The 72,089-nt window shown below is 34.9% G+C and overlaps 1 protein-coding gene, 1 non-coding gene and 1 pseudogene across 2 annotated transcripts; all 3 read left to right on the forward strand.

Annotated features, from left to right (window-relative positions):
• The first annotated feature begins 20,561 nt into the window (after positions 1 to 20,561).
• On the forward strand, positions 20,562 to 20,668 carry LOC121211699 (small nucleolar RNA R71). The gene has a single exon (XR_005906918.1). It is a non-coding gene; the product is annotated as a small nucleolar RNA R71 (small nucleolar RNA).
• A 3,815-nt stretch (positions 20,669 to 24,483) lies between these two features.
• On the forward strand, positions 24,484 to 26,179 carry LOC107944448 (pectinesterase 2). The gene is made up of 3 exons (XM_041083309.1): positions 24,484 to 25,073; positions 25,171 to 25,377; positions 25,455 to 26,179. The coding sequence occupies exons 1-3, from the start codon at positions 24,966 to 24,968 to the stop codon at positions 25,701 to 25,703; spliced, it is 564 nt and encodes a 187-aa protein (XP_040939243.1). The 5' UTR covers positions 24,484 to 24,965; the 3' UTR covers positions 25,704 to 26,179.
• A 2,150-nt stretch (positions 26,180 to 28,329) lies between these two features.
• On the forward strand, positions 28,330 to 57,730 carry LOC107944457 (pectinesterase PPME1-like; annotated as a pseudogene).
• The last annotated feature ends 14,359 nt before the right edge of the window (positions 57,731 to 72,089 follow it).

Consider the following 72,089-nt stretch of genomic DNA (forward strand, 5'->3'; position numbering starts at 1 on the left):
TTAACTAATAAACTGTACTAATTTGCTTGACCAAAAATTCTATAAAAAAGTTAGTAAATAGATATATGAGTCTAGTCTCAGGAAAAATTTACAGAATTGGATTTCAAGTTTCGTAACTCGAGATATGAATTTTTAAGCGACTATGACGCAGATTGTTAGCTTGACTGAAAATTTTAAAAATAAATTGTTTGAGCTGTTTAAGTAATGAATTAAGTCTGTTAACACCTCGTGTTCGACTCCGAAAATGGTATCGGGTACGGGGCATTACATTTGGTATTATCAGAGCAGGTTTAGTCGGTTCTCGAACTAACCTAGCATGTGTAAAAGTTTAGCTATACATGCCACTGATCTGTGATAGTGTGATGTCTTCCGACGCGTATGAGTACAGTACCGTCTTATTTAGACAGGGTACTCTCCAACCTAGCTGCGCCGACCATGTTCAATGTTATGTGAAGGTATTTGAGTAAAATTATGATTATGATAAGTCTCGGTTCAGAAAAGTATGAATAAAGGTTTATGATACATATGTGATAAATATTCATATTTGCTTAATGCTCAGATGATGTAGTGTATGTGGCTTACTTGATAAGATGAACGTAATAAATAGAAAGTAGTAGAGGTATGAATAAAAGTCATAATATTATGATACGAATGAAAATGTCCTTGTCTTGATTTGGACGTCGAATGTTGATAAATGTTAATGATATATAATTTTTATGAGATAAAGGATTATAATGAAATGAACTTATCTATGTTAAATTGTTGGACTGAATTATATGATTGTAATGATATGTACATGATGATGCACGAAATGAAAGTTGTGATTGTGATGCAAATATCTATGTTTGTTTGGCCTTATATGATGTCATGAGCATGAATTAAATTAATTAAATGAATGGATAAGTAAAGCTATCTAGAAAACTTAGAATGTATGCATAAGTATATTGTCTAAATGGGACAATAGGAAAATTGGTGTAAGCCAACATGAATGAATGACATGATTTTGATGATGTTGCTATGATGATGGGAGTTGTGTCATATGTGTATGTATAAGAAAGTTGAGTCAGAGGTCCTACAACCCCTCCCCCTTACCAAAGTGGTACTTATAATGGAATTTCATGAGATTTGTATTGAATAAGTTTCCGGTTGAGAACCCAAAGAGTTCAGTGATAGAATAATTATAAGTATGATCAGAGATTGAAAATGAGCTGATAAGTAAAGTCAGAACCAGTAAAGTATCAGATTGATGTAAAGATTATTGGAGTTATGCACTGTCCTAGTTAGAAAAGGAATTCTCCTTGGTAAACCGAATTACTCAGGTGCAAGGTCGAGAAAAGTGTAAATCGAAATTTATTCAGAATTGGCCTTCTTTAGTGAATGGTTTAATATGAAATTTGTGACGGTAGAACTAGTTGGGGAAATGATAATTGAAATGTGAACTATCTGAGTGTGACAGTTATGACTGGACAGATTTAGCAGTCTCTTTTGAGATGTTCTATGTGTTTACCCGTTCTCAAAAATATTTCTATGGCTATTGATCTTCTGAAAAAATTCTTGTTATATGGGAATGTCTTCTAATTCTGGTGTTGGATGAAAGCATTGGTAGTCTGACTGGTTTATAATTTATATTGCTCTATTTCATCGGGTATTCTATTTCATTTCGTCTGATAAGAATTGATGAGAGAATACGTATGATATTATGATTCTGTTTCTTCTACTTGATGCTTCATCTGATATATATGTATGGGAAGATATATTGATCTTGTTATATTTGATTTCAGTGGGATTAAAAGATGTTTTCTTCTGGACTTTCTTTCTTTGAAGAATTATCGGGGTATTCCGTATTTTCTCTATGAGTTTGGTTTTCGATTCTCCGGCATAGTATCGTATCTTGGGTTTCTTTATCCTGGATCTCTTTATTCTAGATTTCTTTATTCTGGGTTTCTCTATCTTGGATTTCTTTATTCGGTTTTCTTGTTATCTTTGTTCCATAATTTGTCAATTACGACTCATGTTCGAAGTGCGTTCTTCAGCTCGTGATAATCATGTCAAATATGACTATACTTCTAATTTGATTTTAGTAATGTGGTGATTTTAGTATTGGGATTTTTCTAATTTTTGTGTAAGGATTTGACATCAGTAAAGGCATAGGTGATAAAAGCGCGAGTTTCAGTCGGTATGGTAAATTATTTATTTGAAAGATTTCATGTGACAATTATGTTAGGATTATTTTTCCCAAGTCTGATAATAGAATTTCATTTTGTACAAATAAAAGAGTAAATAATCTGAACGAGAAGTGTATATTTATTAGAAAGAGTTTGATATTAGTTAAAGTCACTACGAATGATAAGGTTTTCGTCTTGTGAAAGTTGAAAAGTTTATTACATGTTGACAAAGTTTGGATAGATGAGAATATTGGTAACCGAAGCGTCTAAACTAGACTAGTCTACATTGAGTAAAGACTTCCTGACTTTCAGTAATGTACTGTTGTATGAATTGTGATGTGTTTCGAGACAGTGAGGTAATGTGATAGTTTAGAGCATTCGATGTTACATAAAATCGGAGTTGTTAAAGGGGTTAAAGCCGAGCATTGGGATCTATCAAAATTATCCTTGTCAATGTTGATATTGGGATGGAAATGAGAAGGATTATTCTTGAGGCCATATCAGAATTATTTCTATGGCGGAAAGAGGAAAATGTGAAGTATCCTATTGTTAAATGTTTGGCGAGATTTATAAATCATATCTGTATTGAATGAATTCTTACTCATCAGATTCATGGAATTTCAGGTCTCTTTGATTGTTGGATTTCTTGGAGTTCCGGTCTCCATTAAATCAAGTTGAGATCCGGGTTTTATGTCATGATATCATGGGAAACTGAGAAGGGTTGAAAATTTAAGAACAGTTGAGAGTTGAGACTGTAAGCTTTTAGATCATATGAGAAATTGAAGAGATGTATTGGAGGTACAGTCTAAGTGCAACTTATTCGGCACCGAATATGAGATTAAAAGTGAAGACCACTTTTCTGGTAAGATTCTCGGGGACGAAAATCCCTGAAGGGGGGAGAGTTGTAATATCCTCATTTTGGGCCTAGTCGGAATAGTGGTTTCGTGACCACAAAATCTGAGATAGAAATAATTATTTTATGATTATTTTGAGGTCTATGATATGATTGCATGATTGTGTGAAAATTTCGTGAAGAAATTTTATGCATAAAGTGCTTAAATTGAAATTAGGGACTAAATCGAATAATTTACAAAACTTGTATTCTAGAAGTTTCTAGTATGAAATTGTTTTGAAATATTAATTAGGAGGTCTTAAATAGAAATTTTACCAATTTCTAAGTCTATGGACAAAAATTGGACATGGATGGAATTTTTGGAAAGTTTAATAGTAAGGGCATTTTTGTCATTTAGGGGTAAAATGAATTAAAATACAAAATTAAAAGCCAATTTTGCTCATCTTCAACCCCATGGCCGAATATAGCAAGGAGAAACCATGGCTAGGGTTTTTCAAGCTTCCAAGCTCGATTGTAAGTCCATTCTAGCCCCGTTTTTCAAGTTCTTTACGTTTTTGGAGTCCTGGTAGCTCGATTAAGCTTATGCTAGCAATAATTTAACCTAGGGCTTATATTTGGAAAAATACCCATAGGTGAAATTTGTGTATTTTTATGTTTTATGATAGAATATTAGGTTTTAAATTATGTTAGACAACTTGTGCTACTCGGTTTTAAGCGAAAACTAGCAGAAGGGCTTAATCGATAAAAATACCTAATAGTCATAAGTACATGTTAGAGTGAGAATTTGATGTTGCCATAGAAGGGAAAAATGATCAGCATGTCATAAAACATAAGAAAATAGGCTGAAGTTTAATTTACGAGCTTTGGGGAAAAAGTGTAAATATGCAAAAGTTTAGGGGCAAAATTGTAATTTTTCCAAAATATGATTTTGGGTCAATTTGAATAATGTGAGTCCTAATTAGACTATATTTTAAATGATAGAGCAAGGAAAACTGAAATTCAGGCTAAAATGGGGAAAATACCAAGTTGTGGACGAAATGGTAAAAGTAGCCATTTTCGCATACGAGGTAAGTTTATATGTAAATGTTGGTAACATAGTTATTGTTTTAAATGTTTTAATGTTATTTAAATGATATGATAATTATTATGAAATATCATACTTGTGACAATTGTTTGATAATATGTCAAATTATGTGATATACTTGGAAAATGTGAAATACTACCGAGTATCGGTATCGACATTCCATAGAAGATGGTTGAGACATATGATTGGGAAAAATGTCCCGTTGAACCTTAGGAATGGATTAGGATACAAGTGACATGTCACTAGGATATTTGGGCATCCGAACTCGTTGAGTTGAGTCCGAGTTCACTTATGGATGCGAATGTCCGAACTCGTTGAGTTGAGTTCGAGTTCGAGAGATGTAACTAGGCATCCGGGCTCGTTGAATTGAGTCTGAGTTCACTTATGGATGCGAACGCCCGAGCTCGTTGAGTTGAGTCCGAGTTCACTTATGGGCGGGTTACATGGTAGCTTGGCTACATATGTGGCACTTATGTGCAAACTTTCCATGTATCCGAATTATATTCCGATGTGTTCAACGGGTAAAATTCTACTCAAATGGAGGAATACTCGAGATGAAAGGGACGTATTGGTAAGTGCTGTGAAATGAATACTTTGAATAGGTATGTACTTAACCCTCGGGTTGAAAAATCGATATAACAACAATATGGTAAGATGATAAATGAAAATGTGATATGAATGTCTTGGTGATGATTATGCAAATGATGTTTTATGTTTGCTTATATGGTTATGTTACTTGCTATTTGCATGTGAACTTATTAAGCATTTATGCTTACTCCCTCCTTTTCATTCCTTGTAGTTTTGACAAGCCAGCTCGGAAATCGGGAACGGTCGGAGGCTCGCTCACACTATCCGTATACCATCTTGGCATAATGGCTTGTATATTTTGAGTATGGCATGTATAGCATTATAATCATTTTGTATATATGGTCTTATGATATGGTTATTGAGTGGTATGGAAATGCTTGGTAATGATTAGCCATTGGAATGGCTAATCATGATCATATTTGGTGTTATGTATGTTAAATGTAAATTGCTAGCTAATCCATGGAAACCATGAAATAGGTAAAATTTACCATAAAATAGATTCAGACAGCAGCAGTGATGTGAGTTTGAAAAATCACTAAAAATAGTAGATATACAATTAGATGATGAATAATATATGGAATCGAAGCTTGATGAGTCTATTTTCATATGGAAGAAGCGAAACAGGTATATAAGCTATATTTTATGAGATGTTTAAATTTTGTGAAACAGGGCCAGAGCAATTTCTGGATCCCCTATTTTGATTTTGGAAATTCACCATAAATTTTTCAAAGATAATTAGAAGTCATGATTTATATGTACAGATTCCTTATTGAGTCTAGTTTTATTAGAAAGAAACGGCATAGTCATTGAAACTCTGTACAGGGAGATATCTGATTCGTAATACACAGAGGTCAGAGCAGTCAAACTCTAAAACAGGGGAGACTTTAACTAATAAACTGTACTAATTTGCTTGACCAAAAATTCTATAAAAAAATTAGTAAATAGATATATGAGTCTAGTCTCAGGAAAAATTTACAGAATTGGATTTCGAGTTTCGTAACTCGAGATATGAATTTTTAAGCGACTATGACGCAGATTGTTAGCTTGACTGAAAATTTTAAAAATAAATTGTTTGAGCTGTTTAAGTAATGAATTAAGTCTGTTAACACCTCGTGTTCGACTCCAGCAACGGTCTCGGGTACGGGGCATTACAAGACTGATAATCGAAATATATCTACATCTAAACTTGAAAAAGTTTGGACAATGATCATTGACGATGGACATAAACCAAAATAAAATTTGTACTAAGAACCCACACATGCGTAAATGTGCAAAGTAAGGCTCGAAGTTAGGCACTCAAGGTTCGAATGCCTCAACCTTTAAATGATAAAACCTTATATTTTTTTGGTATCTTTCATGTTTATTTTATGGTCTATATGTTTGAAGTTCGTGCTATCTCTCCAATAATATTGTCTCCAAGATTTGAACTTACATTTTCTTTTTGATACTGTACTATGTCTTACCGTTACACTCAATACTTATTGGTAATAATACAATTTTAATAATTTGCGGTTAACATATTTATGATTTTCTTTTATTTTAGACTATTATCAATATTTAATAAAATAAATTTCTTTTATATGTTGTTAGTTAACCACAACCGAACACTTCAATAATGAGGTAATTAATAACTTTTTAGGATAAAATATAAAAGTAAAAATAAATAATTTTATTTAGAGCTAAAGATTTATTTTTAAAGATTTAGTGATAGTCTTCATTATTGAAGGATAACATTATAATTAATTGATTACAATATATTAGATTATTTCATATCATTGTCAATTTTAAAAGTGGGTAACTAAGTACAGTTAATCACGACATTTATCTCTTTCGTTAACTGTATATAAATTTTTTTGGTATAATAACAACTTTAGCCCTCAATATTTACACATTCTATCAATTTGATATTGGTTTAACAAATTTAGCTTGCAATATTGTATAAATTGTAAATGAGGAGGCTACATTTGTTGAATTTTTTAGAATTAAGATCAAATTACTAAATATGTAAATATTAAGGGCTAAATTTATTTTTATACTAATCAAAATTATGAATAATTGATGAAAATAATTAATATCGTTATTAATTATCTTTAATTACTTATTTTCAAAATCAATAAGAATTAAATTACTTTAATTTTTATAAGGGTCTAATTTACTCAATATCAAAATTGAAATAGAACAAAAATACTACTACCCAATAGAAAACGTTATATAATAAAAATATAAAAGCCTTATTCAACAATTGAATCACGGTGAAATGATTAGGTACTTAGAAATCCTTGTTAGTCTTGTGTTTGGTCCCTAGACTCTTGTGTTTTAGTTATTTTATTTAAATATTTCTTATAAAAATAATAAAAGACAAAACACCATTATAATAATATTTATAAACTGACTTTTAAATTATTTTTTGAATTGAGTTGGTGTTAAATTGATTCATGAAATTAATATTAAGTTATGATATATTCACGATTTAGGAGAAAAAGATAAATTTTATGTAAAATAACAATAAAATTTGATTGAAATTGTAAAGTGAAAACCTTGATGCCTTAGATTCAAATATTACTATTTATGTATTTTTTATATTTATTATTTTTTATAGATTTATATAAACGTATAAAAAACAAAAGTAACTTACAATAATATTTATTAATTATTTTAAAATTTAGCTTCTAATAATTTTTTTGTGAAAGTTCTTAATATTTTCTTTGAGAATTGATTGATGATATTAATTTAATAAAAAAAATTAAATATGGTGAAGAGGAAATATTAGCATATTTAAGTAAATGGTATTTGACTAATGGAAATTTCTTTGATGGTCCTTTGAGTAAATCAGCACGTTTTGCATATGATTCTTTTTGTTTTTTGTTTTTTTTTTGTCTTTTAAGTAATGAAAAATTTTAGGCAGTGTGAAGAGAATCAGCATATTTAAGTAAATGGTATTTGACTAATGTAAATTTCTTTGAAGTTCCTTTGAGTAAGTCAGCACGTTTTGCATATGGCTCTTTTTTTTTTTCTTTGAAGTAATGAAAAATTTTAGGCAATGTGAAGAGTCCATTTTCTTCCTTTATTTGCCAAAGAAAGAGAGTCAAATTTTGTGCGCCGGAAACAATGGAATGAGTTGGACAATGACAAACGCAATGAGAATAAAAAATAATAGTAATAAGTAATCTATGAGGAGAGGGTATTTTAATAAATGACCTAAAAGAATTAAAAATTTATGAAAATAACCTTAATACTGAATATTTAGAAAAATAACTTAATTTGTACAGTAAAAGTGGGTTTTTAATTTTAAATGGTGACACCACCCTAAAATCATTATATCATCATTACAAAAAATAATAGAAATAAAAAAAATATTTTTTCTTAGTGCTGCCACGTTATTTGAAGACACCAAAATGAAATAAAAAATTATTTTTGGTGCTGTCACATTATTTAGAGGCAGCCAACTTGAATAATTTTTTTTTTGTAATTTATTGGTGCCGCCACTTCGTATGTTGTATAAAAAATAATTTAAAATTGTTTTCTCATGCTACCTACTATAAATGTGACAGCACCACTAACTATATATACTCCAGTCTCAACTTAGCACATGTAGAAGTTTTAATTTTTTTTTGTTATGTTGAAAGAAAAAAAATGTGTTACATTGAAAAATGAGAGATATTTATTGTTATGATGTTCTTTAATGGAAAAATTATTTCATCATGACCGTTATATATAAAAACACGAAAAATAAGTCGCTTTTAGGGTAGTAGTTACGTAGCTAAGAGTTTTTGTTAGTAGTGGTTACACGGTTAATAGTTCATCCCCTATTGAAATACCCCATTTAACACTAAGGGAGATGAGCTTTTAGTTGGTAGTGGTTACGCGGTCAAGAGTTTCTGTTGGCAGTGGTTACAGGGTCACGACCGCAAATTGGTTATGCTGTGAAGAGAGAAGTGTTAACGTGAAAAGTGCTCTCAGGAGGAGGAAATGTCGGTGGAATGTCGTACCCCAAGAGAAACCAAAGACGAATACCGCGGGGTTCCTAATCGATCTGATTCAAGTAAAAGTTGATGGAATCAAGCAAAATATTTATTTTACTAGATTATCAACTCTATAATGTGATGATTTCAATTGAAAATTTATTATTATTGTAATATTTGAAATGTTATTGTGTTAAGAAATATTTAATCTGTTAATTATGTATATAAAATACGATTAGTGGAAGAAAAAACTATTTTAATGATGAGAAAATTAAATTTATTGTTCCATTACCTGATACATAAATAAAAATATGTTTGTCTTTTAAAATTATTTTTTTTGCTTTAAAAAAATGTAAAAAAATATTAGAGTTTAATAAAATAAAATCGAGTTAAATAAAGAAATTTAAAAATAATAATAGAAATAAAAAAATTGAAAATGAATAAAATATAAAAATTTAATTGAAAAAATTAATGTATTAAAAAAATGAATTAATAAGAAGATATTAATAAGTGATTAAAATAATATGGCGGCACCAAAAAATAATTTTTTATTTAATTTATATACCTCCAAATAATGTGTTGTCACCAAAAGATAATTTTTTTAGTTTATTTTGGTGCCTCCAAATAACATGGCGGCACCACAAATATTAAAAAATATATTTTACTTTTTTTTTTCGTTTAACTTTGGAAATACAATTAAAAAAATTAAATTTTATACCTGTGCCGCCTTGGGTAGTGGCGGCACCAAGAAAAAAATAAATTTTTTTTGCTCCTATAATTTTTTGTAATGATGATACAATGATTTTAAGGTGGTGCCGCCATTTAAGGTGGGAAACCCACTTTTACGGTAAAAACTAAGTTATTTTTCTAAATAATTTAGGATTACAGTCATTTTCATAAATTTTTATTTTTTTAGGTCATTTATCTAAAATACTCATGCGGAGATTACTTCAGTTAGTTGATATTAAACTTTTGTATATATTTTTTACTCCAATGAGTCCATTCCAAATTATTTTTGAGATAATATCAATACATCATAATTTGGTTCATTAAACTTTATATTTTTACTTATCTAATAAAATTAGTTTAATGTCTTATTTATACGTTAATTAAAATTAAAAAAAAATATTTTTACGAGTTACTCAAATATTATTCTTATTCATCACTTGAGATTAATCTTAATTATTGAAACATATTTTCAAGATCCATCACCATCTGATTTATCTTAGATTGCATTGTGTACGCATTGTAAGTATAACATCATTTGATCTATTAAATGGTACCACAATTGCAAAAAGGATTCCTACGTGGAAGGTTTTGGATAAATGTTTTTTCTTGCCATTTGAGAAAATATTTCTCGCCATTTGGGTTTTGAAGTTTTTAAGGGATCCGAAACCATTATGCTCTTTTCTTTTTGATGAAAAGAATAGCCAATACAATACTTAGATTAAAATACTAAAACTTAATGGATTCTTTGCAAACAACTATAGGCCATCATTCTTGTTAAAAGCTAATTTAGCAATGCGATCAACCTTTGTATTCTCTTCTCAAGGAATATGTGACATTTCCCATTGATCCATTTTCGATAATAACTGTTGAATTTGTCTGATAAGTGCAGATTTAGAAGACCTAGAGAAGGTTACCTGGATGGCTTGAATAATCTCCACGCTATCTGTTCGAATCAACACTTTGTCCCAACATTTGTTATGGAGAATCGTCAAGCCATCTAGGATACCCTATAACTCAACATTGAAAATAGAACCTTGTCCCAATATTCTATTAAATCCAATGATCCAATGGCCATGATGATCCCTCAACACTCCCTCAGCAGTTGTTTCCCCTGGGTTCACCTTGACAGCGCCATCGAAATATAACCAGATCCAATTACTAGTAGAAGAGGATGATGCTTGTGTAGATGTCCTCATCCTAGTATCCACCTTATTAATGGAAACACAATGCAGAGCCCAATTGTAAGAACATCTAATTATTTCATCAATATTCTATGAAAAACCTTGAAAGATGAAAATATTTTTGTTTTTGCAAATGCGCCTAGCAATTATCCCAAAGAAACACGACCAATCGATGTCTCTAAAAGTAAAATTATGCTAATTACCCAAATTGCAAAGGAGCCATTCTTGTACATCTCTGAAGAAGAAATAGACTTGCTTATCAACTGGAATAATCTATGACTAGACTCCTTTAGCTACTGAACAATCTCTAATGACATAAAGAACATCCTCCGTGGCATGTTCGCATATTAAACAACGCTCATCCTCTCCAATTCCACGCCTCACCCACTCCACATATGTGAGTAATTTCTACTTTAGAACAAGCCAAATGAACATTCAAATCCTCTGAGGACCTAGGTATTTCCACGCCAATTTCCAGTATTCCTCTTTCTAATTCCATGAACCCTCCTTAATCATTGTATAGGCACTCCTAATAGAGAACGACTCATATCGAGACCTAGCCTTAGCAATTTTATCTTGACCAATAGAAGGATGTGAGGAGGCAAAGTAAAAAAAGATCCAAGTTCCACCCCCTTCTTTTGTAACCATGTCTTTGAGATGATTGTCCATATCAAGTAGCAGGATTTGATTAGCTAGAGGACCATATTTCGGGATCCAGTTGTCCTTCAAACTGTGAATATTATTTCCATCTCCCACTGACCAGAAAATATTATCTTGTAACAAGGGCCAAAGTTTTGAGAGCGATCTTCAAAGGAAGGAACACTTTATGTTAGAACTGGTTTTGGGGATACGTTCCTTAAGCCAATGCTTAGACTTGAGAACTTGGACCCACAAAGAGCTAGGATTGGCCACAATGTTGAATCCCAATTTCAACATAGAGGAATAATTTTGGTCTCTTCATGATCGAAAACCAAGACCACCATAGTCTTTTGGTTGACAAACCACCTCCTAATTAATTAACAAAATCTTCTAACCCCCCATTGATAAGCCCCAAATAAATTGTCACACTAACCTTTCAATCTCATCATAGAGCTTTTATGGAATAAGTAAAGACTGCATTAAAAAATTAGGAATATAAATAAGAACAGATTGGGCAATGGTAACTCTACTAGCTAAGGACAACTGTTTTGCATCCTAACTCTGAAGCTTATTTCGAACCTTATCAACCACAAACCTGAAGGAGCTATTTGTGACCTTCTCATGGAATAAATGAATTTCCAAATATTTTTCGAGGCAATGGACTTTTTGGAAACCCAACACAGTACATAGATTATCTCCTGCCTCTTCGTCAACCATTTTTGAGGAAAAACATTATTTTTGTGTGCATTGATTTGATGCCCCGAAAAAGTGCAGAAATTATCAAGAATTGTCTTTATCAATCTGGCCTGTTTCATATCAGCATGACCAAAAATGACCAAGCCGTTTGCAAATAATAAACGCAAAAGCTCTAGGCTAGATCTCAACAAATGAATTGGCTGCCAAATACCAACATTAATACTGGAACGAATGTTATGCCCAAGACATTCCATACATAAAACAAAAAGATATGGCAATAGAGGATAGCCTTGTCGAACCCCTCTTGCTAGTCGAAATTTTTTAAATGGTACTCTATCCCATAAAATCTACATATGAGAATTAGTAATGGTAGATACAATGACTTTATTGAGGAATAAATGAATACCTTCCACTTGAAGTGAGGCCTCAATAAACTCTCAACTCACCTAATCGTAGGTTTTTTCCAAATCTATCTTAATCACCATCCACCTCCTATTTTTCTATATGCTCCTTATGGAATGAATCATTTCTTAAGTAATGATGATATTATCAGTTATGTTCCTCCCTACAATAAACTCTGCTTGCTCTAGAGCAATAATTTTGGGGAAAACTACCATAAAGAATAGTGCACAAGCTTATCAGTTTAAACTAGGTGAAACTCTTTAGGTTAGACACCTTCAATTACAAGGCAATCAATATGTTTTTCAATTCCTGATCAGTTGCATGTCTAAGAAAGACTTTTTGTACCTACTCACATATAGCTCCACCAATAATGTCCTACATATTTTGAAAGAATAATGCATGGAACCCATCACAACCTGATGCTTTTAAAGGTGCTATATGAAACAGAGTTGATTTAATCTCTTTTCTCGAAATTTCTTTGCCCAGAAACTTAACATCACTATGATCAAGAATCTGGAACTTACTGGCCGGTAAATCAAGCCTTTGGCTTGGAATTTCACCATAAAGCTTCGAGAAGAACTTAACTGCCTCTGACTGAAGTTCTTCTGTATCATAAATCCATTCTCCACTTTCATTATTCAAAGCTGTAATTTGAATTTTCTTCTTTCTTTGGATTATGTGGAAGTGATAAAATTTAGCATTACGATCACCTAGATGCAGCCAGTCACACTTAGCTTTTTGTTTCCAAAGAAGTTCTTCACAATGAAGGGCAATTTCAAGCTCCTCAAGAATTAGATCTTCTTTCTGAACTAAAAAATTGACTCAGTTCTTTCCATTGCCCCTTGAATCTCATAAAGGTTATGAATCAACTGCTTTTTCTGAAACCCAAGATGACCATACACTGTTTTATTCTAATGTTTGATATTAGAGGTGAAACTAAACAGAGACTCTGCCATGTTACCAATATAGAAAGATACTCTACCCAATCACCCAAAAATATGAAAGATCGACCTCTGGGTAAGTTAACCTCTGATCTAAGAGAAAGAAGTAAAGGCTTGTGATTAGATTTTAACCGAGGAAGAAGAGTAATTAAACAATGAGGGAAATTATTTACCCAAGCATTGTTCCCTATAACCCAGTCAAGATATTCATAGATGCCCATTGTCTGCCATGTGAATGAAAGACCCCTGTAGCCTAAATCTTGCAAATCAGCTTATTCTAGAAAGCTACCAAAAAATGGACACCTCCTACCTTCCATACGACCTCTTTTTTTTTCACTGGAATCAATAATGGCATTGAAGTCACCAATCGCAAGCCAAGGAACATCGCTTGAAGGAATAAAAATTTTTAAACCTTCCTATAAATTCTTCCTTTTTACCCGTTCGGACTGCCATAAACAAAAGTGATTTTTTTCGTAATTTATTGTAGCAGATTAAACTAGTTTTCGCACTTTAGGAGCTTGAACACAAGCATTCTAGTTAAGTTTTAATTACGTTTTTGTAAGTATAGTGAAATTCAATAAATTTTGTAACTTGAGTCTTTTATTGACCTTAGGGGCTAAATGAGGCATAAGGGTAAGCTAATATACTTCATGAATGTGTAGGAGACCATTAGAAGGCATTCTAACTTGATACAGGTCATTGTGTTGCAACACAGAGCACCAAATGTCACAACATATGGAGCATAATAGAAGACTTTCAAGACTACTTTCGATGTTGTGACACACCCTTGAAGACACCTTGAAGATGAAGCCACTTTAAAGTCTATAAATAGGTTCAATTAGCACATGTGATGGACAAATTTTCATATTGTATAATTTTCTTCTTAGATTTAGTCTTTAGTTTTTCTCTTTTCTTAGGCTTTAGGTTTATTTTAGTTTTTGTTATTTTCTTTTGTGGAAGAAATCAAATTTGTGAAATATATTCAAACTCTTTGAGGATTCTGCATTCAATTATAATACAAATCATGCATTTGCTAAAACTTTATACTCTTGAAATATTATTCATGTCTACTCTTTTTATCAAGTTTATATTGTTTATGAGATCCACGAGGAACTAATCCTCCTATGGGGAATTAGCGAGTGGAGGTATGAGTAATTAGCTATTTTGTAAGGTTCTCTTAGCGGATCAGCTGTTCAGGAAAGGAAGAACCTAAAACCCAGGACTGACAACCCTAGGATGTCATTAAAGTGTGAATTAACGCAAATTTGGTATGGCCTATTTGTGAACACCTTAATCCTGAACCGATTTGGACTGTGAGGTTGAGAGATAAGTAGTTTTTGTCGACTTATTATTCTAGTGGAAGATTGAAAGATCCTACTGGGATATTGACTAGTTGATTGAACAAGAAAACCTGAAGCGACAGTTGATTATGATTATCAAAGTGAGCTAATCACCTATGCCCAGATTTGATATATTTTATTATTTGATTTCTCATGTTTTATTTATTTATTTATTATTAGCATAGATCACAAAACCCTTGTTTTTATTTCATCGTAATATAATTCATTTAATGTACTAATTAGATATATTTTTGCTTAGGTTAGAATTAATTTAGTGCTCCCTTCCCTTGGGTACGATCCTCGGAGTACCCATATACTCCATTGTAACTATATTACAACTTGACCCGTATACTTGCGGATAACGCCTTTCCATATATTTTGTGCAGGATTTCTACTCTGGACGTTGGTACATTTGGAGGCGATCAAAAAGATATAACAATAGACCAATTCAAATTAATATCGAGAACCCGAGTTAATATAAACTGAGGGTGGTTAAAAATAATATCTAATTGCACCGTCTCCCTCCAACTTATCCAAATACCACCTGAAAACCTAATCACCTCAATTCTATGAGAATTTTGGAACCCCAATTTAGTGATAATACTATTAGCCTTGCCACCACTAACCCTTGTCTCAAGAAGGATTATAATATTTGGCTTATGATCCAAATTATACTCTCGAAAGATTTGTAAAAATTTAACACTAGCACAACCTTGACAATTCCAAGAAAAAAATTGATAAATTCATAAATAAGACAGAAGAGAAATAACCAACCTTTACTGTTGAAAACTCTCAGTTCCATTAGTCAGATTAGCCCATGGATTCATTACTACCTTCTTGGCATCTTTTTTTAGTTGATCACTAATTAGCCCAACAATTTTATCTAGTTTACATTGTTTATGAAATCCATGAGGAACTAATCCTCTTATAGGGGATTAGTGAGTGGAAGTGTGATTAATTAATTTATATGTAGGATTTTCTTAGTGGATCAGTTGTTTGGGATAGGAAAAACTTAAACCCTAGGCCTGACAACCCTAAGATGTCATCTAGGTAAGAATTAACCCAAAATTAGCATTGTCTATCTGTGAACCCTTTACCCTAATTCGGTCTGGACTGTGAAGCTGAGAGATAAGTAGTTCTTACCAACTCGTTAGTTTAGTCAAAGATCGAAAGATCCTGCTAGGGTAGTGACTAGTTGATTAAGTAGAAACCTTAAAAAGGAATCAGTTATAACCACCGAAGCGAGCTAATTACCCGTGCTTAGATTTGGTTGAATTACATCTTAAGTTTTCTGTGTTCAATTTATTTTGCATCGAGTTCTCATGCCTCCAAATGGTGTCCTGCACACTCACCAAACATGTTAGTCTTCCCTTAGACCTCCTTTGGCCCCTAAGGTTATAAAATCAGCTCAAATCACACTTTTTATTGAATTGAAACTAAAGTAGCAAAACTAAATAAAACATAATACTATCACTTGTATTCAAGCTCCTTAAGTATGAGAACTAGTTTAATATGTCACAACGAATTGCGACAAATCACATGTTTCCAGGAAATAGTTGTTAAGTTAATTCTAGCGAAGTAGGTTCGCATGTTTCCACTGCCGCGTACCCTAAAGCCTACAAAGTGAGTTCGTGAGTTTAGGTTGTCTTAAGTTTGTGCATATTTTACTTGTATATGTGAACCCTTAACTTATTAGGTTGAATTACATCTTAAGTTTTCTGTGTTCAATTTATTTTGCATCGAGTTCTCATGCCTCCAAATGGTGTCCTGCACACTCACCAAACTGAAAATGACTTCCGAAAAATAATTTCTGGAAAATGATTTCTGGAAAATGATTTACTTTTCTAGAAAAACTAATATTTTTGGTGTTTGGATGAATCTGTGTAAAATATTTTCTGTTATTTGATAGATTTATTAAAAATATTTCATAAAAGTTGTTTTCGATGAAACAAACATATATATCTTACTTTTTCATTGTTTGATTGAATTTATTTTTATCTACAATTTTATATTTTATATTATTTTTTCATATATTAAAAATATTATGTTAAATTGAGGTTTTTTACAATGACATTTTTTAATTATATGACTACCAAGTGAGTATTTTTTATTTAAAAATGTGACATCAAAAAAATTGACAAAAAAATTTAACAATGTCAACAATTGGACTTGATTTTCAAATTTGAAAAGTAAATGGACTAAATTCTTGAAAATAAAAGTATAAAAACTAAATTACAAATCTGTGAAGTGTACATAGACTTGTGACATATTTTAACCTTTATACTACAAAACATTTATTATTAATATGTTTATAATTGTAATAAATATTTATTATTAAAATATTAATATTGAATATTTTCAATAATATGTGAATAATATTATTTAAATAATAAAATTGGAATATTAAATAATTTATTAAAATAATAAATTATATTTATTATATGACTTAATAAAAATTACTATTAATATAATAGTATTAAGCTTAATTTAAGTTAATTTTTATATAAAAATAAAATTATCTATAGAAGAGCTCTTTTTCGGAAAATGACTTACGCTTTTCAAAAGGGAAGTCATTTTACAAGAAAAAAGACTTATTTTACGTTGACCTATAAGTCATTTTTCGTTTATCAAGTTATTTTCTGTGAAACAAACATAGTAAAATGCAGAAAATATTTTTCGTAAAACTTTTTACATGTAAACAAATGAATCCTAAGTTTTGATGATAAATACCTATATCAGATTCTGCTATAAACTGAAAAATTAAATATATTACATGTTTTATATTGTGGTGTGTTGGAGGATAGATTGGGTGTTAATGGAGAGTCACTTATGTGGCTAACGTGATATTCCATAGCTTGGGTTCAACGACAGGACTAGGTATGGGGTGTTACAAAAATCGCCAAACGGCATAATCAACCAATAGATAGGAAATGATATATTTTGGATTTCTAATGGACCCATTCTACACACTTGATCAACAAGCACGATATATCCCAAAAGACTTGAGTTGACCATAGCCACTTTCGACAGCTCAGATTTGAAATTTCCATATTTCAAAAAGCTAGTTACATTAGCAATCTGAGGCTAGAGCCCTAGCACGAGCCTACGTCGTCCAGACCTGTGCAGAGGGTGATGTTAGCAATGTCATAGCATGTATTTTCTTTTTATACTCAACACCCCACACCCGAGTCTTACGCCGGGACGAGATACAAGGTGTTACCTCATATAAATACATGCATTCCAACGTTTTTGAAATCATTAAGACTTGGTCAAACTTAAAACTTTTTCAAACTTTATTTAAATTTCTTAACCAGGGCCTACGAGGTCTCAAGCGTCCATTGGAAATCATTTGGGACCAGTTCGGGTCGTTATCCAACTTAGAAAATTAACCCTTGAAAACCAGGGCACACGCCTGTGTGTAAGGGTAACACGCCAGTGTGGTCATTAAGACATGGCCGTGCTGATGGCCTGTGTGACACACACGGCCTAAGCAACTAGGGACACATCCGTGTCCCATGACCGTGTGAATTAAATTCTATATTCGAACCTATAGGGGTTTTCACATGGCAAGACACACGCCCGTGTCTTTGGCCTGTGTCCCTCACACGGCCATGACACGCTCGTGTCCTAGCCCATGTCTAAAACCTTGACGTTCTGTTTCTGACGTCAGCATCCAATTTAAGGCACACGACTGAGGCACACGCCTGTGGCCAGAGGCTGTGTCCTCTATACAGCTGAGACACACGACCGTGTCTCTGCCCATGTGTTTACTACTATGCATGTTAACTTAAAATTTTTACGTGCAAGGGACACAGTTGGACAACACGCCATGGGGCTGGCTGTGTGTCACACACGGCCTAGACACATGCCCGTGTGTCTACCTGTGTGGACAATATAGGGCTATCTACCAAGACCTTTGCCATCTTGAAACCAAACATAACAACAACCATAGCTAAGGTCTATATACAATTCATATATTTCAACCATACTAACAATTCTTCATTCATGAAAGACTACTTTACATTCAAGTAATAACTTTCATATTAGCCATTTTTCATGGCCTTGTACAAAATGAGTCAAATGTTAAAGCAAGCTAACACACATGGCCCCAAAATAATGTGACACTAAAACAAAATCAAAGAGTCTTATACATGCCATAATCAATATAAAGAGATCTAACTATACCAAGTGCTTCGATTGATAGTGTGTTCGATGCCTCCGACGACTATTGAACCACGAGCTAATTAGGCCGCACTATAAGAAAATGGAAAGAAATAGGGTAAGAATAAAGCTTAGTAAGTTGCATGCAAATAAATATAACAATAACTTTACCATCCATCATCATGCTTATATTACAAAAGTAGGCATAAGCACCACTTACTCGTCACTACCCAATACAACTCACATAGCATATTTTAAGCTCCCATCTCATACTTTTCAAATAGGTACCTGTACCACTCACAACATGGTTATACTTTTCTCGCTAAACTTAAACTAAATTTCTCACCGTCGAACCATTCGGAATGCTATCAAATATTCATTAAACTTCAAACATAGGGTATAATGCTGATGCCATGTCCCAGACATGGTCTTACATTAACTTTCACATATCCGTGTCAATGCCATGTCCCAGACATGGTCTTACACTGACACATTTTGTAGCCGATGCATGTAGAGAAGTCTCACACTAGTTTACATCTCAAGGCCGTTACATGTCCCAGACATGTTTTACACTAGCTCTCGTCTCGATGCCGATGCCATGTCCCAAACATGGTCTTACACTGACTCTCATAATGTGGCCGATGCATGTCCCCGACATGTCTCTGCCAGTGCATTATTAACATCTAAACCACCAATTAAACAAGGTATCGTAAAACTCCCTGGGTCTTTCAATTTCTTGGGTAGCTTATTTTGTAGAATGGCTGAGCAAACTGCGCTTAACTCCACAAGCGACGTATCATCCAACTTCCACTTATTTGCTAAAAGCTCCTTTAAAAATTTAACTGCGTTTGGCATCTATGAAAGAGCTTCAATAAACGGTAAGTTAATATGTAATTTCTTTAATAATTTAAGGAATTTACCAAATTGTTCGTCTGTGTAGTCTTTTCTTATAGCATTTGGATATGGTACACGAGGTTTATATTCTCCACTTACCGATTTTTGCTCACTGTGGTCCACCTCATCTTTACCTTTACTTACCACAAATTTGTGTTCTGGTTCTAGTTCAAGTTCAACTAACCCTTCTTCATCTCGAACGGTAATTGCATTAAGCAGCTCCCTTGGGTTATTTTTACTATTACTCGGCAAGCTACCTTGTGGTCGTTCGAAAATTATCTTTGCCAACTGGCCTATTTGATTCTCGTATCCCTGAATTGATGCTTGCTAATTTTTAAGAGCTATCTCGGTGTTTTGGAAACGTGTTTCAGATACCGCTATGAATTTTGTTAGTATCTCCTCAAGGTTCAATTTCTTTTCCTGCTGGTAAGGTAGTTGTTGAAACGTGGAGGATGTTGTGGCCTTTGATTTAAGAGAAATTGGGTTGGTTCCTCCAACCTGCATTATAAGTGTTACTATACGGGTTATTTTGAGGTCTAGAGTTATTACCCATATACTGGACTTGTTCCTCCTTGGTGCCAAGGTTGAATGGTGGATAATCTGTGTGTACTCCTCCTCCATTTGAATCACACCTCATTACTGGATGTACCTGAGTAGAACCATACAAACCGTCAATCTTTTTATTTAAAAGTTCTACCTGGTTAGATAGCATAGTAACCGCGTCGAGGTTGAAAACATCGACTGCTTTTGTCAGCTTTGTTCTCATGGCTTGCCAATGATAGTTATTCAGTGACATTTCTTCAATAAATTCATAAGCCTCTTCAGGTGTTTTGTTGTTAATAGTCCCATCAGCAGCTGTGTCAATCATTTGTCTAGTCAAAGGATTCAGTCCGTTGTGAAAAGTTTGAATCTGTAGCCAAAGTGGTAGCCCATGGTGAAGGCACATTCTTAATAAATCCTTCTATCTCTCCCATGCGTCATAGAGTGTTTCTAAATCCATCTACACAAAAGAAGAAAAATTATTCCTTAGTTTAGCTGTTTTAGTCGGCGAGAAATATTTAAGCAAAAAATTTTCGGTCATTTGTTCCCAAGTGGTGATTGATTCTCGTGGTAACGAGTTCAACCACTGTTTAGCCTTATTCCTCAATGAAAAAGGAAATAACAGAAGGCGAATGGCATCGTCAGAAACGTCATTGATCTTAAAGGTGTCGCAGAATTCTAGAAAGTTTGCTAATTGAGTGTTTGGATCCTCGTCCTGCAAACTATCAAACTGAACAAACTGTTGTATCATTTGAATCTTGCCAGGTTTCAGTTCAAAATTATTTGCAGCAATAGCATGTCTAACTATACTCGATTTAGCTTCTGTTAAACTAGGTTTAGCATAATCATACATAGTATGAGGAGCAGGATTCTGATTGACTGGGTCTACAATAGCCATAAGAGGTAACTAATTATTATGATTATTAGCCATCTCCTCAGTTGTGGGTTGAATGTCGTCCTCTTGCCCTTTCTCTGTGGATCGTAGGCTTCGCCTTATTTCTCTTCAGTTTCTACGAGCAGTGCTTTCGATCTCACTATCAAAAAGTAAGGGTCTTGACGGGTTTCTTCTAGTCATAAACTATAAAAACCTGCCAGAAGTAAATAAAAGAAAATTTAGTAATTTAACCAAAAACAAAATTAAATTGCAATAAAAATAAACAATGGCTAAAGTAATAAAAATTAAGTGTTCCTAATATCTTGGTCCCCGGCAACGACGCCAAAAAACTTGATGGTCGTGAGACTAACTAATAATTCGACTTAAGGCAAGCGTACCTATCGAACAGTAGTATAGTTATGGTGAGACCGGAATATCATATCCACGAGGACTAAAAGTACTAGTAGTTACGCTCTTTTTATTATCTAGCCTAAGAATCTAAGGGTGTTTTTTATTCTAAACTAATTTTCTAATTTATCTAAGATCACAACAGAGGCGAAAGTTGAAAAATACTTTAGGAAAACTAATTGAGAAGACAATACCTAAGAAAGAATCCACCTAGACTTCAGTTATTACCTTTGACTTAGACGATTTATTCGCTTGACTTATTCCATAGAAATCCCTAATTTATGTTAATATCTTCCTCGAGACTAAGAACAACTGACTCTAGGTTGATTAATTGAAATCTCTTTCTAATTAAAACCCCTATTGTCGCATTAACTCGATCTATGGATTCCCTTATTAGATTTGACTCCAATCCGGCAGATTTCTGTCTTCCTATCTCAATGATTGCATTCAATTCCGCTTAATTATGACTGATCTACTCTTAAACAGGGACTTTTGCTCTACTGAATAAGCACATCAAAAACTTGGATTAATATCCTGAAATATTAAAGCAAGAATAAAACTCATAATAAAGAATAAGAACAAGTATTTATCATATAAATCAAAGCATAATAAAATTCGTCATAGGGTTCATCTCCCTTAAGTATTTAGGGAGTTTAGTTCATAATAATAATGGAAAACATCTCAAAGTTTAGAAAACAACAAAACATAAAGAAACCTAAGAACTTTAAGGAAATTGGATGGAAATCTTCAGTCTTGATGTAGATCTTGGCTCCGAGGTGATTCCGATGGCTAATCACGAGTATTTTCTGCCTCCAACTCTATGTGTCCCCTTAACCCACTTCTAGGGTGTTTATATAGACTTTAGAGTGCTTCAAAACCCTCAAAAGTGCCCTTTTCCAAATAGAACTAGGCTTGGACTTGGCAGAGACACGACTGTGGGCCATGCCCATTGAAGGTGCTCAGGCCGTATGCAATACTGAGTTGGTTCTTAGTCGAAATGGCCATGACATATGAGTGTGTGGTCTACCCGTGTGTCACGCATGGGCGTGTGGATCACCTGTGTGGAAGTGCCTATGTAGTGTGAAACATTGATTGAAGCCCAATTTGTCCTTTTTGTCCCGTTTCTCGCTCCTTTTGCTATCCTAAACTCTCCTGAGTATAAAACATAAAATTAATGGATTAGGAGCATCGAATTCACTAAAACCAAGGAGAAATCATTCATAAATATGCCAAGCATGGGGTAAAATATGTATAAATTACAGTTTATCAGTTTTCATAAACAATATGGAATTGATGTAAAGATACAAAATGATAAATGAATTGAGGTGTAGAATTTAAAAAAAACACCTGACTTGTATTAAAGATAAATATGAATCCACAAAGTTTGATTGTCTTTACAAATCAGATTTCTCGAGATAAAGCAAGAGCAACTTAAAAATAAATCTGAAAGCCTAAAAGAAAGAATATCTGAACTGGAATTAAAAGCATAAAACTATACTAAGGAATTGATGTCCATAACATGTGAAAAATGATCCTATTTATAGATTTCAGGTGGCTGTTGACCTTAACCCTAGGTTAGTTGACGTTCATATGCTTTAAGTTTGGTTATATAGACCAAAACACCTCATTGGTCGTGTTGCTTTCTGTCCAGAGGCGATGTTGTGATACATCAGGACCTGTGTCGCGATGAAGCATTCAATTCACTCCTCTTAGATATCTTTAGGCGGTATGTCGCGACACCCTTATGTTGTGTCAAAACAACGAAGGCAGTTTTGTGATTTCTTTATTCTGCTCCCTAAGTTGCGACACTGATAATTCCGTGTTGCGACATAGTGACCAGCATCTATTTATTGCACCTTCTAATGGCCTCTTGCACACTTACACAGTTCATTAGCTTCCCCTTTGGCCTCATTCGGCCCCTAAGGTAAATAACAGGCTCGATTTGTACATTATATTAAATTTAAGAGATCTTGCAAAAACATGATTAAATTCTAATGAAAATGCTTGCTTTCAAGATCCTAAAGTGCAGAAATTAATTTAATCTGCTACACCGAAATATGGTAGATCAGGTACATGACTTCAAGCTCAAATCCACGATTTATAATGTTATTTATAGCCTTTTTCACATAATTTTAGCTTTTTTAATAGCTAAACCAAGTCATCTTGTAGTAACATATGTTTTTACAGTTTAAGTAGTTAACTTAGTTTTTTTTAATAGATTTTATTATATTTCATAGCTAAAAAAAGGTTATGTGGTTATATAAGATGAACCGGGAGTTAATGATGGAATTTTGGGCTGAAACTACTGCTAAAGTTGCGAACACAAAGTATAGAAGTAATATAAATATTAATTTTTTTAATTACTATTTGATTCTCTTTTAGTAATATAAATACTTGCTTAATTTAAATCTGTTCCTATAATATACTTTAAGATTTATTCCCTATGTTTTATATAATCACAACTTGTTTGAAATTGCCCTATAAAATTGTTGCTATTTTTATTTAGAATCTTAGTATTTTATAGATATTTTATGTTTGGTATTGTATTTCGTAGATTCTATCAATAAAATTTATCCACCTTTCATAAATGAAAGAAAAGTAAAGATAAAATATAATCGGAAATTTCCATTTAGAATCAAAGTTTTCTTTATTTATATAAATCTAATAAATAATTAATTTTGTAACAAATTTAAAATAAACAAGTAAGTATTAACGGGGCAACAAATAAAGGCGACAACATAAAATATTTCCATTCGTTACATTAAATTCACCCGGATTAGGTTTTGCACTTAGGATTACTATTCAATGGTCATGCATGTCTCACGTCTGAATTTCGTATTATCCAATTTATGCTCATTAATGGTGATCAACCGTGAAATGCTTGGTCTGAACTGTAGCAATTCTTGCACCAAGAACTACGCAAATGAGTGGCAATGCGAAGAATCCTCCAAGGCTCATTTTTTTAATATTTTTTTATCACCAATTTGTATTATAAATCAGAGTGACAAAGAATTCAAAGACAACCTCAATAATCAACAAACGAAGAAAATAAACATATTACTCTTTCTATTAAAAGGAAAAAAGAAGAAAGAAATAGATGGAAAAAGAATCGAGGGTAATGAAGTTTATGCTTTAGTAATATGTATAAGTATTCTCCTCTTTGCTCCGATTGTTGTGTCTCAACCAATACCGGCAGATAAATCCCAAGTAGAAACATGGTTTAACGACATTATCAAACCAGTAAAGGAAAGGGGTAAAACCTTAGACCCTGAATTGGTTGAGGCAGGGACAGAACCTAGAATCATAAGGGTGATGCAAGGTGGGGGTGGAGAATTCAATACCATAACCAAAACCATCGAGAGCGTTCCATCAGGGAACGACAAACATGTGATTATATCCATCGGACCTGGATCTTACAAAGAGAAAATTAGAATTGAAAGAAATAAGCCTTAAAATTAGAATTGAAAGAAATAAGCCTTTCATTACATTGGTAGGTGATCCTAAAAACATGCCAAATTTAACATTTGACGGCACCGTCAAGCAATATGGAACCGTAGATGGTGCCGCTTTTATTATTGAGAGTAGTTGCTTTGTGGGTGCTAATCTCAATATAGTGGTAAGTTAATGTAGAGTTTAGGCATCCATGATCCTTCCTTAATTGAATTAATTATAAAAAGGGTTTGTTTTTTTATTGTGGCATGTTATTCATATAGAACACTCCTCCTAGGCCAGACGGGAAAATGGTAGGAGCACAAGCGGTTGCTTTGAGAGTCTCTGGCGACAGGCCAGCTTTCTATAACTGCAAGATCATCGGCTTCCAGGACATTTTGTTTGATGATAGGGGAAACCATTTCTTTAAGGATTTCCATATTCGTGGCACTGTTGATTTCATTTTCGGAAGCGGGACATTTTTATATCTGGTATTAATATTCTTAATGCGTGAGATTTGATGTATTGTATCCCCATATATATATTTGACATGAAAAGTGGGATGCAGAACTCAGAAGTATTTGTGGAAGGAGATCCAGAAGGAGATCCAGAGATGGCAGTAATTACCATACAAGCAAGAGAAAGTTCATCGGAGGATACGGGTTATTCGTTCGCGCATGGGAGGATTAGCGAAACAGCGAAGGACGTATTTTTAGGAAGGGCTTGGAAGAGCAGTCTGAGAGTTGTTTATTCTTATACTGAAATGGATGAAATCGTCCATCCTGGTGGATGGTCTTCCAATCGCCAACCTGAATGAGCTGAGTAAGATAATACTCAACCTTACAACCTTACATGCCTACAAGTAAACTAACTTTCCCAACTTATAGATAAATTTATTAAGATATATATTGTGAGATTGGTTTATCACGCAACACTGTGTACTACGGAGAATACAAATGCACAGGGAAAGCTGCGACTCCCGCTACACGAGAGAAATTTGTCAAACAACTATCCGATGCTGAAGCTCAACCATTCTTGGTTCTTGACTATGTTGAAGGTACCAAATGTTTGCTTCCTCCTCCAACAGTTCCTAAGTAATTCATTCTTTCCCAACTTATTCATGCGGGCAACATATGCTCATAGTACTGCTAGTTCAACCAGGCTCTCGTCTACCTCGTCTCTGGGTGGAAATAACTAGCCTTCCATTTTATTTTAGTTTCCCTTGCAATGGCTTGTGTTTAAACAAATAGCCAAATGTCAATAAGAAGCATAATTTAGTATTATTTTTATTAATAGTAATGATGTTGATATTTGCTAATTTGTAAAAAGTTCCATCATATCAAGTTAAAATTATGTAATAATATCCATCATATATCCAAGTTCACTGATTCAATAAGTCAAGATGATTTCACAAACTTTTGTATTTTAGAAAATAAATGGATAATTAGTGTATATTTGTGTAACAACCCGTTTTTAGTAGTGTCAGAAGTAGTAGATTTGGGTCCACGAATATGACCAGTCAGTCAGTATTTTAATTAATTATTTAGTATTTACAGGGTTTATTCCCGCCTTAATGACTTCTTCGGGTTTAGGTTCTTCCTTTCCCTAAGAGTTGATCTATTGAGTAACCTTATAAAACAGTTAACAAATCATACCTTCACTCGCTAATCCCTCATAAAGGGATTAGTTCCTCATGGTTTCCATAAACAATATGGAATTGACGTAAAGATAGAAAATGATAAATGAATTGAGGTGTAGAGTTTAAGAAAATTCCTTATTTGTATTAAAGATTAATTTGAATCCACAAAGTTTGATTGTCTTTACAAATCAGATCTCTCGAGATAAAGCAAGAGCAACTTAAAAATAAATCTGAAAGCCTAAAAGAAAGAATATCTGAACTGGAATTAAAAGCATAAAACTATACTAAAGAATTGATGTCCATAACATGTGAAAAATAATCCTATTTATAGATTTCAAGTGGTCGTCAACCTTAACCTTAGTTTAGTTGATGTTCCTATGCTTTAAGTTTGATTATGCAGACCAAAACGCTCCCTCGGTCGTGTGACTTTTCATTCAGAGGTGATGTTGTGACACATCAGGACTTGTGTCGCGATGAAGCATTCAATTCACTTATCTTAGGATATCTTTAAGGGTATGTCGCGACACTCTTATGTTGTGTCACAACAACGAAGGTAGTTTCGTGATTTCTTTATTCTGCTCCCTATGTTGCGACACTGATCATTCCGTGTTTCGACATACTGACTAGCATCTGTATATTACGCCTTCTAATGGCCTATTGCACACTTACACAGTTCATTAGCTTCCCTTTTGGCCTCATTCGACCCCTAAGGTAAATAACAGGCTCTATTTGTACATTATATTAAATTTAAGAGATCTTGCAAAAACATAATTAAATTCTAATGAAAATGCTTGCTTTCAAGCTCCTAAAGTACATAAATTATTTTAATCTGCTACATTGAATTATGGTAGATCAGGTACACGACTTCAAGTTCGAATCCACGATTTATAATGTTATTTATAGCCCTTTTTTCACATAATTTTAGCTTTTTTTAATAGCTAAACCAAGCCATCTTGTAATAATATATGTTTTTACAGTTTAAGTAGTTAACTTAGTTTTTTTTAATAGATTTTATTGTATTTCATAGCTAAAAAAAGGTTATGTGGTTATATAAGGTGAACCAGGAGTTAATGATGGAATTTTGGGTCGAAACTGCTGTTAAAGTCATGAACACAAAGTATAGAAGTAATATAAATATTAACTTTGTTAATTACTATTTGATTCTCTTTTAGTAATATAAATACTTGCTTAATTTAAATTTGTTCCTATAATATACTTTAAGATTTATTCCTTATGTTTTATATAATCACAACTTGTTTGAAATTGCCCTATAAAATTGTTGCTATTTTTATTTAGAATCTTAGTATTTTATAGATATTTTATGTTCGGTATTGTATTACGTAGATTCTATCAATAAAATTTTCCACCTTTCATAAATGAAAGAAAACGAAAGATAAAACATAATTGGAAATTTCCATTTAGAATCAAACTTTTCTTTATTTATATAAACCTAATAAATAATTAATTTTGTAATAAATTTAAAATAAACAAGTAAGTATTAACAGGGCAACAAATAAAGACGACAACATTAAATATTTCCATTCGTTACATTAAATTCACCCGGTTTAGGTTTTGCACTTAGGATTACTATTCAATGGTCATGCATGTCTCACGTCTGAATTTCGTGTATTTTTCAACAATTATATCCAATTTATGCTCATTAATGGAGATCAACCGCGAAATGCTCGGTCTGAACTATAGCAATTCTTGCACCAAGAACTACGCAAATGAGTGGCAATGCGAAGAATCCTCAAAGGCTTTTTTTTTATATTTTTTTATCACCAATTTATATTATAAATTGGAAATGGATGGAAAAAGAATCGAGCGCAATGAAGTTTATGCTTTAGTACTATGTGTAAGTATTCTCCTTTTTGCTCTGATTGTTGTGTCTCAACCAATACCGGCAGATAAATCCCAAGTAGAAGCATGGTTTAACAGCATTATCAATCCAGTGAAGGAGAGGGGTAAAACCTTAGACTCTGAATTGGTTGAGGCGAAGACAGAACCTAGAATCATAAAGGTGATGCAAAGTGGGGGTGGAGAATTCAATACCATAACCAAAGCCATTGAGAGCGTTCCATCAGGGAACGACAAACGTGTAATTATATCCATCGGGCCTGGATCTTACAAAGAGAAAATTAAAATTTAAAGAAATAAGCCTTTCATTACATTGGCAGGAGATCCTAAAAACTTACCAAATTTGACATTTGACGGCACCGCCAAGCAATATGGAACCGTAGATAGTGGCACTCTTATTATTGAGAGTAGTTACTTTGTGCTGCTAATATCAATATAGTGGTAAGTTAATGTAGAGTTTAGACATCCATGATCCATCATTTATTGAATTAATTATAAAAGGGTTTGTTTTTTATGGTGGCATGTTATTCATATAGAACACTGCTCCTAGGCCAGACGGGAAAAAGGTAGGAGCACAAGCGGTTGCTTTGAGAGTCTCCGGCGACAGGTCAGCTTTCTATAACTGCAAAATCATCAGCTTCCAAGACACTTTGTGTGATGACAGGGGCATCCATTTTTTTAAGGATTGCCATATTCGTGGCACTTGTAACAGCTCGGTTTTGACCCTAGTCGGATTAGTGGTTTCGGGACCACAAATTCGTGTTAGAAAAATATTTGGTATTAATTTCCGTGTATTTGGTAAGTGAATTGACATGTGTGAAAGTCTCGTGTGAAAATTTAACTGTTTGTGTGCTTAATTTGTAAAAAGGACCTAATCGCATAAAATATAAAAGCTGTGTGCTAGATGTTTAAGTGCTTATTTGAGTTGGCTTTCTGAAGTAAAGGTCCTTATGTGGTTATTTGATGATTGGAAGTTTGAATGGACTTATAAGGGCATGTGTTAGGTGAATTTATAATTGTTTATAAAAGGGCAAAATGGGAAAATGTTGATTAAAGTAATTTATATGAAAAGAAATTAGAAAATCATTTCATATATGTGTTCATCCACCGAAATTGAAGAACAAAAAGAAAGAATAAAGGCTTTTAGGTTTCGAAAAATAGGAAGCTTAATGTGGGTACGTTTTTACTTCGGTTTTTGATAATTTCTACGTTTTTGATATTGTTGCTAAGTGTAGTATAAAGCCCAAGCCTCAATTTCTAATTTTGTTGATGATTTTAAAATGTGTCATGGATGAATTCATGAGTTTTGTGTTTTTAAATGGTGAAATATGAAAGCTTGATATTGGGTTTACGTGTTTTGTCTTTGGATTTTAGTTGATTTGAGTAAATTGGGCTAATTTGTGAAAATGTTATTTTGAGGGACTAAAATGTGAAATAAATGAAATGTGTGGACTAGTATGAGTACTAGAAGAATTCAGCCAAGCATAAGTATATGCAAATTATGAGTATTTTGTGATTTTGTGAATTAGGGACTAAAGTGTCAAAATGTGAAAATATGAGGGCTAAAATGTAAATTGCCCTAAATATGTGTTTATAGATGGAATTGTATTAATTGGTGAATAAAAGGGTTAATTTTGAAAACCATAGATCAAGAAAGAAGGAATTCGAACTTAGATCGAGGAAAGTCGAAGGTTATCGAGTAGATAGTCCGAGTCAACAAATTTCGAGTACGAGGTAAGTTCATACTTAAATTATGATGTTAAGTATGTTTTGATGTCTTTATTATACATAGGTTGTATATAATTGAATTGGATAATATGGTGATGAAACGGAAGTTTTGGCACTAAGTGTGCGATTTAAACTAGCTTGGGCACTAAGTGTGCAATTTAACCAGCTTCGGCTATTTGAGGCACTAAGTGTGCGATACCGACTTAGTCTCGGTTATTTGAGATGGCACTAAGTGTCTGAAAATATTTAGCTTCGGCTAACCTTATAGCACCAAGTGTGCTGATGTATAAAATATGAATCACTTATGGAAAGTCTTATAACATTCAACATGAGGTAAGTACAAAAGTGAATAAGTACGGGAAGCTTCAGGTATGTATAATGCCTAAGTGGCAGATGATGTTATGTATATGAATCTCGTTGAGTTGATATAGTTATATGGATTGAAATTGTGCAAATACTCATATGTTATCATTTTATGTTCATATACTATGAATGTTTTGAGTACGAGCTTACTAAGCTTTTAAAAGCTTACTCTGTGTGATTACTGTCTGTTTTACAGTTATCGTAGCTACTGAAGGCTCGGGGATAGTTGAGGATCGTCACCACACTATCGATCTTATTTTGGTACTTTTCAAAATGTAAATATTTGAAGTATGGCATGTATAGGCTAGAAGTTCGGAAGTATGTTTTGTGATGTATATAGTTAGCCATGAGATTTGGCTAATTTGTGTTTGAACTCATATTTGAAAGTGGCTTATGATACGTGATGTTAATTTGCAATTATGGCATGTCTTAATTGGGTAAAGGAGAAGCTAAGTTTGGTGAGTTCATGGTATGAGAATAGATGACATTTTTGATATAATCTTACATTATGTTTTAGCATAAAGAATGGTTGATTGGGTTGTACATATATGCTTGATTCCTTGTTTGTAGGTTGACCCATAATGGGGTGGCAAGTTGGCTTAAACCAAGCCTACATTGTGCCACACGGTCAAAGGCCACGGGCGTGCTTTGTGGCCGTGTCTGTTTGGCAGTAACCTCTGAAAAATAACACGGCTTTGACACACGGGCGTGTTATATGGCTGTGGGCATAAGTCAGTAGCTAGCTAAGTATCACACGGCTATAGTACACGGGCGTGTCTATAGGCCGTGTGAAAAATTCAGTATAGGACCTATTTTTGGTACGACTGGTTCACATGGGCGTGTCTAGCGCCTATGTGTGACGCACGGCCTAGTCGCACAAGCATGTGGCTTTAACAGTTTGAAAGAATTGGTTAAGTTCTGAAAATTCTGGATAGGTTCGGTTTAGTTCTGACCTTTTCCTAATGCATGTTTAAGGTATCATTGACCTAATAAAGGGACTTATATTGATGTTTGACTATGATGCGATGATGTTTGTGAAATGAATGCAAAGTGTTTCGATATGTTTGATAATGCCGCTTAACCCTAGTCCGGCGATGGATACAGGTTAGGGGTGTTTCATTTGGTTGGTATCAGAGCTATGGTGTAGTCGGTTCTAGGACTACCATAGCGTATGTGAGTCTAGCTATGCATCCCATATATCTGAAACTGTGATAGTGTGATGAATCCTGACATTGAAATATGCTTTTATATAGCAAATGGATCCCGATAGAGCTGTAGCTGACGATGTTGAAAGCAATGCGCCTGCTCCCGCGCAAGGGACGGTGCAAGATGATTTCCGACCGGCTATGAGTAGCCGTGATAGCGAGGCTAAGCAAGCCTTCTATCATACGATGAACGATTGGTTCACCTAATATGTTAGAACCAATCCAGCTGTACAACAACCTCCACCCCCGGTTAATCCCTCTTAAACTTTTGATATGCCACGAGTGAATCTAGTACAGTTGGGTAGACCACCAGTTGACAAGATTAGAAAATATGGAGCTGAAGAATTTCGAGCTACAATAAGTGATGATGCTGAAAAAGTCGAATTTTGGTTAGAAAACACGATAAGAGTGTTTGATGAGTTGTCTTTGAGTTCTGAAGAATGTATAAAATGTGCTATTTCTCTCTTGAGAGATACGGCGTATCATTGGTAAAAAACTTGGACATCTGTAGTTCCAAGTGAACGAGTTACGTGGGATTTCTTCCAAGCTGAATTCTGAAAGAAATATATCAGCCAAAGATTCATTGATCAGAAACACAAAGAGTTTCTTGAAGTTAAACAAGGCTGTATATCTGTTACAGAATACGAGTAAGAATTTGTAAGGTTAAGTCAATATGCCTGTGAATGTGTATCTTTGGAAGCAATAATGTGCAAGAGATTTGAAGACGGTTTGAATGAGGATATTCGTCTGCTAGTTGGTATTCTAGAAATCAAAGAATTTGCGGTGCTTGTTGAACGAGCATGTAAAGCGAAAGATCTCGGAAAAGAGAAAAGAAAGGCTGATTTTGAAGCTAAAGATGTATGAAAGAGATCATCAGGCAAATAATTTCAATCTGGATTCGAGAAGTTTAGAGATGATAGCAGTTATTCAAAGACTAGTATGGGATATTCAAACAGAGATCACGTTAGATCACAATTGAATTACAAATCTTCAGCCACGTCTGTTGCTAGTGTTGATAATGCAAAGAATGAAAGGCCTAAATGTGAGCAATGTGGAAGACAACACTTTGGTGAATGCTGGGGAAAAAGTAATAATTGAGCTTGTTATAGTTGTGGTTCGAGAAACCATTTTATTAAAGATTGCCCAGATTTAGCTGGAAAAGATAATGTTCAGAATCTGAGATAGAGTGATAATATTTCTCATGGTAGACCTCCCAGAAATACGGGAAATGTAAGTTGTAGTAAAAAAGGAATGAAAGATACAGCTGTTAGATCTGAGGCTCGTGCACCTACTAGAGCGTATGCTATCCGAGCTCACGAGGAAGCTTCATCACCAGATGTGATTACATATACATTTACTCTCTATGATACTTATGTGATTGCTTTGATAGACTTTGTCTGTAAAGTCTACTGAATTTGTAATTAGAGTGTCAAACCCCCTAGGCAGATGTGTCTTGGTTGATAAAGCCTGCAAGAATTGTCCGTTAATATTTCGAGACAATTATTTTCCGGCTGACTTGATGCTGTTACCTTTTGATGAGTTTGATATAATTTTGGGTATGGATTGGTTAACCATACATGATGCTGTGGTGAACTATAAATGAAAAACTATTGATTTAAGATGCAAGAATGATGAAATAGTCAGAGTTGAATCTAAAGATTTGAATGGGTTACCTACTGTGATATCTTCTATGAAAGCATTGAGTATTGTGAGAAAGGGTTGTGAAGCCTACTTTGCTTATGTGATTGATTCGAAAGTGTCAGAAAAGAAAGTTGAATCTGTGCCTGCTGTTTGTGAGTTCCCTGATGTGTTTCCTGAAGAACTTCCGGGATTACCTCCAGTTAGAGAGGTAGAATTTGGCATAAAATTGGTACCTGGTACTAATTTGATTTCGATAGCTCCATATAGAATGGCTCTGATCGAGTTAAAAGAATTAAAGTCTCAGTAACAAGAATTGACCGATCGAGGATTTGCTAGACTGAGTTTCTCACCTTGGGGTGCTCCAGTTTTATTTGTGAAAAAGAAAGACGGTACGATGAGAATGTGTATAGATTATCGTCAGTTGAATAAAGTGACTGTCAAGAATAAGTATCCTTTGCCCCGAATTGATGATTTTTTTGATCAGTTGAAGGGAGTTACTGTGTTTTCGAAAATAGATTTGAGATCGGGCTACTATCAACTACGAGCGAAGGATTCAGATATTCTGAAGATTACTTTCCGAACGAGGTACGACCACTATGAATTTTTAGTTATGCCTTTCGGATTGACTAATGCACCTGCTATCTTTATGGATTTTATGAATAGAATATTTAGACCATATTTAGATCAATTTGTTGTAGTATTCATTGATGATATATTGATTTATTCACGTGATGAATCTGAACACACTGAGTATTTGAGAATAGTGCTACAGACTGTACAAGATAAACAGTTGTATGCAAAGTTCAGTAAATGTGAGTTTTGGTTGAAAGAGGTGGGTTTCTTGGGTCATATTGTATCAGCATCGGGTATCCGAGTTGATTCGAGCAAAATTTTAGCTATTTTGGATTGGAAACCTCCGAGAAATGTTTTTGAAGTCCGCAGTTTTCTAGGACTTGCTGGATACTATAGAAGGTTCGTAAAAGGTTTCTCGATGATTGCGACTCCATTGACAAAATTACTCCAAAAAGATGTGAAGTTTGAGTGGTCTAAAAAATGTCAAAACAGCTTTGATCAGTTGAAAGTTGTGTTGACTGAAGCTCCGGTATTGGTACAACCTGAATCGGGTAAAGAATTTTTGATTTATAGTCATGCTACGTTGATTGGTTTGGGATGTGTTTTAATGCAAGAAGGGAAAGTTATAGCTTATGCATCGAGACAACTAAAGCCACATGAAAAAAACTATCCGACTCACGACCTTGAGTTAGCTGCTATTGTGTTTGCCTTGAAGATTTTGCGTCACTATCTGTTTGATGAGAAATGTCATGTGTTTTCTGATCATAAGAGTTTGTGATTGACTATCACCCGGGAAAAGCAAATGTTGTTGCAGATGGTTTGAGTTGAAAATCGTTATTTGCTTTGTGTGCAAAGAATGCTCATTTAGTTCTGTTTGATGATGGTTCAGTTTTAGATGAACTGAAAGCAAGACCTTTGTTTTTACAGCAGATTATCAAAGCTCAGAAAATTGATAATGAGATTTTTGCTAAACGAGCTCAATGTAATGTAGAGATTGATTCAGAATTTAGAGTTGATAAAGATAATTGTTTAAGATTTCAAGATAGGATTTGCATTCCGAGAAATCCCGAGTTGATTCAAATGGTTCTGAGTAAAGCTCACAGTAGTTGGTTATCTATGCATCCAGGCAGTACTAAAATTTATAATGACTTGAAACAACATTATTGGTGGTCCGAAATGAAAAGAGATATCTCCGAATTTGTTTCTAAATGTTTGATTTGTCAGCTAGTTAAAGCTGAACATCAAGTGCCGTCTGGGTTACTACAACCGATTATGATTCCGGAGTGGAAATGGGATCGAGTGACCATGGACTTTGTGTCGGGTTTACCTCTATCTCCGAAAAAGAAAAATGCCATTTGGGTTGTAGTTAATCATTTGACAAAATCAGCTCATTTTATTCCGGTTTGATCTGATTATTCGCTTCATAGATTAGCTGAATTATACGTTTCTGATATAGTAAGATTGCATGGTGTGCCATTTTCTATAGTGTCAGGCAGAGATCCGAGATTCACGTCACGATTTTGGAAGAAGTTGCAAGATGCTCTGGGTACTAAATTACATTTTAGCACAGCTTATCAACCGCAAACAGATGATCTGAACGGATTATAAAGATACATGAGGATATGTTGAGATGTTGCATTCTCGAGTTTGAAGGTACATGGGAACAATATTTACCTTTGATTGAATTCGCTTATAATAACAGTTTTTAGTTGAGCATCAAAATGGCACCATACGAAGCTTTATACGGTCGTAAATGTCGTACACCTTTATATTGGACAGAGCTCAGTGAAAATAAGATTCACGAGGTTGATTTGATAAGAGAAACTGAACAGAAAATGAAAGTGATCCGAGATTGTTTGAAAACAGTTTTTGATCGTCAGAAATCTATTGCAAATTTGAAAAGAAAAGATATTGAGTTTGATATCAGTGAGAAAATGTTTTTGAAAGTATCTCTGTGGAAGAAAGTGCTTCGATTTGGTAGAAAAGGCATATTAAGTCTGTAACGCCCCCACGCCCGAAACCGTCGCCGGAGTCGAGCTTGAGGAGCTACCGAACATAATTTATCAAATTAAGAACTTCAAATCTTTTGTTTCTACATTCACAGCTTTCTAGCTACTCGCGTCACAGTTACAAGAAAAATAATATCTCGAGTTACGAAACTCGAAATCAAGATATTTAAATTTTCCCTAAATCTAGACTCATATATATATTTACTAATTTTTTTTCTAGAATTTTTGGTTAGGCTAATTAGTACAGTTTATTAGTTAAAGTCTCCCCTGTTTCAGGGTTTGACTGCTCTGACATCTGTGTATTACGAATCAGATATCTCTCTATACAGAATTTCAATGACTACGAGGTTTATTTCTATTAAAACTAGACTCAATAAGGAATATGTATGTATAAAGAATGACTTCTAATTATTTTTGTACAATTTATTATGAATTTTTAAAGTCAGAATAAAGGATCCAGAAATCACTCTGACCCTGTTTCACAAGGTTTCAAATATCTCTTAAAGTATAATTTATATGCCTCTTTTTTTTATCCATATGAAAATAGACTCATTAAGCTTCAATTTCATAACTTGATCATCATTTAATTCCATTTATACTATTTTTAGTGATTTTTCAAATTCATGTCATTGCTGCAGCAATATTCTGTTTTAAGGCAAATTTCATCTTTTCATGAGTTGTTATGAACTAGATAACCTATTAAACTTCCATGATATCAAACATGATCTAAATTTAACCATCACCATGACTTATCAATATCAAACATTTTCTCAACCAATCATGGCCATATCATAAAATTATTTACACAAAATAAATATATTGCTATACATGCCATACTTAAGTTTTACAAGCCATTTACCCAGATGAAAGTCCTTTGGATAGTGTGATCGAACCTTCGACCCGTCCCGATTCCCGAGCTGGCTTGTTCAAAACTACAGTAAATAAAGAGGAGGGAGTAAGCATAAATGCTTAGTAAGTTCATATGTAAATAACAAGTAACATAACAATACAAATATACCAAACAACTTTAGCATGGTATCACCAAAACATATATCATATTTCTAAACATAATTCATCATCTTACTACCTTATCGTTGTTGTATCTATTATCAACCCGAGGGTTAAGAACATACCTGTCCAAAGTGTCCATTTCACAACACTTACCAAAACGTTGCTTGCATCTTAAGTGTTCTTTCATTTCACTAGAAATTTCACCCGTTGAACACATCAGAATACAACTCGGATACACGGATAATTTGCACATAAGTGCCTCATATGTAATCAAGAAATCATGTAACCCGCCCCTAAGTGAACTCGAACTCAACTCAACGAGTTCGGATGCCTGTTACATTTCACGAACTCGGACTCAACTCAACGAGTTCGGACATTTCGCATCCATAAGTGAACTCGGACTCAACTCAACGAGTTCGGATGCTCAACCATCCTAGTGACATGTCACTTGTATCCTAATCTATTCCTAAGGTTCAAACGGGCTTTTTCCTCGATCTCATATTGTCGTCTTCCATGGAATATCGAAACCGATACTCGGTAGCAATTCATATTTATCAAGTAGTAAACATAATTTGCATATTACTCAACATTAACCACAAAGCATAATATTTCACGATAAAAAAATCAGCATATCATATAATTAACATCAATAACTTAAAAATAATAATTATGCTACATTATTTACACATGAACTTACCTCGTATGCGAAAATGGCTACTTTTACCATTTCATCCACAACTTGGTATTTTTCCATTTTAGCTCGAATTTCAGTTTTCCTTGCTCTATCATTTAAAATATAGTCTAATTAGGACTCACATTATTCAAATTGACCCAAAATCATATTTTGGAAAAATTATAGTTTTGCCCCTAAACTTTTGCATATTTACACTTTTGCCCCAAAGCTCGTAAATTAAACTTCAGCCTATTTTCTTATGTTTTATGACATGTTGATCATTTTTCCCTTCTATGGAAACATCAAATTCTCACTCTAACATGTACTTATGACTATTAGGTATTTTTACCGATTAAGCCCTTTTTCTAGTTTTCGCTTAAAACCGAGTAGCACAAGTTGTCTAACATAATTTAAAACCTCATATTCTATCATAAAACACCAAAATACACAAATTTCACCTATGGGTATTTTTCCAAATATGAACCCTAGGTTGAATTATTGCTAGCATAAGCTTAATCGAGCTACTGGGACTCCAAAAACGTAAAAATCATTAAAAACGAGGCTAGAACGGACTTTCAATCGAGCTTGGAAGTTTGAAAAACCCTAGCCATGGTTTCTCCTTGCTATATTCGTCCATGGGGTTGAAGATGAGCAAAATTGGCTTTTAATTTTGTATTTTAATTCATTTTACCCCTAAATGACCAAAATTCCCTTACTACTAAACTTTCTAAAATTCCATCCATGTTCAATTTTGTCCATAGACTTAGAAATTGGTAAAATTTCTATTTAAGACCTCCTAATTAATATTTCAAAACAATTTCATACTAGAAACTTCTAGAATGCAAGTTTTACAAATTATTAGATTTAGTCCCTAATTTCAATTTAAGCACTTTATGCATAAAATTTCTTCACGAAATTTTCACACAATCATGCAATCATATCATAGACCTCAAAATAATCATAAAATAATTATTTCTATATCAGATTTTGTGGTCACGAAACCACTATTCCGACTAGGCCCAAAATCAGGATATTACAACTCTCCCCCCTTTAGGGATTTTCGTCCCTGAAAATCTTACCAGAAAAGTGGTATTCACTTAGATTCCTCAATTTCATATTCGGTGCTGAAGAACTTTCACTCAGGCGGTGCCTCCAATATATCTCATTAATTTCTCATATATTCTGAAAGTTTACGAACTCATCTCTTAATTGTTCTTAAATTTTCAACCCTTCTCCGTTTCCCTTGTCATCTTGACATAAAACCAGATCTCAATTTGGTTAATGGAGACTAGAATTCCAAGAAATTCAACAATCAAAAAGACCTGAAATTCCATGAATCTGATGAGTAGGAATTCATTCAATACCGATATGATTTATAGATCTCGCCAAACATTTAACAATAGGATACATCACATTTTCCTCTTTCCGCCATGGAAATAATTCTGATATGGCCTCAAGAATAGTCCTTCTCATTTCCATCCCAATATCAACACTGGCAAGGATAATTTTGATAGATCCCAATGCTCGGCTTTAACCTCTTTAACAACTCAGATTTTATGTAACATCGAATGCTCTTAACTATCACATTACCTCACTGTCTTGAAACACATCACAATTCATACAACGGTACATTTTTGAAAGTCAGGAAGTCTTTACTCAATGTAGACTAGTCTAGTTCAGACGCTTCGGTTACCAATATTCTCATCTATCCGAACTCTGTCAACATGTAATAAACTTTTCAGCTTTCACAAGACGAAAACCTTATCATTCGTAGTGACTTTAACTAATATCCAACTCTTTCTAATAAATATACACTTCTCGTTCAGACTATTTACTCTTTTATCTGTACAAAATGAAATTCTATTATCAGACTTGAGAAAAATAATCCTGACATAATTGTCACATGAAATCTTTCAAATAAATAATTCACCATACCGACTGAAACTCGCGCTTTTATCACCTATGCCTTTACTGATGTCAAATCCTTACACAGAAATTAGAAAAAATCCCAATACTAAAATCACCACATTACCAAGATCAAATTAGAAGTATAGTCATATTTGACATGATTATCACGAGCTGAAGAACGCACTTCGAACACGAGTCATAATTGACAAATTATGGAACAAAGATAACAAGGAAACCGAATAAAGAAATCCAAGATAGAGAAATCCAGAATAAAGAAACCCAAGGTACGATACTATACCGGAGAATCGAAAACCAAACTCATAGAGAAAATACAGAATACCCCGATAATTCTTCAAAGAAAGAAAGTCCAGAAGAAAACATCATTTAATCCCACTGAAATCAAATATAACAAGATCAATATATCTTCCCATACATATATATCAGATGAAGCATCAAGTAGAAGAAACAGAATCATAATATGATATGTATTCTCTCATCAATTCTTATCAGACGAAATGAAATAGAATACCCGATGCAATAGAGCAATATAAATTATAAACCAGTCAGACTACCAATGCTTTCATCCAACACCAGGATTAAAAGACATTCCCATATAACAAGAATTTCTTCAGAAGATCAATAGCCATAGAAATATTTCTGAGAATGGGTAAACACATAGAACATCTCAAAAGAGACTGCTAAACCTGTCCAGTCATAACTGTCACACTCAGATAGTTCACATTTCAATTATCATTTCCCCAACTAGTTCTGCCGTCACAAATTTCATATTAAACCATTCACTAAGGAAGGCCAGTTCTGAATAAATTTTGATTTACACTTTTCTCGACCTTGCACCTGAGTAATTCGGTTTACCAAGGAGAATTCCTTTTCTAACTGGGACAGTGCATAACTCCAATAATCTTTACATCAATCCGATACTTTACTGGCTCTGACTTTACTTATCAGCTCATTTTCAATCTCTGAGCATACTTATAATTATTCTATCACTAAACTCTTTGGGTTCTCAACCGAAAACTTATTCAATACAAATATCATGAAATTCCATTATAAGTACCACTTTGGTAAGGGGGAGGGGTTGTAGGACCTCTGACTCGACTTTCTTACACATACACATATGACACAACTCCCATCATCATAGCAACATCATTAAAATCATGTCATTCATTCATGTTGGCTTACACCAATTTTCCTATTGTCCTATTTAGACAATATACTTATGCATACATTCTATGTTTTCTAGATAGCTTTACTTATCCATTCATTTAATTAAATTAATTCATGCTCATGACATCAAATAAGGCCAAACAAACATAGATATTTGCATCACAATCACAACTTTCATTTCGTGCATCATCATGTACATATCATTACAATCATATAATTCAGTCCAACAATTTAACATAGATAAGTTCATTTCATTATAATCCTTTATCTCATAAAAATTGTATATCATTAACATTCATCAACATTCAACGTCCAATCAAGACAAGGACATTTTCATTCGTATCATGATATTATGACCTTTATTCATACCTCTACTACTTTCTATTTATTCCGTTCATCTTATCAAGTAAGCCACATACACTACATCGTATGAGCATTAAGCAAATATGGATATTTATCACAACATGAACTTTCATCTCACATATTATCACATATGTATCATAAACTTTTATTCATACTTTTCTGAACCGAGACTTATCATAATCATAACTTTACTCAAATACCTTCACATAACATTGAACATGGTCAGCGCAGCTCGGTTGGAGAGTACCCTGTCTAAATAAGACGGTACTCATACGCGTTGGAAGACATCACACTATCACAGATCAGTGGCATGTATAGCTAAACTTTTACACATACTAGGTTAGTCCGAGAACCGACTAAACCTACTCTGATACCACTAAATGTAACGCCCCCACGCCCGAAACCGTCACCGGAGTCGAGCTTGAGGAGTTACCGAACATAATTTATCAAATTAAGAACTTCAAATCTTTTGTTTCTACATTCACAACTTTCTAGCTACTCGCGTCACAGTTACAAGAAAAATCATATCTCGAGTTACGAAACTCAAAATCAAGATATTTAAATTTTCCCTAAATCTAGACTCATATATCTATTTACTAATTTTTTTTCTAGAATTTTTGGTTGGGCCAATTAGTACAGTTTATTAGTTAAAGTCTCCCCTATTTTAGGGTTTGACTGCTCTGACATCTGTGTATTACGAATCAGATATCTCTCTATACAGAATTTCAATGACTACGAGGTTTGTCTCTATTAAAACTAGACTCAATAAGGAATCTGTACGTATAAAGAATGACTTCTAATTATTTTTGTAAAATTGATTATGAATTTTTAAAGTCAGAACAGAGGATCCAGAAATTACTCTGGCCCTGTTTCACAAGGTTTCAAATATCTCATAAAGTATAATTTATATGCCTCTTTTTTTATCCATATGAAAATAGACTCATTAAGCTTCAATTTCATAACTTGATCATCATTTAATTCCATTTATACTATTTTTAGTGATTTGTCAAATTCATGTCATTGCTGCAGCAATATTCTGTTTTAAGGCAAATTTCATCTTTTCATGAGTTGTTATGAACTAGATAACCTATTAAACTTCCATGATATCAAACATGATCTAAATTTAACCATCACCATAACTTATCAATATCAAACATTTTCTCAACCAATCATGGCCATATCATAAAATTATTTACACAAAATAAATATGTTGCTATACATGCCATACTTAAGTTTTACAAGCCATTTACCCAGATGAAAGTCCTTTGGATAGTGTGATCGAATCTTCGACCCGTCCCGATTCCCGAGCTGGCTTGTTCAAAACTACAGTAAATAAAGAGGAGGGAGTAAGCATAAATGCTTAGTAAGTTCATATGTAAATAACAAGTAACATAACAATACAAATATACCAAACAACTTTAGCATGGTATCACCAAAACATATATCATATTTCTAAACATAATTCATCATCTTACTACCTTATCGTTGTTGTATCTATTATCAACCCGAGGGTTAAGAACATACCTGTCCAAAGTGTCCATTTCACAACACTTACCAAAACGTCGGTTGCATCTTAAGTGTTCTTTCATTTCACTAGAAATTTCACCCGTTGAACACATCGGAATACAACTCGGATACACGGATAATTTGCACATAAGTGCCTCATATGTAATCAAGAAATCATGTAACTCGCCCCTAAGTGAACTCGGACTCAACTCAATGAGCTCGGGCGTTCGCATCCATAAGTGAACTCGGACTCAACTCAACAAGTTCGGATGCCTAGTTACATTTCACGAACTCGGACTCAACTCAACGAGTTCGGACATCCGCATCCATAAGTGAACTCGGACTCAACTCAACGAGTTGGGATGCTCAACCATCCTAGTGACATGTCACTTGTATCCTAATCTATTCCTAAGGTTCAAACGGGCTTTTTTCCTCGATCTCACATTTCCGTCTTCCATGGAATATCGGAACCGATACTCAGTAGCAATTCATATTTATCAAGTAGTAAACATAATTTGCATATTACTCAACATTAACCACAAAGCATAATATTTCACGATAAAAAAATCAGCATATCATATAATTAACATCAATAACTTAAAAATAACAATTATGCTACATTATTTACACATGAACTTACCTCGTATGCGAAAATGGCTACTTTTACCATTTCGTCCACAACTTGGTATTTTTCCATTTTAGCCCGAATTTCAGTTTTCCTTGCTCTATCATTTAAAATATAGTCTAATTAGGACTCAAATTATTCAAATTGACCCAAAATCATATTTTGGCAAAATTATAGTTTTGCCCTTAAACTTTTGCATATTTACACTTTTGCCCCAAAGCTCGTAAATTAAACTTCAGCCTATTTTCTTATGTTTTATGACATGCTGATCATTTTTCCCTTCTATGGAAACATCAAATTCTCACTCTAACATGTACTTATGACTATTAGGTATTTTTACCGATTAAGCCCTTTTTCTAGTTTTCGCTTAAAACCGAGTAGCACAAGTTGTCTAACATAATTTAAAACCTCATATTCTATCATAAAACACCAAAATACACAAATTTCACCTATGGGTATTTTTCCAAATATGAACCCTAGGTTGAATTATTGCTAGCATAAGCTTAATCGAGCTACCGGGACTCCAAAAACGTAAAAATCATTAAAAACGAGGCTAGAGAGGACTTACAATCGAGCTTGGAAGTTTGAAAAACCCTAGCCATGGTTTCTCCTTGCTATATTCGGCCATGGGGTTGAAGATGAGCAAAATTGGCTTTTAATTTTGTATTTTAATTCATTTTACCCCTAAATGACCAAAATTCCCTTACTACTAAACTTTCCAAAAATTCCATCCATGTCCAATTTTTGTCCATAGACTTAGAAATTGGTAAAATTTCTATTTAAGACCTCCTAATTAATATTTCAAAACAATTTCATACTAGAAACTTCTAGAATGCAAGTTTTACAAATTATTAGATTTAGTCCCTAATTTCAATTTAAGCATTTTATGCATAAAATTTCTTCACGAAATTTTCACACAATCATGCAATCATATCATAGACATCAAAATAATCATAAAATAATTATTTTTATCTCAGATTTTGTGGTCACGAAACCACTATTCCGACTAGGCCCAAAATCAGGATATTACAAAGTCCGAGATTTATTGGGCCGTATGAAATCATCGAGGGGGTTGGGCCGGTTGCTTATAGATTGAGGCTACCATCTGAGTTAGAAAAGATACATAATGTGTTTCATGTATCGATGCTTCGACAGTACAGATCTGATCTTTCGCATGTAATTCTTTCATCTGAGATTGAAATTCGGTCTGATATGACCTACGGAGAAAAGCCGATCCGAATCATAGCTCGAGAGGTTAAAGTGTTACGTAATAAGAAAATTCTATTAGTTAAAGTGATGTGGCATCGACACGGTATTGAAGAGGCCACATGGGAGCCTGAAGATTCTATGAAACAGCAATATCCAAATCTGTTTAACGATAAGATTTTTGGGGACGAAAACCCTTAAGAGGGAGAATTTTAACAGCTCGATTTTGACCCTAGTTAGAATAGTAGTTTTGGGCCACAAATCTAAGTTAAAAACTATTTTAATATTAATTTACGTGTATTTGGTAAGTGAATTGACATGTGTGAAAGTCTCGTTTGAAAATGTAACTGTTTGTGTGCTTAATTTGTAAAAAAGGAGCTAATCGCATAAAATATAAAAGCTGTGTGCTAGATGTTTAAGTGCTTATTTGAGTTGTCTTTCTAGAGTAAAGGTCTTTATGTGGTTATTTGACAATTGGAAGTTTGAATGGACTTATAAGGGTAGGTTTTAGGTGAATTTAGAATTGTTTATAAAAGGGCAAAATGGGAAATTATTTATTAAAGTAATTTATAGGAAAAGAAATTAGAAAATCATGTCATATATGTGTTCATCCACCAAAATTGAAGAACAAAAAGAAAGAATAAAGGCTTTTATGTTTCGGTACATTGGAAGATTAATTTGGGTACGTTTTTACTTCAGTTTTTGATAATTTCAACGTTTTTGAGATCGTTGCTAAGTGTACTATGAAGCCCATGCCTCAATTTCTAATTTTGTTGATGATTTGAAATCTGTCATGTGACACCCCTAAAGTGACCCTAGTCGGAAAGCGGTTTCGGGACCGCTAAACTGAGTCACCAAATTATTTGAATATGATAATTATTGTCTAAAATATGTGAATATGAATGTGTGAAAGTTTTAGGCTTCGATTTAGTAAATTGCATGTGAATTTAGTCAAAAGGACTTATGGGTGACATTTTTGAAATGTGATAGGCTAATCTATAAGGACCTAATAGTGCATGTAATCAAAAGAGAGGACTTGCATGTCAATTTCCCCCCTAATATGTAGTGGCCGGCCATGAGCATGGGTGGACAAGATGTTATGGCTAAAAACATGTCATAAACATGTTGGGGTAGTGCATTATGTAAGGATTAATAAAATAAAGGGCATGGGCAATAAAATATTAGTGTTAGTAGGATGAGAAACAAAAAAAAGAAAAGAAAGGATGTGTGTGATTCTCCCCCTATTGCCGTGAGTGAAGAAAAGAAAAAAAAAAGAAAATTTGTTCATCCTCTTTCATTTCTTTTGGCCGAAAATTCTAAGGAAGAAGGAAGGAGTTCTTGCTTCATGTTCGGTTGGTTGGTGTTTAGGAGGAGGAAATGTTGAAGAGATTCGGCCATGCTTGTAGCTAGGTTAAGGTAAGTTTGATGTTGTTCTATGAGATTCATGCATATTTTTTATGTTAGTTTGAGTTCTACCTAGCCTATGGTTTAAATCTTGCTATGTGATGAAGATGATACTCGGCCATGGGTGTTGTTTTCTTGGTTGGTGTTTGTTTCATGCTAAATCTAGATGAACAATAGGGGTTGTCATTTAGGTTAAGATCAAAGAAATTAATCTTGTTAAAACTTTGAACTAATAATGCCCATATGTGTGATAGCCGAACATAGACTTTGTTTAAAGTCTTGGTCAAAGGCCGGTTAAGTGTTTTGGAAATGATTAAGCTAGGTGTTTGATCTTTTTGGTTCGGCATAGTACATAAAATGTTGCTAGATGGAGAAAAAATTCAGCCAGCAAGAGGTGTGCTAAGGCCGAATATAATTTTGTATATTAATGAGTAATGCATGTGTTGAATTGATGGAATGGAGAGGATGTTTTAATAGTGCATATATGTGTATTAGCCAAGTTTTGAACTTGAAACAAAATGGTATTTGGTCAATACAAGTGACCATACTTGTAGAATGTATTAAGTATGCAATCGGCCTCAACATAGACATGCATGTTCGGCCACACGAATGAATGCATAGATTGATGTTGTACATTCGGCCATAAGCTAGCATAATGAGACTTTAATAAGTTAAATTTGTTTGAATTAGCTCAAGAGCTTAAAGGACCAAAGTTGGATAAAGGAAAGGAAAAAGTGATCGAATAGCCGCCGAAATCGTTCGACAACATCCGAGGTAAGTTTTAAGTGATTAAACGTTGAGTAAATTCAATCATAATAGGACATAATGAGTTGATTTAATAAGATATGATGTGACCATGATATGTCTTAAACTCAAATGGTAAGTTCATAAGTGTTTGGACTTGGAAATTTAAGAGCAAATTGTAATAATTTGCTTTGGACAGCAGCAGTAACGTGATTTTAGAAAATCACTATAAATTGTTGGTGTGGAATTATAGGCTGTATAAAATATGTAATCAAGGCTTAATTAGTCTAGTTTCTTATAAAAGAGACCTTGTGAGCAAAGAAATTTCCTATAAAGAGATATTTAAAGTTGTGTGAGACGGTGTCAGAATGACTCCGAAATCCCCTGTTCGGTTTTTAGAAAATCATTATAAATTGTACAAAATGGTTATAAGATAAAATTTATATGCTTAGACTCCTTAATGAGTCTAGTTTCAAATGAAATCAAATACAACACATTTTGAATTCTGTAAAATGAGAAATTTGATTCGTAGTGAAGAGTGGTCAGATTAGTCAAACAGTGAAACAGGGGAAACTTTAAGAAAAATCTGGTATTGATTGGCCAAACCTAAAATTCTGGAAATTTTATGGATGGAATATATACGAGTCTATATTCAGGAAAAATTAACGGAAAGTGATTTGGAGTTTTGTAGCTCCAGTTATAAATAATTTAGTGACTATTGCTCAGGAAAAACAGCTTGTGCTGAATTTGAGATTATGTTGTAAACCTTGATAAACTTGTTTTAGTTGCTCATAAGCTATTGATTAAACCCATACGCGAATTCTAAATTGTGATATTGGAAAATGATAGATGTAGATTCAGCCAAGACAGTGTGTATACGTGAAAGTATATGTGGTATGTGAAGTATATTTGGATAATTGTGATGTGAATACATGAAAATTTATATTTTGATTTAGGATTTTATGTGATGGATGTGAACATGCGTATGTGTGATAAGGTCGAATGGCCAATGTGATGAATGTGAACCTGTGTATATATATGCGTGATAAGGCCGAATGGCCAATGTGATGATTGTGAACATGCGTATGTGTGATAAGGCCGAATGGCCAATGTGATGAATGTGAACATGCGTATGTGTGATAAGGCCGAATGGCAAATGTGATAAATGTGAACATACATATATGAGATAAGGCCGAATGGCCAATGTGATGAATGTGAACATGGATATATGTGGTAAGGCCGAATGGCTAATGCGAAACGTGTATGAGATGGATATGTGGTAAAGCCAAATGGCTAATGTGAGATATGTACGAGATGTGTATATATATATATATATATTGTGGCCAAATGAAAAACGGTGAAAGGTGTGTATTATTAGATTTTTAGATGAGGCAAATGAATTACAAATATGACAGTCGATGTGAATGTTGTAACATGTGATTAAATGTACATGAAACTTGGAAATATATTCCGGGTAAGACTCGATGACTACGTGTGGAGATTTTGTCCGGGTAAGACCCGATGACTACGTGTGGAGATTTTGTCCGGGTAAGACCCGATGACTACGTGTGGAGATTTTGTCCGGGTAAGACCCGATAAGTTCATGTGGAGATTTCGTCTGAGCTAAAGGTCTCGCCGATAATCCGAGTAGAGGTTAGAGCTATAAGACTTCGTAATAAGAGTTGCATATAAATATATTCAACGCGAAAGGTTAAACAGGTATGTACTCCAAGTTTATATGTGAGCTTGATTTGAACTAAATCATAAGGTAGTTATGTGATGCATATGAGAGCAATCTATGAGACTATTCCTATGATTATGTGACTTCGGATCAGTGTGAGAGGATATGTGAAATCATACAATATATCTATGTCACATGAGCTCACTTTTATGTGAAAGTTTATCTGCCTATTGTATATGATGAGATGTGCATATTCGGTAAAGGGATGGTATGCCCGAAGGAAGAGTGAAATAAAAATATGAACAACTATGTTATAATTTGATTGTTATCTGTTGTCACTGCTTAAAACTTACTAAGCATTGTAATGCTTACTCCGTTTACTTTGTTTTCTCTATTTTATAGATCTCATTTCAAAGCTACAGGCTCGGGGATCATCAGCAACTAGTCACACTATCACTATCCATTGTTTGGTACTGCTACGTTTTGGATTATCTTATGGCATGTATAGAATAGACTAGTAGTGAGAGGATATTTTGGTTAATATATATAAGCCATGCGAAAATGGCATCTTTTGAATGTGTACTTATAGAAGTTTAAATTGTATCCCTGACTGTCTCTAGTACTTATCTAAAGGAATGTTCAAAAAAAAAAATTTTACTGTTCTGATATGAGTTTCAAGACTGGTAATGCTCCTTTATCTATTCCGGCGACAGATACGGGATTGGAGTGTTACATTTTATTGGTATCAGAGCTACGGTTTAGTCGATTCTAGGACTAACGTAGCATGCGTGAGTCTATTTATACATGCCATAAAGTGATAAAATGATAGGGTGATGATTTTTGGCTATTGAAATGTGTTTGCTGTATTGTAATGAATCTTGATCCCTATCGAGCTGTAGCAAGCTTCTAACTATGAGAATTTGCGATATAACTTCACTTAGATATGCCTAAATTATTAAGTTGATCAGGTACGTATCATGTACTCGTATTTGAATTTCGATTTGGATTGAATTATAAGGGTATAAGTGATGCAATTTTGAAAGAGTGTTATGACTATAAATGTGATTTTTGTATGTGGCTATGGAACTGGAAGTTGAATGGTCGATAAGCATGTTGTGTTTGTATTCAAGTAATGTAAATGATATACTAATGTGTATTGCTATATGTGTATATGTACATGAGAATTGAGAGTGATATATCCGGGCTAAGTCCCGAAGAGCATTCGTGCTAGTGATGTATTTGGGCTAAGTCCCGAGGAGCATTCGTGCTAGTGATATATCCGGGCTAAGTCCCGAGGAGCATTCGTGCTAGTGGTATATCCAGGCTAAGTCCCGAGGAGCATTCGTGCTAGTGATATATCCGGGCTAAGTCCCGAGGAGCATTCGTGCTAGTGATATATCCGGGCTAAGTCCCGAGGAGCATTCGTGCTAGTGATATATCTGGGCTAAGTCCCAAGGAGCATTCGTGCTAGTGATGTATCCGGGCTAAGTTCCGAAGAGCATTCGTGCTAGTGATATATCCGTGCTAAACCTCGAAGAGCATTCGTGCTGGTGTTATATCCGGGCTAGGTCCCGAGGAGCAATCATGCTGGTGACGTGTATTCAGGCCTTCGTGCCTAGTAGGCTTCGTGCCGGTAATTTGAGCAAAGTTTAAGTGTTCATTACTATACGAATTCAAATTTAAATGAGATGATATGTTTAAAAGTGTACATATGTGATGTTTTATAGACTTAGTTAAGTCATTTCAATGTGTAATAACGAATGAATATGGGCATTATGTGTGCGAATGATTAGAGGCACTGTGTGTGCAAATTCTTTTAACCGAGCACTATGTGTGCGAAATTGGTAATTGAGGCACTGTGTGTGCGAGTTCTTCAACCAAGCACTATGTGTGCGAGATCGATCAGTGGGCACTAAGTGTGTGAAATGAGATTCATGTAAGACCTCGTCTGGGATGAAGGCATTGATTTGAGATGTTGTGTAAGACCATGTCTAGGACATGGCATCGACTCGATATGTGATAATATGTAAGACCATGGTTGGACTATGGCTTTAAGTAAGTGACATACTCAGACAAGTACGACGCTCTTTAAATTGACAAATCTTAAGAAGTAGAATTGAAGTTAGATGTTGAATTTTAATTAGATAATGATATTCGGTATTTGAGTTTGAATTGGGGATTAATAGATATAAATTGACGATTGATTATTGTTTCGGCTGTAATTTTGTTATAAGTGGATACATGAAAAAAAATGGTGGATATGTTGTTAAGGAATAGATTTATGTTATATGTGCACTTAAGTGCTTAGTTGAAAATGTGTTATGGATTTAGTCTATGAGATTATCGGTATATGAAGTTATATGTGCTATTGCTGAATGGACACTATTTTGTTAATCTTGTTCAAGAAATTATTTTGATTAAGTTTTGACATTCGGAAGTTTGAAAGAATTTTTTATGAATGTTGATAATTTTGGATATACGAGTTATGCGCTAGAATAAATCTCATGCCAGTGTATTATATTAGGCTTTATGCCTATTCGACTGTATACGGGTAACGTTAACTATGATTGAATGTGCTAAATGAACTAAATGTTCAGGTACGTGGAAGTTGACTTTTCTTTTGGAAATGAGTTAAGTTGAATATTGAGATGTGATAAAGTCATAAAGGATATTTATTGGGATGTTTGAGTATATGTGTACTTTCGGTTAGGTTACAGCTTATACATGAATGAAAATGTGGGTTACAAATATGTGGGTTGATGATGTGAATTATACATGTTAATATGTGCTTAATATGTGTTTGAAATGCATTTGTGAATTAAATTAAGTGATTATTGCTTATGAAATCAAGAAAATGAGATATATGTGCATACTTGTAGAAATGTTTATGTATTTGTTTTAAGATAAGAAAATGATTTTATAGATCGATGAGAAATCAATAATGAATTACAATTGCTATCGATGAGCCAATGTTTATATGAATATAATTCAATAAGAGGACGTTATCCTAAACTATGCATCGGTAGAAATTTTCGGGGACGAAAATCCCTAAAGGGGGGAAGAGTTGTGACACCCCTAAAGTGACCCTAGTCGGAAAGCGGTTTCGGGACCGCTAAACTGAGTCACCAAATTATTTGAATATGATAATTATTGTCTAAAATATGTGAATATGAATGTGTGAAAGTTTTAGGCTTCGATTTAGTAAATTGCATGTGAATTTAGTCAAAAGGACTTATGGGTGACATTTTTGAAATGTGATAGGCTAATCTACAAGGACCTAATAGTGCATGTAATCAAAAGGGAGGACTTGCATGTCAATTTTCCCCCCTAATATGTAGTGGCCGGCCATGAGCATGGGTGGACAAGATGTTATGGCTAAAAACATGTCATAAACATGTTGGGGTAGTGCATTATGTAAGGATTAATAAAATAAAGAGCATGGGTGGACAAGATGTTATGGCTAAAAACATGTCATAAACATGTTGGGGTAGTGCATTATGTAAGGATTAATAAAATAAAGGGCATGGGCAATAAAATATTAGTGTTAGTAGGATGAGAAACAAAAAAAAGAAAAGAAAGGATGTGTGTGATTGTCCCCCCCATTGCCGTGAGTGAAGAAAAGAAAAAAAAAGAAAATTTGTTCATCCTCTTTCATTTCTTTTGGCCGAAAATTCTAAGGAAGAAGGAAGGAGTTCTTGCTTCATGTTCGGTTGGTTGGTGTTTAGGAGGAGGAAATGTTGAAGAGATTCGGCCATGCTTGTAGCTAGGTTAAGGTAAGTTTGATGTTCTTCCATGAGATTCATGCATATTTTTGATGTTAGTTTGAGTTCTACCTAGCCTATGGTTTAAATCTTGCTATGTGATGAAGATGATACTCGGCCATGGGTGTTGTTTTCTTGGTTGGTGTTTGTTTCATGCAAAATCTAGATGAACAATGGGGGTTGTCATTTAGGTTAAGATCAAAGAAATTAATCTTGTTAAAACTTTGAACTAATAATGCCCATATGTGTGATAGCCGAACATAGACTTTGTTTAAAGTCTTGGTCAAAGGCCGGTTAAGTGTTTTGGAAATGATTAAGCTAGGTGTTTGATCTTTTTGGTTCGGCATAGTACATAAAATGTTGCTAGATAGAGAAAAAATTCGGCCAGCAAGAGGTGTGCTAAGGCCGAATATAATTTCGTATATTAATGAGTAATGCATGTGTTGAATTGATGGAATGGAGAGGATGTTTTAATAGTGCATATATGTGTATTAGCCAAGTTTTGAACTTGAAACAAAATGGTATTTGGTCAATACAAGTGACCATACTTGTAGAATGTATTAAGTATGCAATCGGCCTCAACATAGACATGCATGTTCGGCCACACGAATGAATGCATAGATTGATGTTGTACATTCGGCCATAAGCTAGCATAATGAGACTTTAATAAGTTAAATTTGTTTGAATTAGCTCAAGAGCTTAGAGGACCAAAGTTGGATAAAGGAAAGGAAAAAGTGATCGAATAGCCGCCGAAATCGTTCGACAACATCCGAGGTAAGTTTTAAGTGATTAAACGTTGAGTAAATTCAATCATAATAGGACATAATGAGTTGATTTAATAAGATATGATGTGGCCATGATATGTCTTAAACTCAAATGGTAAGTTCATAAGTGTTTGGACTTGGAAATTTAAGAGCAAATTGTAATAATTTGCTTTGGACAGCAGCAGTAACGTGATTTTAGAAAATCACTATAAATTGTTGGTGTGGAATTATAGGCTGCATAAAATATGTAATCAAGGCTTAATTAGTCTAGTTTCTTATAAAAGAGACCTTGTGAGCAAAGAAATTTCCTATAAAGAGATATTTAAAGTTGTGTGAGATGGTGTCAGAATGACTCCGAAATCCCCTATTCGGTTTTTAGAAAATCATTATAAATTGTACAAAATGGTTATAAGATAAAATTTATATGCTTAGACTCCTTAATAAGTCTAGTTTCAAATGAAATCAAATACAACACATTTTGAATTCTGTAAAATGAGAAATTTGATTCGTAGTGAAGAGTGGTCAGATTAGTCAAATAGTGAAACAGGGGAAACTTTAAGAAAAATCTGGTATTGATTGGCCAAACCTAAAATTCTGGAAATTTTATGGATGGAATATATACGAGTCTATATTCAGGAAAAATTAATGGAAAGTGATTTGGAGTTTTGTAGCTCCAGTTATAAATAATTTAGTGACTATTGCTCAGGAAAAACAGCTTGTGCTGAATTTGAGATTATGTTGTAAACCTTGATAAACTTGTTTTAGTTGCTCATAAGCTATTGATTAAACCCATACGTGAATTCTAAATTGTGATATTGGAAAATGATAGATGTAGATTCAGCCAAGACAGTGTGTATACGTGAAAGTATATGTGGTATGTGAAGTATATCTGGATAATTGTGATGTGAATACATGAAAATTTATATTTTGATTTAGGATTTTATGTGATGGATGTGAACATGCGTATGTGTGATAAGGCCGAATGGCCAATGTGATGAATGTGAACCTGTATATATATATATGCGTGATAAGGCCGAATGGCCAATGTGATGAATGTGAACATGCGTATGTGTGATAAGGCCGAATGGCCAATGTGATGAATGTGAACATGCATATATGAGATAAGGCCGAATGGCCAATGTGATGAATGTGAACATGGATATATGTGGTAAGGCCAAATGGCTAATGCGAAACGTGTATGAGATGGATATGTGGTAAAGCCAAATGGCTAATGTGAGATATGTACGAGATGTGTATATATATATATTGTGGCCAAATGACAAACGGTGAAAGGTGTGTATTATTAGATTTTTGGATGAGGCAAATGAATTACAAATATGACAGTCGATGTGAATGTTGTAACATGTGATTAAATGTACATGAAACTTGGAAATATATTCCGGGTAAGACCCGATGACTACGTGTGGAGATTTTGTCCGGGTAAGACCCGATGACTACGTGTGGAGATTTTGTCCGGGTAAGACCCGATGACTACGTGTGGAGATTTTGTCCGGGTAAGACCCGATGACTACGTGTGGAGATTTTGTTCGGGTAAGACCCGATGACTACATGTGGAGATTTTGTCCGGGTAAGACCCGATAACTTCATGTGGAGATTTCGTCTGAGCTAAAGGTCTCGCCGATAATCCGAGTAGAGGTTTGAGCTATAAGACTTCGTAATAAGAATTGCATAAAAATATATTCAACGCGAAAGGTTAAACAGGTATGTACTCCAAGTTTATATGTGAGCTTGATTTGAACTAAATCATAAGGTAGTTATGTGATGCATATGAGAGCAATCTATGAGACTATTCCTATGATTATGTGACTTCGGATCAGTGTGAGAGGATATGTGAAATCATACAATATATCTATGTCACATGAGCTCACTTTTATGTGAAAGTTTATCTGCCTATTGTATATGATGAGATGTGCATATTCGGTAAAGGGATGGTATGCCCGAAGGAAGAGTGAAATAAAAATATGAACAACTATGTTATAATTTGATTGTTATCTGTTGTCACTGCTTAAAACTTACTAAGCATTGTAATGCTTACTCCGTTTACTTTGTTTTCTCTATTTTATAGATCTCATTGCGAAGCTACAGGCTCGGGGATCATCAGCAACTAGTCACACTATCACTATCCATTGTTTGGTACTGCTACGTTTTGGATTATCTTATGGCATGTATAGAATTGACTAGTAGTGAGAGGATATTTTGGTTAATGTATATAAGCCATGCGAAAATGGCATCTTTTGAATGTGTACTTATAGATGTTTAAATTGTATCCCTGACTGTCTCTAGTACTTATCTAAAGGAATGTTCAAAAAAAAAAATTTTACTGTTCTGATATGAGTTTCAAGACTGGTAATGCCCCTTTATCTATTCTGGTGACGGATACGGGATTGGGGTGTTAGATGTCATGGATGAATTTATGAGTTTTTTGTTGTTAAATGGTGAAATATGAAAGCTTGATGTTGAGTTTACATGTTTTGTCTTTGGATTTTAGTTGGATTTGAGTAAATTGGGCTAATTTGTGAAAATGTTATTGTGAGGAACTAAAATGTGAAATAAATGAAATGTGTGGACTAGTATGAGTACTAGAAGAATTCGGCCAAGCATAAGTATATGCAAATTATGTGTATTTTGTGATTTTGTGAATTAGGGACTAAAGTGTCAAAATGTGAAAATATGAGGGATAAATTGTAAAATTCCCTAAATATGTGTTTATAGATGGAATTGTATTAATTTGTGAATAAAAGGGTTAATTTGGAAAACCTATAGATCAAGAAAGGAGGAATTCGGACTTAGATCGAGGAAAGTCGATGGTTATCGAGTAGATAGTCCGAGTAGACAAATTCCGAGTACGAGGTAAGTTCGTACTTAAAATATGATGTTAAGTATGTTTTGATGTCTTTATTATACATAGGTTGTATATAATTGAATTGGATAATATGGTGATGAAACGGAAGTTTTGGCACTAAGTGTGCGATTTAAACTAGCTTGGGCACTAAGTTTGCGATTTAACTAGCTTCGGCTATTTGAGGCACTAAGTGTGCGATACCGACTTAGTCTCGGTTATTTGAGATGGCACTAAGTGTGCAGAAATATTTAGCTTCGGCTAACCTTATAGCACTAAGTGTGCTGATGTATAAAATATGAATCACTTATGGAAAGTCTTATAACATTTAACATGAGGTAAGTACAAAAGTGAATAAGTACGGGAAGCTTCAGGTATGTATAATGCCTAAGTGGTAGATGATGTTATGTATATGAATCTCATTGAGTTGATATAGTTATATGGATTGAAATTATGCAAATACTCATAGGTTATCATTTTATGTTCATATACTATGAATGTTTTGAGTACGAGCTTACTAAGCTTTTAAAAGCTTACTCTGTGTGATTACTGTCTTTTTTACAGTTATCGTAGCTACTGAATGCTCGGGGATAATTGAGGATCGTCACCACACTATCGATCTCATTTTGGTACTTTTCAAAATGTAAATATTTGAAGAATGGCATGTATAGGCTAAAAGTTTGGAAGTATGTTTTGTGATGTATATGGTTAGCCATGAGATTTGGCTAATTTGTGTTTGAACTCATATTTGATAGTGGCTTATGACACGTGATGTTAATTTGCAATTATGGCATGTCTTAATTGGGCAAAGGAGAATCTAAGTTTGGTGAGTTCATGGTATGAGAATGGATGATGTTTTTTATATAATCTTACATTATGTTTTAGCATAAAGAATGGTTGATTGGGTTGCACATATATGCTTGATTCCTTGTTTGTAGGTTGACCCATAATGGGGTGGCAAGTTGGCTTAAACCAAGCCTGCATTGTGCCACACGGTCAAAGGCCACGGGCGTGCTTTGTGGCCGTGTTTGTTTGGCAGTAACCTCTTAAAAATCACACGGATTTGACACACGAGCGTGTTATATGGCCGTGGGCATAAGTCAGTAGCTAGCTAAGTATCGCACGACCATAGTACACGGGCGTGCCTATTGGTCCTTTGAAAAAGTCAGTATAGGACCTATTTTTGGCATGGCTGGTTCACATGGGCGTGTCTAGTGCCCGTGAGTGACACACGGCCTAGTCGTACGGGCATGTGACTTTAACAGTTTGAAAGAATTGGTTAAGTTCAAAAAATATTTAATAGGTTCGGTTTAGTTCCGACCTTTTCCTAATGCATGTTTAAAGTATCATTGACATAAGAAAGGGACTTATTTTGATGTTTGACTATGATGCTATGATGTTTGTGAAATGAATGCGAAGTGTTTCGATATGTTTGATAATGCTGCTTAACCCTAGTCCGGTGATGGATACGGTTTAGGGGTGTTTCAGCACTGTTGATTTCATTTTCAGAAGCGAGACATCATTATATCTGGTATTAATATTCTCAACACATGAGATATGATGTATTATACCCCCATATATATATTTGACAAGAAAAGTGGGATGCAGAACTCAGAAATATTCATGGAAGGAGATCTAGAAGGAGATCCGGAGATGGCAGTAATTACAGCACAAGCGAGAGAAAGTTCATAGGAGGATACGGGTTATTCGTTCGTGCATGAGAGGATGACTGGAATAGCGAAGGATGTATTTTTAGGAAGGGCTTGGAAGAGTAGTCCAAGAGTTGTTTATTCTTATACTGAAATGGATAAAATCGTCCATCCTGGTGGATGGTCTAGTAATCGCCAACCTGAACGAGCCAAGTAAGATAATACTCAACCTTACAACATTACATGCCTACAAGTAAACTAACTTTCCCAACTTATTGATAAATTTATTAAGATATATAATGTGAGATTGGTCTGACACGTAGCACTGTGTACTACGGAGAAAACAAATGCACAGGGAAAGGTGCGACTCCCGCTACACGAGAGAAATTTGTCAAACAACTATCCGATGTGGAAGCTCAACCATTCTTGGTTCTTGACTATGTTGAAGGTACCAAATGGTTGCTTCCTCCTCCAACAGTACCTAAGTAATTCATTCTTTCCCAACTTATTCATACGGGCAACATATCCTCATAGTACTGCTAGTTCAACCAGGCTCTCGTCTACCTCGTTGCTGGGTGGAAATAACTAGCCTTCCATTTATTTTATTTTCCCTTGCAATGGCTTGTATTTAAGCAAATAGCCAAATGTCAATAAGAAGCAGAATTTAGTATTATTTTTGTTAATAGTAATGATGTTGATATTTGCCAATTTGTAAAAAGTTCCATCATATCAAGTTAAAATTATGTAATAATATCCATCATATATCCAAGTTCACTGATTCAATAAGTCAAGATGATTTCACAAACTTTTGTATTTTAGAAAATAAATGGATAATTAGTGTATATTTGTGTAATAGCTCGTTTTCAGTAGTGTCAGAAGTAGTAGATTTGGGTCCACGAATCTAATCAGTCAGTCTGTATTTTAATTATTTATTTAGTATTTACAGGGTTTATTCCTGCCTTAATGACTTTTTAGGGATTAGGTTCTTCCTTTCCCGAAGAGTTGATCTATTGAGTAACCCTATAAAACAGTTTACAAATCATACCTGTCGAAACCATTTTTTAAAGGGATGTTTGAATAATGGGGATCGACTTTTGAAAAATGAAAACGGGAGTCGCCACCAACCTTTTTAGGTGTGATTGGATCATCTTATAAAATGTTTTGGTCTATGAAAATTAAGAAAATAGGTTTGGGAGTCGGTTACTTACGAGGAAGGATTAGCACCCTCGCAACGCCCAAAATTGGTACCAAATTGAATAGTTTTCTGTCTTAATGTCAAAAATTTAAAAGGATTTAAAAATAGGATCCCTTTTTTAAAACCGAAATTATTTAAGTTGAAAATCGAGATTCCTTAGCTCCAAAAGAATACAAACATCACATCCAGCATGATAGGACACGATATTCTTAAACTCTCGTAACTGAAATCATCTCGTGATTTACAAAATCTATTTAGAAGGATACTTTAGGCATTTAGACAAACGGGAAATCGCAACCCAACATGTTAGGGCACTAATTCCCGAATTCCTAAATACGAAAAACATTGCCTCATTTTAGAAAAACTTTTGGATAAAATATGACAATTAAATGAAATATATTTTTTTAAAATAATGATTTGAGTAAAATTTAAAAAATAATTTACTAAGAGTAATACTAAAAAAATTATTAAAAAATGAAAGAGTTTGATATGATACTAAAATTATTAAAAAATTAAAATATATAAAAAATTCGGGAAACATGGATTAAATCAAAATAAAAAGGGTTGAAAACGAAGAGGAACAAAGAATAAAATAAGAACAAATCGTAGAAAATAAGAACGTAAGAGGGAGAGAAATTTGAGTGAAAGCTCTTAAAAATTTTTATTGTTTCCCAAAACTCCAGTGTCTTTACAATGAAGGGAGAGGCCTCTATTTATAGTTGAACCTCCTCAAATCTAACGGTATAGATCAATTACATCAACGGTTAAGATTAAAAGGTATCTACAAATTAAATCTCTAAGATTACAAAATCATATCTTCTAAGATTGCATATCATATCTAAGATTACAATCATATCTAAGATTGCATATCATATCTAAGATTGCATATCATTGAAGATTATATTTCCATATGAGTCAAGCTTGTAGATGGACCTTTAATCTTTTCAAGTAATGGGCCATTCCGATTGGGCCAAATTATATTTGTAATTCTAGACTGAACTTGGACTTTGTTTTTTTTTTGGGTTTATTATTTTTGTTTTTGGACTTATTTCTGGTCCCGGGCAAAATTGAGTGTCTACAGTTGCCCCTCTTCGCTCATTGCTGTGTAACAGGAATAGAGCAAAGACTATAAAAGGACCAATTTTGCCCGGGCTCGCCGAGTCTTGAGTTCTTGATCCTTGATCTTCTTTAAATGGCCTCTTGACGGCTTCAATCTCCTTCACTGCAACTCAGGAAGGCGATATCTGCTATATTTGATCTGCTCCCCATCTAATACAGGGACGCCAAATCTGTTATCTTCGATCTGCTCCCCGTCTAATACAGAGACACCAAATATGCTTCTTCAATCTGCTCCCTGTCCAATACATAGATGCCAAATCTGTTATCTCCGATTTGCTCCCCGTCTAATACAGAGATGCCAAATCTGTCATCTTGGATCTGCTTCGATGTAAACACATGAAGGTCAGATCTGCTATGTCTTCGATCTGCTCCCCGTCTAATACAGAGATGCCAAATCATCTTGGATCTGCTTCAATGAAGGTCCAATCTGTTATGTCTTTAATCTGCTCCCTGTCTAATACAGAGATACCAAATCATCTTGGATCTGCTTCAATGAAGGTCAGATTTGCTGTGTCTTCGATCTGCTTCCCGTCTAATACAGAGATGCCAAATCATTTTGGATCTGCTTCAATGAAGGTCCAATCTGTTATGTCTTCGATCTGCTCCCTGTCTAATACTGAGATGCCAAATCATCTTGGATCTGCTTCAATGAAGGTCAGATCTGCTGTGTCTTCAATCTGCTCCCCGTCTAATACAGAGATGCCAAATCATCTTGGATCTGCTTCAATGAAGGTCAGAGCTACTATGTCTTCGATCTGCTCTCAGTCGAATATGGAGATGCCAAATCTGTTTCTTCAATTTGTTCTCTGACAATACAGAGATGCCAAATCATCTTAGATCTGCTTCAGCATAAACACGTGAAAGCCAAATCTGCTATGTCTTTGATCTGCTCCTTGTCAACGCAAGGATGCCAAATTATCTTGGATCTACTTCGATGTGAAAACATCCAAAGGTTAGATCTGCTATGTCTTCTATCTGCTCTCTGTCGAATATGGAGATGCCAAATTTGTTTCTTCGATTTGTTCTCTGACAATATAGAGATGTTAAATCATCTTAGATTCGCTTCAGCGTAAACACCTAAAGGTCAAATCTACTATGTCTTCGATCTGCTACTTGTAAACGCAAGGATGCCAAATCATCTTGGATCTACTTCGATGTGAAAACATCCGAAGGTTAGATCTGCTATGTCTTCGATCTACTCTCCGTCGAATATGGAGATGCCAAATTTGTTTCTTCGATTTGTTCTCTGACAATATAGAGATGTTAAATCATCTTGGATTCGCTTCAGCGTAAACACCTAAAGGTCAAATCTACTATGCTTTAGCCTGTTACCCTACTGCTTAGGGGGTTAAGGCGCATCAATCTTCATTGTCCCTTGAAGGACATAACCTGTATAATGTGTATGAGTTCATGCCTAATGATTAGGATGCTATGATCGAAGTGAGTCAAATGCTCCTAATTAAACCTATTATAATGCAAAATGTTTATGAATATGACCCCTATTCTAGACATCACCACTCATTCTTTCATCGAAGTTTATCCTTATTTCTCTCGAAGTATCATTCCTACTCAGCCTGTGGGTTTGTACCATTTTTCAAATGCTATGACCCACAAAAAATGTCTGTAAGATGATCCTCTCTTGGATCAAATCGTTTGATTTGTCCAATCATCATTTTGGACTAAAGAAAGAATTTCCTCGAGTTCTTTCAAACCTCACTTACGTGAATTCTTCGAACAATTATTCTGTTTTAGTTTTTTGTATTATCTAGAAATTTCCAGAGTAATGAGCAAAACTTCATTTGTGAAAATTATTTAGTTCATCTATCATTATTTTAATGTAACATACTTTAAGAATAATGGAAGATGAATTTAATCTTGAGAATAATTAGATTTGAATAAATTTTTCAAAAATACAAAGGAAATTACTCTGAAAGCCTATCTTTGAGAAGAAAAAGAATCTAAAGATAGCAAACAGGACAAGAGTTAGATGCCCTAGATATCGCCGCTTGAGCGTTTATATTCCAACTCCATGAAGACTTTCTTAAATTCAACATGTGTTTAAAAGATCCAAAGTACTTTGTTGATGCCCCGATATGCAACGCGCTTCACTCTTTATTGAATCAGATATAGCAAGATTACCGTGTGCTCTTCAAAATTTGAGCTGCCCTTTCGGGTTTTCAACTCAAAACCCCTTTGGTCTCCAGGCGCCCTTTGCGGGTTTTCACCTTGGCTTCTCTATTTTTTTTTTGTTTTTCAAAAACTCAAGGCGCCCTTTGCGGGTTTTCACCCTGAATTCTTCTCTCCTTTAGACAAAGTACTTTTTGACTGAGTCTGAATTCACTGGATTGGGCAAACTCTTCCCATCCATTTCTGTTAAGATCAATGCACCCCCAGAGAAGGCCTTCTTCACGACATATGACCCTTCCCAATTTGGCATCCATGTTCCTCTAAAGTCCTTCTGAATAGGGAGGATTTTTTTCAACACAAGATCCCCCTCGTGGAATTCTGTTGGTGGCACTTTCTTGTCGTAAGCTCACATCATTCGCTTCTAATACATCTTACAATGACGAATGGCCTTTAGCCTCTTTTCCTCAATCAAGTTCAACTGATCATATCGCGATTGTATCCATTCAGCTTCATTCAACTTTATCTTTGACAAGACTCGAAGAGACGGTATTTCCACTTCAATGGGTAACACTGCTTCCATCCTATAAACCAACGAGAAAGGAGTTGCCCCGGTAGAGGTTCTGGCAGACGTTCAGTAAGCTAAGAGTGCAAATGGTAACTTCTTATGCCAGTCTCTGTAGGTTTCAGTCATTTTCCCGACTATCTTCTTGATGTTTTTGTTAGCAGCTTCCACTGCCCCATTCATCCTTGGGCGATACCGCGAAGAGTTATGATGCTTAATCCTGAACTGACTACAAACTTCTGCTATCGTTTTGTTGTTCAAGTCCAGTGCATTGTCTGATATGATCCTTTTAGGCATCCCATACCGACAAATAATCTCTTTCTTCAAGAAACGACTTACAGCCGACTTAGTAACATTCGCATAAGAAGCAGCCTTTACCCACTTGGTGAAGTAATCAATGACCACAAAAATAAAGCGATGCCCATTTGAAGCTTTTGGTGATATTGGCCTAATGACATCCATGCCCCATATAGACAAAGGCCATGGAGAAGTCATAACGTGTAGAGGTGAAGGTGGTACATGAATCTTGTCTCCATAAATCTAACATTTATGGCATTTTTTGGCGTAGTTGATAGAATCCCCTTCCAAAGTAGACCAATAATATCCAAACCTCATGATTTGTCTAGCCATCGTGAAACCATTAGCATGCGTCCCACAAACACCCTCGTGAACTTCTTTCACGATTGACTTAGCTTCCACAGCATCAACACATCTTAATAGTACTTGGTCCTTTCTTCTTTTGTACAAGATATCCCCATCCAAAACGTAGCCGCAGGCTAATCTCCTTAAAGTTCGCTTATCATTTTCAGTTGCCTGTTCTGGGTATTTACGATCTCTCACATATCGCAATATATCCTGATACCAAGGGTTATCATCCTTTTCTTCTTGATCAATGTTACAACAGTGAGCTAGAGCCTCGAAGATACTCATCTAAATGGGTCTCATCTCCTCCTCTTTATTCACTTTAATCATTGAAGCCAAGGTTGCTAGAGCATCTGCCATCTGGTTTTCGTCTCGTGGGATATAATTGAAAGTGATGTCATCGAACTCCTCAAGTAACCCCAAAACTACCTTTTGATAATTGATCAATTTAGGATCCCTTCTCTCCCATTCACCTTTAAGCTCATAAATTACCAACGCAGAGTCTCCATAAACTTCCAAGGTTCTTATTCTTCGCTCTATAGCCGCTCGGAGTCCCATGATGCACGCTTCATACTCGGCCATATTGTTTGTGCAATCAAAATCCAACTTGCATGTGAATGGATAATAATCACCATTTGGGGATACCAAGACTGCCCCAATTTTATTTCCCACTACATTGGATGCCTCATCAAAGCTCAACTTCCAAGGATAATCCTCTGTAGCTGCTACACTCATCAACTTCTCATTTGGGAAATCAAAATTCAATGGCTCATAGTCTTCTAGAGCTCCACTAGCCAAAAATTCCCCTATCGCACTTCCCTTTATAGCTTTCTGGCTCACATAAACTATGTCAAACTCTGAAAGCAGAATTTGCCACCTCACCATTCTTCTATTCAAAGCTGTTGACTCCATCATATACTTCAGAGGATCAAGTTTTGAAATAAGCCAAGTAGTATGATACAACATATATTGCCTCAACCTTCGAGTCGTCCAGATTAAAGTACAGCACAATTTCTCAATTGCCGAATATCTCATCTCACACTCTGTGAATTTCTTGCTGAGGTAGTATATCGCCTTATCCTTTCTTCCCGACTCATCATGTTGGCCAAGCACACATCCCATAGAATTGCTAAACACTGATAAGTACAGAATTAATGGTCTACTTGGATTAGGTGGAGATAACACAGGAGCATTTAACAAGTATTGCTTAACCTTATTGAAAGCACTCTGGCATTCCTCATCCCAAGTACCTTGGTTGTGTTTTCTAAGGAGGCGAAATATAGGGTCACATTACTCATTTAATTGTGAAATAAACCGAGCAATATAATTCGACCTTCCAAGAAAACCCCAAACTTTTTTCTGAGTACGCGGTGAAGGCAAATCTTGTATGGCTCTAACTTTGTCTGAATCAACTTCTATTCCTTTTTCACTGACCATAAAACCTAGTAACTTCCCCGACCTGGCTCCGAAAGTGCATTTTGCCGGATTAAGTTTTAACTGAAACTTCCTTAATATCAAGAATGGTTCCTTTAAAACCTCAATATGTTCCTCCTCTGTTTGAGATTTGGCAATCATATCATCAACATACACCTCAATTTCCTTATGCATCATATCGTGAAATAAGGTCACCATAGCCCTTTGGTATGTTGCCCCTACATTCTTTAGCCCAAAAGGCATTACCTTGTAACAGAAAGTCCTCCACAAGGTTATGAAGGTGGTTTTGTCCATGTCTTCAGGGTGCATCTTTATCTGATTGTACCCTGAAAAACCATCCATGAAGGAGAACAACGAATATCCCGCTGTGTTGTCTACCAAAGTATCTATGTAAGGCAGAGGGAAATTACCTTTTGGGCTAGCTTTGTTCAGATCCCTATAATCAACACACATTCGTACCTTCTCATCCCTCTTAGGAACTGGTACAATGTTAGCTACCCATTCAGAATACTTCACCTCTTGTAAGAATCCTGCATCGAACTGTTTCTTGACTTCATCTTTTATTTTTATTACGATATCTGGTCTCATTCTTCGCAACTTCTGTTTAACTGGTTTACAATCCTGTCTTATTGGAAGACGATGCACCACAATATCAGTATTTAACCCTGGCATATCTTGATAGGACCATGCGAAGATATCCTTGAACTCACGTAACAACTCAATCAATCCTTGCCTTATATCATTAGCAATATGCGTGCCAATTTTCACCTCTTTCCCTTCCTCTAGGGCTACATTCTCTACTGCCTCTTTCTCATACGGGCGTGATTTGTTTCTCCTCCTATTTTACCATCCTCAAAAGATCTAGGGACACATCGCAATCCTGGACATCTTTAAAATCCTGTGATTCCTCTAAACACATCTCTTGCTCACGAGAGAAATCAGGATTTGTAATATCAATGCTCATGTCATTGATATCTAGAGATCTATGAAGTATAAAGAATAGACAAAGAATGAATGAATTTAAGAATGATTATTTATGTGCTATGAATGAAAGAATAAGAATTGCCAAAATTTAACGGAATATTGGTTGATAAAAATGAAACAATACTCGCTCAAATTGATAAAAGTTATGCTTTATTAAAAAATAATAGATGATTGTAAGCCCATTTCACAAATGAAATCCTATTACTCCTAGGCTCTAGAGTAACAAAAATGTTTCGAGAATTACTCTGAAAAATTCCTAAAGACTACAGTAAGTTCCTCCACAGTCTAATTGTTCATAGAGCTTCCTGGTTCATTAGGGCGAATGCCCTCAAGGTTTCCTTGCTCCGATCCTTTGTCGTGTATAGAATTAATTTGATGACCTTCTTCTAAAAGTAACCCTCCTGATATAAAGGTTTGGGATATTGGAGGGAATGTCATCAGTTCCCACTCCACTTCTCTTCTATTAAGGCGCGCCCTTCTTCCCTCTTGGCGTTTCTCAACTTCCTTCCTCCTTTGCTTATAGTCTGGCTTGAAGCCCAGACCAAAGCGATCTCTCTTCTCTTTTAGTTTTGAGATTTAGTTTTGAGATTTGGTGCAACGATGAGGGCACCGCTCCCGCTGAATGTATCCATGGCCTTCCTAATAAGAAATTGTAGGAGGGCTTGATATCCATCACCAAGAAGTCTACTTCGTATATATTCGGCCCAATTTCCAAGGGGATGTCAATCCTTCCCATCACCTTCCTTTCTGTACCGTCAAAGGCTTTTACCACATTTTGACATGTCTTCATGTGAGAATCGTCAATGGGTAATCTGTTCAGAGTAGACAATGGTAGAACATTCAAAGCTAATCTATTATCGATGAGCACGCTTGGAAGTGTGTACCCCTTACATCGAGTGGTGATGTGTAGGATCTTTGTTGACCTCCTGCCCGCCGGTGGGATTTCCTCATCATTAAAATAGATGAAATTATCCACACTTATGTTATTCACCAATCGATCCAGCTTGTTAATGGAAATTTCATGGGTGACATATGTTTCGTTGAGCACATTCATCAATGCATCCTGATGCACCTCAGAACTCAGAAGTAAAGCCAATACTGATATGTGAGCCGGCTGCTTATGCAATTGCTCGACCACGCTATACTCGCTATGTTTAAGGAACTTTAGAAATTCCTTAGCCTCTTTCTCCTTTACTGGCTCCTTGATAGGTGCTTCGGCCTCTTTCTCCTTCTTTGTACTAATATTCTTTATTTTTGTGGGCTCCTCTCTGACACCCACTGTATCATACCGCTTCTCGCTCCGTGTATGGGAACCCTCACCTTGAACTTCCTTAGAAGCACTTGCTATATCCTCATCTAACTGCTCAAACTCCAAATCATGCATGGCCACAATACCAAGCAAAGCTCGAATCGAACTATGCTTAACAACTGGAGAGAACACATCTGTGAAGTCCACTCCTAGAATTTGACTGTAACCCTTTGCAACAAGCCTTGCTTTATATCTAGGTTCTTCAACTCCTAGAGTCCCTTCTTCTTTTTAAACACCCATTTACAACGAACAACCTTTTTACCTTTAGGAAGTTTCACAAGGTCCCATGTTCTGTTTTTGTGGAGTGATTCCATCTCTTCTTGCATAGCAAATATCCACTTTTCTGAGTCTTCACAGCTAACCGCCTCAGAATAATTAGATGGCTCTTAATTCGCATCTATATCTTCAGCCACATTTAAAGCATAAGCAACTAGATCAACCTCGGCATACTTCTTTGGAGGTTTAATTTCTCTTCTAGTTTTATTTTTGGCGATAGAGTATTGTGGTGAAGAAGCAACTCTATTCTCAATTTTTGTTTTGGCTTGAGGAGTTGACTCTGTATTAATCTGATGCTCCACCTGCTTTTGATTATTGGAAGAGTCTTTAAGAGATAAGTTAGGTAGCATAGCAGTTTCATCAAAAACAACATCTCTGCTAATCACAACTTTTCTATTTTCAGGACACCATAACTTATACCCTTTTACATCAGCTTTATAACCAAGAAAAATGCATTTAATAGATCTCGGTTCTAATTTTCCATTATCAACATGAGCATACACAGGACACCCAATGTAACACCCTGAACCCGAGACCGTCACCGGAGTCGAACACGAGGTGTTAACAGACTTTAACCACTTATAAACAAATTTCCCAGACACTACCAATCTGCGTACTAGTCTCTTTAAAAATCATATCTTGAGTTCAGAAACTCGGAATCTAGTTCCGTAAATTTTCCCTGAAACTAGACTCATATGCCCATCTACATATTTTTTCTAGAATTTTTGGTTGGGCCAATTAGTATATTTTATTAGTCAAAGTCTCCCATGTTACAGGGATCGACTACACTGACCTTTGCGCATTACGACTTGAATATCTACCTGTACAGGGCTTCAATACTGATGTCGTTTGTTTCTATAGAAACTAGACTCAAAGAGGAATCTATACATATATGGCATGACTCCTAATTATCTCTGGTTAATTTATAATGAATTTCCAAAGTGGAAACAGGGAATCCAGAAACCGTTCTGGCCCTGTCTTACGAGAACCTGAATATCTCTTAACATACTGTCCATATGATCGTTTCGTTACTTTCCTATGAAATAGATTCATCAAGGTTCGTTTAAATAATTTATTCACTATTTAATTCCCTTCCTACTATTTTTAGTGATTTTCCAAATCTACATCACTGCTGCTGTCAGCATCTGCCTTTAAGGTAGACTTTACCTATTTCATAGTTTCCATGATTCAACTAACCCTTTTAGCATAAATAGCACAAATTATGATAGTGGTTAACCATTCCCGTGGCCAATCCTTGTTAAGCATATCCACACCTCTCAATAACCATATCCATACCAAATGATTATAACATTATACTCAAACATATAGAAGCCATTTTCGCATGGCTATCCAAAATTATACAAGTCCAAAGGGTCCATGACCCCTAACAAAAAGGGTAGTCCTATACATGCCATTTCGAAGTTCAACCAAAATTGTACCAAAAGGGGGGGCTTTGATAGTGTGGGCGACTTCGACTTCAAAATCCCGAGTCCGATAGCTGGAGAACCAAAATCTATAAAACAGAGAATCAAGGAGACGGAGTAAGCAATTTATGCTTAGTAAGTTTTGAGCAAGGGATTCCAGCACAACAAAGATCAACTTAGCCAAAGATCAACTTAGCCAAAGGCCGGTAGCTCATTTATCAACTGAGCGAATACTTATTTGTAAGGGCTCAACTAATTCAAAGCACATACGAAACATACCTCAATGTTGGGATGTTTCAAGCGTATTAACTGAAATTTTTACAGCAAGATCATTCATTCCCAAATCACGTACCTTCGGAATTTAACCGGATATAGCTACTCGTTCAAATGCCTTCGGGACATAGCCCGGTTATAGTAACTCGTACAAATGCCTTCGGGACTTAACCCGGATTTAGTAACTCGCACAAATGCCTTCGGGACTTAACCCGGATTTAGTAACTCGCACAAATGCCTTTCGGATCTTTGTCCGGATATGGTCACTTAGCACAAAGCCTTCGGGACTTAGCCCGGACATTATTCAAATAACCATGCACATTTAACAATAAATCATGGCATATTCGTATTTCGTTTTCGTTAGCAAAACTCAAACACAAGACACTTATCATTCTTGCAATTTCGGCTCAATAGCCACACACAAAGAGCATGATTTTGATTTGCTTAAAACATGATCTAATCAAATCATAATTTAAGCTCTTTTACTCAAGAACTTACCTCGGATGTTGTCGAACGATTCCGATGGCTACTCGACCACTTTTTCCTTTCCCTTATCCAACTGGGGTCCTCTAAGCTCTTGAGCTAATTCAAACAAATTTAACTCATTAAAGTCTCATTTTGCTAGCTTATGGCCGAATATGACAAGGAGTTTGATAGGTCATATGGCCACCCTTTTAGCTCAAATACACAATGGTCATACGCATTTTTAATCACATCAAGCAATTTAATACAATTCATTCGAACATCAAAAGAGAAGCTCAAGGTACTTAGCCCATATATACATTAGACATTAGAGTCACATGTGTACGAAATCACGAATCGAATTCAACATACTAGCTAATATTTCCCCTTAGCCGAATTTTCTAAGTCAAGCTAAAGCCATCAATACGCTACCTATGGCCGAACATACACATAGCTTATGTACTTATTCATGTGGCCGAACATACATGTCTATGTTGGGGCCGATTGCAACACTTAATACATTCTACAAGTATGGTTACTTGTATTGACTAAACACCATTTTGTTTCAAGTTCAAAACTTGGCTAATACACACATATATACACTAGTAAAGCATCCTCTCCCTTTCCATCAATTTAACACATGCATTACTCATTAATATACAAAAATTATATTTGGCCTTAGCACACAACTTGCTAGCCGATTCTTCTCCATCTAGCAACCAATGCACATATGTGCTCACTCAAAAATGCTAAAAAGAAGATTCAAGAATCATCAATCCACCATCACATACATCATTAACAAGCTTCATATTTAGCATGCAATGGCATTAACACAAAATCCACCTAGGCCGAATATCATCCCCATGACATAGCAAAGATTTGAACTATGGGCTAATTAGAACTCAAGCTAGCAACTAAAACATGCATGAATCTCATGGCACAACCTCAAACATACCTTGATCTAGATACAAGTATGGCCAAACCTCCTCCTAATTCTCTTCCAAACCAAACATGAAGCAAGAACTCCTTCCTCATTCCTTAGAATTTTCGGCCAAAAGAAGATGAAAAAGGATGAACAAAATTTTTCTTTTCTTTTCTTTAACTCACGGCAATGGGGGGGGAAACAACCACACATTTTTTTTTGTTTCCATTTCTTTATTACCCATACTCCTTATTTTATTTTTCCTAACATACCTCACTAACATAACATGTTTGTGACATGTTTCCACTCATAGCATGGCCGGCCACTATGCCTTAATTTGGGTAAATTGACATGCAAACCCATCATTTTCACAATATGCATTAATAGGCCACTTTGCATTTGCCTAGCACATTTCAAAATTTTCTCACATAAGTCCTATTTGATAAAATTCACTTACAATTAACAAAATTCAAACACGAAATTTTCACACATGCACATGTACATATAATGAGCATCAATTATGACGGTTAATTATTTTTATGACTCGATTTAGTGGTCCCAAAACCACTTCCCGACTAGGGTCAATTTTGGGCTGTCACACCCAAAAATCTTTAAATCAGAATAATTAGCAGGATTACCAGACCATACCTCTTGTAGAGTCTTTTTCTCAATGGCAACGGATGGAGATCAGTTGATCAAAAAACATGCAGTAGAGGCCGCTTCTACCCAAAATGCCTTCGGTAAGTTGGCATTTGACAATATACATCGAACCTTCTCCATGATCATTCTGTTCATTCGTTCTGCAACGTCGTTTTGCTGTGGAGTATGACGAACTGTCAAGTGTCTCATGATCCCTTCTGACTTGCACAATCTATTAAACTCATTAGAATAAAACTCTAAGCCATTGTCTGTGCGGAGGTATTTTATCTGTTTTCCCTTCTATTTTTCAATCATAATTTTCCAAGACTTAAATGCAAAAAACACATCGCTTTTCTGCTTCAGGAAAAATGCCCAAACTTTTCTGGAAAAATCATCAATAAATGTTAGCATATAATTAGCTCCACCTATCGAAGGCACTCTGGATGTCCCCCACAGATCAGAATGAATATACTCCAATGTTCCCTTCGTGTTATGGATTCCTCTAGTGAATCGAACTCTCTTTTGCTTCCCAAAAACACAGTGCTCACAGAAATTCAGTTTGCAAATTCCTTGCCCATTAAGAAGTCCTCTTTTGCTTAATTCTACCATGCCATTCTCACTCATATGCCCTAGGCGCATATGCCAAATTTTAGTAATATCATCATCTGACAAGGAAGATGAAGCGACAGCTGCATCACCAGTAACAGTAGAACCCTGTAAAACATATAACTTGGCAATCTTTCTCTGCCCTTTCCTCACAACAAGGGACCCTTTGGAAATCTTTGAAACCCCACTTTCAGCTGTGTATCTATACCCTTTTGAATCAAGAGTACTCAACGAAATTAAATTTCTTTTCAATTCTGGAACATGCCGCATGTCACTAAGTGTTCTGACAACTCCATTAAACATCTTAACTTTAATTGTTCCAACACCTGCGATTTTACACGAAGCATTATTTTCCATCAAAATAACACCTTCAGATACTGTTTCATAAGTTGTAAACCAATCCCGATTGGGACTCATGTGGAAGGTGTAGCCTGAATCAAGTATCCACTCCTTGCTTACTTTGGAATCATTGACAGAAGCGACTAGAAGTTCACCATCGCTGTAGTCCTCTACAATATCAGCTTCACCGGAATTTTCTGGTTGTTTTCCCTTTTGATTCGCAGCCTCCCTTTTAATCTTATTTTGTAGCTTATAGCACTCAGATTTAATGTGCCCTTTCTTCTTGCAGAAGTTACAAGTTTTACCTCTGTTTGAAGACTTCGATCTACCCTTAGATTTACCATGAGGATTCCGTTCCTGTGTCCTACCACGATCATCATCAGCATTCCGATCTTGTCTCTCACGGGCAATGAGACCCTCTCCCTGAGAGTCGGGTTTAACCATAAAATGCTTCATCTTATCATACGAGGTTAAAGAATCATAAACCTCATCAACTGTGAGAGACTCGCGGCTATATTAAATCGTGTCTCTAAAG

Source organism: Gossypium hirsutum, chromosome A12 (assembly GCF_007990345.1).
Source record: "Gossypium hirsutum isolate 1008001.06 chromosome A12, Gossypium_hirsutum_v2.1, whole genome shotgun sequence".
NCBI lineage: Eukaryota > Viridiplantae > Streptophyta > Magnoliopsida > Malvales > Malvaceae > Gossypium > Gossypium hirsutum.

Excerpts from the sequence above, each read along its gene's own strand:
- LOC107944448 (XM_041083309.1), top strand. The coding sequence starts at position 24,966 with ATGCCAAATTTAACATTTGACGGCACCGTCAAGCAATATGGAACCGTA. Across the intron at positions 25,074-25,170 it reads GTGCTAATCTCAATATAGTG|AACACTCCTCCTAGGCCAGA; the intron begins GTAAGTTAATGT and ends TTATTCATATAG. Across the intron at positions 25,378-25,454 it reads GCGGGACATTTTTATATCTG|AACTCAGAAGTATTTGTGGA; the intron begins GTATTAATATTC and ends AGTGGGATGCAG.